The 56,649-nt window shown below is 34.4% G+C and overlaps 2 long non-coding RNA genes across 2 annotated transcripts; both read left to right on the forward strand.

Annotated features, from left to right (window-relative positions):
* The first annotated feature begins 25,984 nt into the window (after nucleotides 1-25,984).
* LOC124887943 lies at nucleotides 25,985-45,799 on the forward strand. Its single transcript, XR_007045585.1, has 4 exons — nucleotides 25,985-26,165; nucleotides 43,654-43,828; nucleotides 45,491-45,612; nucleotides 45,701-45,799. It is a non-coding gene; the product is annotated as an uncharacterized LOC124887943 (long non-coding RNA).
* Nucleotides 45,800-45,916: 117 nt separating this feature from the next.
* On the forward strand, nucleotides 45,917-48,338 carry LOC107843322. The gene is made up of 5 exons (XR_001666310.2): nucleotides 45,917-46,024; nucleotides 46,101-46,196; nucleotides 46,274-46,392; nucleotides 46,523-46,707; nucleotides 47,856-48,338. It is a non-coding gene; the product is annotated as an uncharacterized LOC107843322 (long non-coding RNA).
* The last annotated feature ends 8,311 nt before the right edge of the window (nucleotides 48,339-56,649 follow it).

Below are 56,649 nucleotides of genomic sequence, written 5' to 3' on the forward strand. Positions count from 1 at the left end.
TTATCTATCAGATCAACAAAAAACTGCAGATTCTTTTGCGTCCATAGTTCAAGAAATTCTGAAGATAAGCCTTCATATGAAAAACTGGATGCTAGAGAACTTATATTATATATTGAAAAAAAGCATATTCCCGGACAAGAAAATTCTGAAGAAGCATGGAGACTACTCAAAAATTACCTTACTGCCAACGTATATTTTACTGGCGAATCATATAAAACACGGACTTATTATGAACATATATTAGTGCAAACCTTCAGTGCAACCTTTGATCACAGCCCCCTCGAAGAAACTACCCCTGGAGTTCATGGATACTCCAAAATGGTAATTAAAAAACTTATTCCTATTGAAGAATGGGGAATTTCGGCACATTGATGTTTGCAAAGTTTCTCCGATATTTTTAAAAACAATTAACGTATTGTAATTATGGTATACAATGTAAATAAAAAAAATATTTATGTAAAAAAATATAATCAACTTTAATAAAAAGAAAAATACATACATGCGGAAGAGAGAAAATTTGAAACTCTTACCATATTAATTAGGACCTATTAATTTGTAAATTATATTTTTCTTATCATGTGTTTTAGGATTTCTTAAATTTTAAATTATATTTTTCTCTTACCATATATTTTAGGACCCTTTAATTATTGAGTTCTCCTAATAATTCTTACCATATATTTTTAGGACTCTTTTTCTTAATTTTAAAATTATATTTTTCTCTTACTATATTGGAGAAAAAAGTAAAAAGACAATTTTATCTAAAGCGGGGTCTTTTAATAAAGAGAAAAAGTTTAAATCACTTTTTTAAGGGTCTTCATACTTTTAATATATTATTATTATTTTTATTATTATTGTTATATATTATATTTTTATTATAGATAACATTATTGTCCAGAATTTAAGGTGACTATAGTTGTGCTTATTTTATTGTTAAATATTATCATTAATCCTACTGAGAATTGGATAGAATTAGTATAATAGAATTAATTTGATGCTTTTTACGCATCCTCAAAATGAGATTAGTTTACCATGCAAGTCGCTGGTGGCTGGGCGACTTGTAAGTCGCTGTGGCCCCGACGACTTACAAGTCATTGTGGGCCAGACGATTTACAAGTCGTTGGTCCCATCACATTTTGTCCCTTTTGTTTTTTTTATAAATTAAGTGTCCCTTTTGGTATTTTTGATAAAGAAAAGAGCCCTTTTGGCTCCGAATTCCAATAAAAAACATGGCAAATTAACTTTCATTGATAAAATTATGTCTAAACTCTTAAGTAAACATATCTCCGTTAAAGTAAATAAATACTTCCTCCGTTTCAAAATAATTGAATTATTGGAGTATTTTTTAGTGTTCAAAATAACAGACTTGTTCATTGTTAAAATAGATGTTGGATTTTTTTTTTCAGTTTTACCCTTCATTAATTAAATTTTCAAGGATGAGTTCCAATGATCATTACGAATGTTTTGGAGTTTGAAAAGGGTAAAAATAGAAAAATATGACCAACTTATGTCTTTATCTTTTTTTCTCAAGATATGTATCATATTTCAACAATTTAATTATTTTGGAACAGAGGAAGTAATAAAAAGCAAAAGTATTATAAAAATAATAATTCTTAAACGGAAAAGATAATAATAGCAATCACAACAGAATAGAGACTTTTTCTATGGTAACTCACTCAGAAAATATTTTCAAAGTAATCAAAAACACACACAAAAAAAAGGGAAAGAACGACAAACTCCCAATCCCAAAACAGAAAACAATGTGTATCTCCTCTGTTTAAATTTTATATATCATCAATAATATTACAGAAAGGTAAAGTAATTATCTGATAATTAACGAACTTAAATTACAACAAAAAATATACTGCTACTTATAAATAATACAATGCTAAAATGATTCGATAGGAGTAGTCAAAATTAAAAGTACATACATAACTAAATTTTATGACTACTTATTATATTCAAATAAAAAGTATTTGTACATAACAGCTTAATCCGGTCTCAATATATTTATATTATATCATTGTCATTCTCTCGTTGTTGAGAAAATGTTCTCCCTTGTACTCTTAGTAAAGCTTTTCGAACCCCGAAATTGACATTAAATTTATGGTGGGAGAGGGGGGTGGGTGGGTGGGGGGATATTATAATCGAGATCATGAAAACACGAAACAATTATCTGCCAAAAATTTGATACATTTAGGGGTCGTTTGGTAGGCCGTATTAGGAGAAATAGTCCATGTATTAAGTGTGGTATTAATTAATACTATGTTTGGTAGGATTTTGAACCAATGTATTACTAATATCATGCATTAGTTATACACCCTACATGTTATTATAGGGTGTATTACTAATACATCATATATGGTGGTATTAGTAATACATGGATTTTAATACTATCGATTAGTATGTATAAAGACAAAAATATCCCTCAAATTCTTTTAAACATTTTTTAATTTTTTTAATTTTATTTTTTATATTTGTACTAATAAATTTACTCAAATAAATTAGTTTACAAATTTTATTATTATTTACAAAAATATCCTCAAATTTCTTTAATTTTTTTCTTAATCTTTTTCAATTTATTCAATATGGGTTACTTCTTTTCAATTTATCAAAATAATAATATCCCTCCAAATAATTTTAGTTATAAAAAAACTACTCTATTAACTCAAAAAAATATTTATTGGTCAAAATTCGAAAACAAATTGCATACAAGGTTTAATTTCTGTATAGTCTATTATTGTGAGTCTATTATTGTGACTTGCATCCTTTGAAATGAACAGCTCTGTTAGACCATTTGAGACGCATTAAATGTACTCTTTCTCGACACGGCATATAAGGCTGCATCTACTCGTTGTGAATGATAATAACATAGAATATGTGAACTGATAAAAATTTTAAAGAAAAAACTATTTTTGATTATTTTCGAGGCGTATTATATGTGATATGACCAACTACAATTATCTTATCTTTGTCACGAAACTAATCATAGTAGGATTTAATATATAGGTACATGCAGACTTCAACTTAATAATAGAAAAAGAAAAAAAATTAAGAAGGAAACAAATAAAAGATCCATATAGAAAATCAATTTAAGATTTCAAATGTCCTTTATGCTAAGAAGAAGAATAGATGTAAGTTTCAAACGAAAAAAAATCAGGGAATCCTTTTCTGTAAGCAAATAGAGAGCAAAACAGTGTGTGTACCTTCCGTGTTGCAGCGGAAGTCGTTGAATTTGGTACTGACAGAATTGGCCCAAGTCAATCTTTCGTCTCTCTTGAAAATGAAGTATTGATTCACAAACTAAAATGCTTTTGTTGGTGTTTTGTTTTTGTTTTGAGTTTTTGGTTACTCAAGAATTTTTGTTTTTTTCATCATTTGCTTTGAAGAAGAAGAGTCGTGTTATGTATAGGAGTAGCGAGTGGATAAACAGCTACTCAGTAACTGTTCCCCCTATTTTTCAAAAAATAGATTGCTCTATTCTTATCTTGTTTTTGTTGGGTTCAATATGTATGAAAAGTGTGAATGGAAAATGGAGGGACAATAGTGAAGAGAAAAAGAGACACTAAAATGAAAAGTGTACTCTTTTAAGGGAAAGTTCACTAATTCTCCCACATTGGCGGGAGAAGGGAACTTTGAAGTGTTTATAATAAGAAGCACTTACTCCACATGGATAGTGAGACAAGAATAAGGTGGTGCCTCGCGTTGTCGTCGTCGTCGCTTGACTTTGGCTCTGGCTTCGAATTTGATCGATGAGATCTATCTTTTTGGACAAAGTTTATTTGATAGAAATTTAATCCGAAAATACCAAAGGGAAAAATGCAACAAGTTATTTCTATGTTTTGGTCCTCCATTTATATGCATGCATGTAGTAGCGAAAACATTGTTTCGAAATGCACTGTAAAAACGAATTGATGCTTCGGAAGGGATACAATCCTTCAACGAAATGACACACTGATTCATGAAATGATATGCCTGTTCGAAAAAAAGACACATTCTTTGGAAGAACAGACATGATTTCCAGAAAGGTCTCACCTTTTAAGTGAACCATTGCCACCTTTCAGAAAAGGCACCTGATGGCTATATAAACCTTCTTTCATCCACAGGTTTAGGAATGAATTTTTTTTCTGAACATACAAACTCTTCTTGTCTTCAAAAATATTCTGTGTGATCAATCAAACCGTTGAGTGAGTTCGAAGAGATCCCAATTGTTTGAGGTACCGCTATAGTTGGTTTGTTTGGCCATTTTATCCTGGAAGGAAGATTCCATAATCTCGGGTATAGTGAGGGAAATTATTTCTTAAGGACACTCCATGAAGTCGGGGACTTGGCCTAAAAATTCTGTTTCATCTCATTTCTGAAAGTTAACATACTTCTTGGATAGATTATTTATAATCTTGTGTTGAAGGTGTTAAGGAACTTCATAAGTGTTCTAGTCTTAGACTTGAACTTGTGTTTAAGTTATTGTTGCATGTATATACAGATTCTTATACCCGAAAACGTTGATAAATAACAATCTTAAGGAATAACAACTTTTGAAATCTGTGTAGCTTGTTTTTGAAGATTAAAGCTTTAAGCTTTCTACTCCATTTGAACTTAACTAGTGATTTGAAGACATAAAATCTTCATCACAAGTTAAAGATCACTCGATTGACGATTGAAAGTCATAAAAAATTCATTGTTAACTAGAAACAAGAAGTGTTTAAAGTTACTGCAATTCTTTAATAAGTATTTCGATATACTAAAGGTACTGTCTTGTGGTGTCAGGAAAATGACGACTGATAGTCAAATGCATGATGCTCGAACAACTATGACGGAAACTATTACTGTCACGATGAGTCATACTAATTCTCCGCAAGCTATGGCACCGACGGTGAAACCTGAAAAGTTCGCAGGTATTGACTTTAAGAGATGGCAGCAGAAAATGTTCTTCTACCTCACAACTCTCTATCTTAAAAGGTTCATGGTTGAGGAAGCTCTGGAGGATCCCGAGGGAACCCCTGAAAAAGAATGCTTCGTGATTGTGGAGGTTTTGAAATACTCAGATTTTCTTTCCAGGAATTATATCTTGAGTGGTCTCTAAGATGACCTTTATAATATGTATAGCAGAACCAAGACTGCAAAAAAGTTATGGGGAGCGCTAGAATAGAAGTACAAGACGGAGGATGCCCGAACTAAAAAGTTCTTTGTTGCAGGATTCTTGGAGTACAAAATGATAGACAACAAGTCTATTGTTTCACAAGTGCAGGAACTACAAGTGTCATCCATGATCTCCTAGCGGAAGGTAAGATTTTGACAAATACCATTGTTGAACAATTTAAAAATGTTCTTATCATTCATATGAACTTTATTGTAGGTTTGATTGTGAATGAAGCATTTCAAGTAGCAACAATAATAGAGAATCTACCACCTATGTGAAAAGACTTCAAAAACTATTTAAAACACAAACGTAAAGAGATGTCAGTCGAAGATCTAATTGTACGACTACGCATTGAAGAGGATAATAAGGATGTGGCAAGAAGGTTAAGAGGAAATTCTGCAATGAGTGGAGCAAATATTATAGAAGATGACAAAAACAAATCTAAAAAGCGAAAGAAAGCTGGAAATAAAAGCAATCAACCCAGGAAGAAGTTCAAGGGAAAGTACTTCAACTGTGGAAAGATTTGCCACAAGTCTACAAATTATCATGCCCCAAAGAAAGAGAAGAAGAAAGACCAAGCAAATCGGGCAAGAAGAAGGACCAAGAAAATTGGGCAAGAAGAAGGACCAAGCAAATCGAGCTAACTCTAAGAAAGAAATGGATGATCTGTGTGCTATGCTTTCAAAATGCAACTTAGTGGGAAATTCTCGCAAATGATGGATGGATTCTGGTGCCACCCGCCATGTTTGTGCTAACAAAGAATTGTTTTCAACGTTCGATCCGGCTCAAGTAACAGAAAAGATCTACATGGCAAACTCCACTACTGCAAAAGTGGAAGGAACAGGAAAAGTGTGCTTGAAAATGACTTCCGACAAAGCGTTGACACTTAACAATGTCTTGTATGTTCCAGAGTTACAAAAGAACTTGATTTCTGTTTCACTTCTAGTCAAGAACGGATTTAAATATGTATTTATTTCCGAAAAAATTATACTTAGTAAAGGAGAAGTGTATGTAGGAAAAGACTACCTCAATGAGGGCCTATTCAAAATGAATGTAATGAATGTTGAAATCAATAAAAGTTCAAATTATTCTTACTTGCTTGAGTCTTCCAATTTGTGGCATGAACGACTAGGCTATGTTAATTACAAAACATTACGAAAACTGATTAACTTAGAAGTTTTGCCAAACTTTGAGTGCAATAAATCAAAGTATCAAATTTGTGGAATCAAAGTATGCTAAGCATCTGTATAAGTCCGTTGAAAGGAATTCTATTCCCTTAGACTTAATCCACACTGACATTTGTGATATGAAGTCAACACCATCACGTGATGAAAAAAAGTATTTTATAACTTTTATTGACGATTGCACTAGATATTGTTATGTCTACTTGCTAAATAGTAAGGATGAAGCAAAAGAAGCATTTAGGCAATACAAAACTGAAGTTGAAAATCAGTCAGAGAAAAAGATCAAAACTATAAGAAGTGATAGGAGGGAGAATATGAATCTCCCTTCACCAAAATATGTGTAGAGAATAGAATTATCCACCCAACTATGGCCCCGTATTCACCTCAATCTAATGGAATTACGGAAAGGAAAAACCAAACTTTGAAGGAAATAATGAATGTCTTACTTATAAGTTCAGGTTTACTGCAAAGCTTGTGGGAAGGATATCCTTACAGCCAATCGAATACTCAATAGAGTTTCCCATAGTAAGACACAGTCAATTCTTTATGAAAAATGGAAAGAAAGTAAATCCAGCTTGAAATATTTCAAAGTGTGGGGGTGTCTAGCAAAGGTCCAAGCTCCTATGCCCTAAAGGGTTAATATAGGACCTAAGACAACAGACTACATGTTCATAGGATATGCTAAAAGTAGTAAAGCTTGTCAGTTTTTGGTTCATAAATCTGAACATCCGGATATTAATGAAAACACGGTAATTGAATCAAATAACGCTAAATTCTTTAAAAATATTTATCCGTATAAAACTAGACATGAATGGTCTAGTGGAGGGTCTAAACGACCTCGAGATGAACCAAGTGATGATGTACATAATTATGAGAATCCAAGACGTAGGACACGTCAAAGAACATCAACTTTGTTTGGATCAAATTTTGTAATATTTCTCTTAGAAAATAAGCCTCAAATATTTAAGGAAGCAATGGCATTTTTGGACTCATCCTTTTGGAAAGAGGAAATCAAGAGTGAGATTGATTCAATCTTAAGAAACCATACATGGGAGTTAGTTGATCTTCCTTCAGTAAACAAACCTTTAGGATCTAAATAGATCTTCAAAAGGAAAAGAAAGCGGATGGTACTATTGGCAAATACAAGGCAAGAATTGTAGTAAAAGACTTCAAATAAAAATAAGGACTTGATTGCTTTGATACATACTCCCGGTAACAAGGATAACTTCAATTCAAATGTTAATTGCCTTGGCGGCAGTATATGGTCTTGAAATCCATCAAATGGATGTGAAAACCGCATTCCTAAATAGAGAATTAGAGAAAAAAATTTACATGGAATAACCTGAGGGTTTTATGACTTCAGGAAAAGAAAAATAAGGTGTGTAAACCTGTTAAGTCACTTTATAGACTAAAACAAGCACCTAAGCAATGACATGAAAAGTTTGACCAAACCATGTTCGCAAACGAATTAAAAATTAATGAATGTGATAAATGTGTTTATATTAAAGACACTCCAAATCACCGAGTCATTGTGTGTTTATATGTGGATGATATGTTGATCATCAGTAGATACATTTCAGATATAAATGCAATAAAACGAATGCTCGAGAGCAAGTTTAATATGAAAGACCTTGGAGTTGCGGATGTGATCTTAGGGATAAGAATCCATAGAAATCCATAAGGGTTGGCATTATCACAGTATCATTACATCAAAAAGGTACTTGACAAATTCAATTATATGAATTTGGTAGTGGCAAAACCCCATTGGATTGAGCTTTGCACTTCAAAAGAATGAAGGTGAAAGTGACTCACAATTGGAGTTTGCAAGAGTATTGGGATGTTTAATGTATATATAATGAACTGTACACGACTAGACATAGCATGCACTATAAGTAAGTTGAGTTGGTACACGAGTAATCATAATAAAACTCATTGGATGGCAATGAAAAAAGTCTTGGGGTATCTTAAATACACTCAAGATTATGCTTTGGATTATAATAAATATCCCACGGTACTTGAAGGATATAGTGATGCAAATTGGATCACCAAATCGAATGAAGTAAAATCCACAAGTGGATATATATTTACTATCGGTGGAGGAGCGGTCTCTTGGAAATCATCCAAACAGACTTGTATTGCTCGCTCTACAATGGAATCTGAATTTATCGCATTGGATAAAGCCGGTAAAGAAGCAGAATGACTCTGAAATTTCTTGGAAGATTTTTCTTATTGGCCTAAACCAGTGACACCAGTATGTATACACTGTGACAGCCAAGCGACAATAGGTAGGGCAGGGAGCATGATGTATAATGGTAAATCTTGTCACATAAGATGGAGATATAATACCGTTAGAGAACTTCTCTCTAGTGGAATTATCATTGTTGACTATGTAAAGTCAAAGGATAATATGTTAGATCCACTTACAAAAAGCCTAGCTAGAGAAGGAGTTGAGAGAACGTCCAAGGGAATGGGTTTAAGGCCTAGGATAAGTTAGCATGGCAGTAACTCTACCTAGCAGACTAGAGATCCCAAGAGCTAGGTTCAAGGAGATCAAATAAAGTTGTGTCTGACAGGTTCAACATTGTCTAATACCCAACTTATTTTCATGATGTATACAATGTTTAGTGAGCGAGGATAAGACTTATGGTGTAAAGTCTTTTAATATTATCTAAATTTGATAAATTTGACCAAATAGTTTAATCTATAGGATTGAACTTTTAAAAATCACCTATGTGAGGGTGAAGTGGAAGTCACTTCAAGGAGAATGTTAGTAAAGGCCTATTCTCTAAGATCTCATGAAAGTGGGACATGTTCATGGCTGAAAAGAACAAAATCGTGAGAACCATAAATGGTAAAAGGTTGGTTATATGACATGTGTTGTCTAAGTGTACATTAAAGCTCGACGATTCCAAGATATCAAATCTACCGATTGACCGAGTGCATCCGATTCATGTTCACTACAAAAAGTTCAAAGGGAAACCCACTTATCCAGATGCAATCAGTCTTTGCTTGAAGATCACATACTTATTCATAAAATTTTACAAAAAAGTAGTCATTCCCCATTCATGTGGGGGATTGTTGGAATCAATACGTATGAAAAGTGTGAATGGAAAATAGTGGAGAGAAAAAGATACACTAAAATGAAAAGTGTACTCTTTTAAGGAAAGTTCACTAATTCTCCCACATTGGTGGGAGAAGGGAACTTTGAAGTTTTTATAATAAGCACTTACTCCACATGGATAGTGAGGAAAGAACAAGGTGGTGCCTCACGCCGTCATCATCGTCGCTCGGCTTTGGCTTCAACTTCGGATTTGAATTTGGAAAATGATCGATCGATGAGATCTATCTTTTTGGACAAAGTTTATTTGACAGAAATTTAATCCAAAAATACCAAAGGGAAAAATGCAACAAATTATTTTTGTGTTTTGATCCTCCATTTATATGCATGTATGTAGTAGCGAAAACACTGTTTTGAAATGCAATGTAAAAATGAATTGATGCTTCGGAAGGGATACAACCCTTCAACGAAATGACACACTGATTCATGAAATGATATGCCTGTTAAAAAAAAGACACATTCTTTGGAAGAACAGACATGATTTTCCAGAAAGGTCTCACCTTTTAGGTGAACCATTGCCACCTTTCAGAAGAGGCACCTGATGGCTATATAAACCTTCTTTCATCCACAAGTTTAGGAATGAATTTTTTTCTGAACATACAAACTCTTCTCGTCTTCAAAAATATTCTGTGTGATCAATCAAACCATTGAGTGAGTTCGAAGAGATCCCAATTGTTTGAGGTACCGCTATAGTTGGTTTGTTTGGCCATTTTATCCTGGACGGAAGATTCCATAATATCGGGTACAGTGAGGGGAATTATTCCTTAAGGACACTTCGTGAAGTCGGGGGATTTGGCCTAAAAATTCAGTTTCATCTTATTTCTGAAAGTTAACATACTTTTTGGATAGATTATTTATAATCTTGTGTTGAAGGTGTTAAGGAACTTCATAAGTGTTATAGTCTTAGACTTGAACTTATGTTGAAGTTATTGTTACATGTAGATACAGATTCTTGTACCCGAAAACATCGATAAATAACACTTTTTTATCAGATAATTAAAATACAAAACTGGATCGGGTCGGGTTGGCTCGGTCCACATGGGTGACCCATGACCCGTAATTTAACATCTCTCACTTCACATATTATGGAAAAGACCCACACCTGTACGGCATCAACTAATGACCAATTCATACGATGAATAGTTCATGCGACCTGTGAGCATCACGAGCTTTACCTATAAGGTTTTACAAGATACATATACGAATCCAATCACATATGAAATGAATTATTTACTAATATGAGGATTCTTATACCCATAATACCCCAGATATTATTCACTACTTCAGTAGTTACTTATACGATCCCTCACCCTCTTTATAGAGGTAAACTCGAGTTCATGATTAACTTTATATACATAATTGCACGCGATTCCTACATGGTTAGTGTAATAGCCGGCTTGTGTAAACAAGTTAAAATATTTATTTTAATCATCTTCCCTTTCTACTCGAATCTATCTGTTTCAAATCAATTGCTTTCCTAGTCATGTATTACATGGCCGAATCTTTCATAGCTATTAGAAACATGATAAAATAGCAACATTGATTGAAACTTCAAGAAACAGTCAAAGGTCAAAGGGTATTTCATTGAAGTTAAAGTAACTTTGAGGGTCTCATACAATGAAGAAACATGTATTTATTCTCTCATTAACCCATTGGTCACTAAGCACACATGGTATGAAACACATTCTACAATGTTCTCACCTTATATTGATGCGCATGTCTCAATCTTTTTAATCATTCAATATCATACAGATCTAGATCTATACATCTCTTAATGTCTAATCTGAGTTTCTTTTTTTAATAATCCGCAAATACATATTCTTAGAGAAACTCACATCTGGATTTACAAATATAACGCCCCGAATCTGGTACCCGGAACGCTACACAATGCTCATGACCCCAAAGGACCATAAGCTAACCCATGACTGATATTTGTACCTGTATACTACATAATATACTGTAAAATGTGGAAACATGAACTGAAAGGCCATAAGGTTCAAATTTGTGACATAATATTTGATAAAAATATAACATCTGGGTAGGGTATGAAATACCCCAAACAAAATTAAAATAAACTATCTGAATATACTGTAGTCTGGAAATCCTCTAAAACATGACTTTCTGAATTAGGAGTTGATGGGACATGTCCCCAACTAACTCCAACTAAGAAATTAATTAATAAAATAACAAAGTAATGATCATCTCCTCGAAAGATGAGGACTCACTTCTAACGCGGACTGCTGAGACTGGAATGCTACTGAATTATATCTCTGAACCTGTGGTATAAAATATCATAGCGCGAATGCGTCAGCATGATTGAATGTACTGGTATGCATTTGAGGTAGGCTAAATGCATGGGGTTCATATGCATGAACAATAATAATAACAGACTGACTATCATGAGCATGAGAATACATGCATGAGATATAATAACTGACACTGATACCGTGATAACATGATTACTGAATCTGAATACTGATAACATGAGTGATTATATCTGACAATCCTGAATTTGATGGAACTAGTTGAGTTTCATACTGTATTTGAGTTAACTGTATCTGATAGTCCTAAAATTTGAAGAACTATCTGAGTTCTTTTACTAATACTGAAATTGTGGGAAGTAGTCATCTAATCGACATGCCCCTAATAACGCATTACAGCTGAATTGGGGTCCAATATGTGCCTTGATTGGAATGGTGTCAATACCGCGCCATTGGTAAGGACAACACGTGAGTGACCCTTAACTAACAGGTTACTTTAATGAGAACGGTGGGAAGCCTCGACTAGAAGGTTAAGCTACCTCATCTACCCTCAACTAACAAGTATGATGTCCCAACCTACGTTAGCTATGTATTTTTGTAACGCAAGGATTGCTTCTAAAAATCCCTCACTCTACTGGCAGGTGAGTTCCCATCCTTGGGTTTACTCGGTGCTAATTTCAACTCCCATCTGAATAGACACTAAATATGAACTGAGTTACTAAATCCTGTTAACTGACGGAATACTACTGATACCTGACAACTGACTGAGTTTATGAGATTATTGAGATTTCCTGAGTCATAAGACTGTCTGAAGTGTAAGGATCATGGTCTGACTGAGAGTATCATGAAAACATTACATGGATCTAGGCACACAACTAATCTTTCGGGTACAAGTACACCCAGGACTCGATGGAAAGAAACTGACAAAGCATGACTTACTTAAATACATGACCAACAGTACAATCCATAATTCATTTGTTGAAACATTTCATCAAACATGTGATATGCATAACTTGTACATAAATGGGGATTTCATAATATTATACTAGTTGGGCACTTTTCCTTCACATAGTCATTTAATCAAACACATAGTAGGCATAGTATATGTAGACAACATTATACAATAAATAAACACCATGATTCATCTCTAATTTCACCATTCAAGAGTTTAATAATGGATTCACATGAAGCTACACCTATAATGATAAATTCCCATTAAGATTTTATCACTAAAACATGGAATAGAACTTAATTGGTCATTATCAACATGAACAAAAGCAAATCTAACATGAAATCCATAAAAATCCATACACTTGATCTTAGAAAAGAGATTCTTGGGCTCCATCGATGAAAGGAGTCCATGAATGAATACTATGCATACCTGGTAGTGAGTTTCTTAAAGTTCTTGAACTTGAAGAATTTGAATCTCTTAGTTCTTGAAGAAGATTTGGATTTTGTTCTTGGGAATCGCTCTTAGAGGGAAAACCCTAATTTTAATGTTGTAGTTGAATAATGAATGCATAAGCCTTGGTCTGATATTATTAGGGGTCAAAACGGGTGTTAAAAGACCAAAAATCCCTTTTTAAAATGACTTAAAAATAACTGAGCGGGATGTCCGATGGTGGGTGTGGCGGTCCGTCGGTCCTAACCGTCGTACCTGGGCAGAAAGAAGGTTCACTGTCTCCTATGCGACGGCTTGAGCGATGGTCCGTCGCTATTCCAATGGTCCATGGGCCTGGGCCATCGTTCCTAGGTAGAAGTAGTCACACTGCTTCATTATGATGGTCTGTCGCTAGTCCGACAGTCCGTCGACCTCCATCGTCGCACCTGGGTAGTTTTACTGCCTTCTGTATTTCGGCCATAACTTTCTCTTTCGATGTCGGATTTTGATGAAATTGGTATCGATGGAAAGATTATTCAATTTTCCACGTGACAAAAAGTGAAAATATTAAAAATACCATGTTTAAAAAAGTGGATTCATCTTTCAAAGAAAGCTTCTAATATTCTTAAGACGATTTCAAGCTAGGAAAAAGTATGGGGTGTTACAATAAAACAAGTCATAATCTGATGGTGGAGCTTTTAGCTTCACGTTACTCGACGTAAGAGGCGATTGCTCATGTGAGAGAGACAATATTGTGACTTGTTCGACATGCTATATCAATAAAATACATTTTCACATGCATATGAGATTGAACATAAATTCAAGATTCTTATATTGATAATAATTACAATCAATTCATCTACAATACATAAACATAATCAGATCCTACGTAATCCTAGGGCCATGACATATTTCTCAAAAAAGTCTCTAGATATCGCCTTAGTAAAGGGATCAACTATCATTTCTCGTGTAGGAATATGTTGTAAATTTATTTATCCATTTGATACTATGTCTCTTACAAAGTTATACTTGATATTAATGTGTTTGGTATTTTTGTAATATTTAGGATCCTTCGTATATGCGATAGCCCCTTGACTGTCACAATATAAAATCATGGGACCTTAGAATTCTTTACGATGTTGAAATTCTCAAAGAATTTCTTCAACCAAACAACTTCTTATACTACAGATGCACAAGCCACAAATTTGGATTCCATAGTTGACAGGGCTGTGCAAGTTTGTTTCTTACTTTTCCATGAGATTGCACCACCATTTAGTAAGAAGGCATAACCGGAGGTTTATTTTCTATCATACCGGTCACCAACCCAATCAACATCTGTATAACCTCTTATGGATAAATAGAATCCACTATAGCATAGCGAATAATCAGAAGTTCCCTTCAGGTATAGAAAAATTCTCTTAACTGCTTCCAATGATCTCTTCTAGGATTCGATTGATATCTGCTTACTAGGCCTATGACATAACAAATATCTGGGCGAGTACACATCATAGCATACATCAAAGTCCCAAATGCATTAGAATATAGTACTCGAGACATGTCTTCCTTTTCTTTCTCAGTCTTTGGACATATTTCAAGGCTTAAAGTTTCACCTCTTTCTAGAGGAGTATCCATGGATTTGCAGCTATTCATTCAAAAATGTTTCAAAATTTTCATTATGTATGTTTCTTGAGATAGACTCAATTTTCTTGGAATGGTTTCTTTGGATTTTAACACCCAATATATAGTCTGCTTCACCTATATCTTTCCGGTCAAATGACTTTGAAAGCCATGACTTAACAGTTTTCACATACTACAAATTATTTTCAGCTAATAAAATATCATTCACGTAAAGTGAAAGAATCACAAACATTTCATTGGACTTTTTCACAAAGATAGAATGGTCTTCATCGATCACAGTGAAATAAAATGAAATCACTTCCTTTTGAAATCTCAGGTACCACTGCCTTGAATACTTCTTTAGGCCATATATTGGTTAGTTTAATTTACAAACCTTCTTTTCTTGGCCTTTAACAATAAAACCTACAAGTCATTCCATGTAGATTTTCTCATTTAGTTATCTATTGAGAAAAGCGGTCTTCACGTCCATTTGGTGTAATCTAAATCTAAACGTGTAATTATAGCCAAAAGCAAGTGAATTGAGGTAAATTTCACTACTGGTGAAAAAGTTTCCTCATAATCTATCCCAGCTTCTTGAGTAAAACCTTTTGCCACCAATCGTGCTTTGTGTCTTTCTATTATCCCTTTTGATTTGCATTTAACTTTGAGAATTCATTTGTTCCCAATAGCTTTATGCCCAGAAGGAAGGTCAACTAAATTCCAGACTTTATTGGTTTTCATGGACTCTAATTCTTCTTTCATCGCTTTTATCCATTTATCTTTTTCAAGACTAGATAAAGCCCCATTCATAGAATTAGGTTCATCCAATTCCGTGGAAGATACCAAGAAAACATAATCCTCAGTCTCATAAGATCGTTTAGGTACACTTTTTCTGGTAGTTTTATGTAATTGAAGGCTCATTTTTCTTTATTTCACCCTTTTTGGAAAAATTATTTTCCAGGAATGTGACTTGTCGAGATTTAATTTTAGTAGTACTTTCATCTTACAATTCACCAATGAACACATACTCTTTGGAGTGTTCTGAGTATCTTATAAAGATACATTTCTTTCGTTTTGGACTTAGTTTTCCAAACTTACCAAAACGATCTTTAATATATACAGTACAATCCCAAGGTCGTAGATCATTAAAGTTTGCTTTATTACCAGTCCATAGTTCATAAAGAGTAGAATATACTAATTTAGAAGACACTTTATTCAATATGTAGGCCGCAGTTAATAATGTATCTCCCTAGAAAGATATTGGTAAATTTCCCTGCCCCATCATGGACCTTGTCATATCCAACAATATTCTATTCCTTCTTTAGACTAAACCATTTTGTTGAGGTATATAAGGAGTAGTTAATTGTCTGATAATGCCTTTCTCAATACACAGTTCTATAAACTGTTTTGACAAATATTCACGACCTCTGTCGGTTCTTAATGTCTTTATACTTTTGTCTAATTGATCTCAACTTCATTTATATGTCTTTTGAAGCATTCAAGTGCCTTGGATTTATGAGATATCAAATAGTCTTAACCAAAGCGCATGAAATCATTAATAAATATAATGAAATATGAAGCACCAGTCGTTGCCCTCACATTCATTGGACCACATATATTAGACTGGATTAACTGTAATGGGAATTTGGCTCTTTTAGCCTTCCCAAATGGTTTACGTGTAGTCTTTCTGGCAAGATAATTTTCACAAGCTGGCATTTCAATTTTGGAGAAATAACCTAGATGTCCTTCCTTTGCCAATATATTCAATCGATCTTGCCCTATGTGACCTAATCTACCACGCCATGTAATTATATCAACATCACTATTACTTGAATAACATGACATTACACAACGGTCAACATAATCATCATAAGTTGAAGGATTACAATCCAAAATAATAAAACGATCATAACGATCTCCAAAACCATAAAAAATATTATCTAGAGTAATTCTTACACAATTATGACTAAAAAACAAATGAAAACCAACATCTTAAAGAACAGACATAAAAACTAAGTTTGTCAAATTTCTAGAGCATATAGGACTTCATTCAACATTAAAGACTGGCTTCCATGCAAAGCTACGTTACAAGTGTATAAGACCCTTAAAAGTACTAGTTATTTTAGTCCTATATAGCATGCAAAAAGAGGTCTCAGACTTAGAAAATTTCAGCCAAGTGTCAAGACTTAGAATTATTTTAGTTCAGTACAATCAGTTAACACGATCAGTAACAGTTCAGTCAAGCCTAGTACAGACTAGTGTTTAGTTCAGTGTCAATTCAGTTGGGTGTAGGATTCACAACTGAGCAAACCCAGGGATTGAGGCATTCCTACCAGCAGAGGATTTAACCCTTAGTAGTAGTCCCTATGCTATAGAACTACATAGATATCATAGGGTAAGTCGTCCTCCTACCAGATTAGGGTTGACGCAACTATATATACAATTTATGAGCTTTCCTACCTGGACACATCATTGTTAGTATCCCTTGGCAAGGTGCTAACACCCTTCTAACTGGGGAAATAGGTTGGACCCCTACTCAGTTTATAATCGGGGTATGTCAGTTAGATGAACACTCCCACAGTTATAATTTTACTATTCAGTCCTCAGTAATCAGTATTCAGTGTTAGTATTGAGTAAAGAACTCAAATAGTTCTACAGAACCATGGCTATCAGTTATCAATTACTTAGCCATCAGAATTCAGTACTTCAATATTAGTCTAAAATATCAGTTGTCAGTATTCAATTATCAAAACTCAGAATTCCAGTTTCAGTCTAATTCAAACAGACGCTATATGAACAAGTATTACATATTCAACATGTTAGTGGTTATAGTTTTGAATGTACTCTCATTCAGTTACTTCATGATGTTCATTCAGTTAGTTATCAGCTCATGCATATTAGCCTACCTCACTTAGCATACTAGTACATTCCACATACTGACGCATACTTTTTTTTGTGCTATGATGTCTTATATCATAGGTTCAGACGCTCAGGGTCCTGACCGTACTTAGCAGCTCAGACTATCAGTAGCAGATACAGTGGTGAGTCCTCATATTTTTTAGGAAAAATTTTATTTATCTCAGTATTCCAGTTAGTTCAGTAGTTGGAGTTAGTTAGGGACTTGTACCATCAACTTCATATTCAGACAGTTAGAGGCTTTCAGACTAGTACTGACAGATATCAATTTTTCAGATGTTATTATCAGTACATTCAGTTATTATTTCAGTATTTTGAGAACCTTATGACATTTTCATTTATTCTTTCGCATATGATTTTCAGTATTATTATTCAATGCTTACAGCAGGTACTAGTCATGAGTTAGTTTGTAATTCTTCAGGGTCGTAAGAACTGTGTGATGTCCAGGGTGTAAACTTATATCTTTACAAACTTAGTATCAGAGCCTAAGGTTCAATAGATTCCTAGGGAGTCTGAAAGCCACGTTAAGTAAAGTCTTCTGCATGGGTGTGTAGCGTACCACACTTATGTATAAGGGACTATGAGACATTTTTAGGAAAAGTTCCCTTCTTTCAGTATTCATGTCATGCGAGTGAGCATGATCTCAAGTTAAACTCTTTGTCTAATTCAATTTTGCCTTCCGTTTACAAAACATGCCTCCTAAAAAAAATAACGAGAGAAGAACTGGAAACCAGCCAGCACCTTTGCCCATTCAGACAGATCTCCTGGATAAGCATGTCTCTCACATAAAATTTAGTGTAACTTTTACCACTTTAGCTCATTCTGTGACAGCCTAAAATGAACGCGCAGCTGCTATTCAGGCCAACCCAGTGGTCAATACTACTGCAGCTAGAATTCAGGACTTACACCCAAATAAACCTTCCTTTATTTTCAAGGTCTAAGTTTGAAGAGGACCCATAAGAATTTCTTGATATGGTACAGAAGGTAACAAATATTATGGGGGTAACCACTAGTGAAAATATGGAGTTAGCCGTATATCAGTTACAGGTTGTAGCTCATACATGGTTTAAGCAGTAAAAGGCAGATAGGGCCATAGATGCAGGGCCTATAAAATGGGAAGAGTTTGCTACTGCCTTTCTAGATAGGTTTTTCCTGTTAGAATTAAAAGCGGACAAGGTTTTTGTGTTTGTTAACCTGAAGCAGGGCAACATGATAGTGAAGGAGTATTTTCTCAAATTTACTTAGTTAGCTTGATATGATCCTCGTGTGGTAGCTGATAGCAGGTCTGAGATAAGTAAGTTCATATCTGGTATATCTAATAATGTGGTCAAGGAGTGTAAGACCGCAATGTTGATTAAGGATATAGACTTATCTAGGTTGATGGTCCATGCTCAATAGATAGAAGAGCATAATACTAAAAAGAAGGAGAGAGAGAACATAAGAGCTTGAACAGGTAGATTCAACTTCACTCAGCCTAAGTCAGAGAGTGGTAATCATCCTTAGTTTTGTCTAAAATCTTCAGTTCCAACTACGTCCTTAGCCAGTGCTCCAGTGTCTAAGTTTAGAAATAGTAATAAGGATAGGGCTCTAGGATCTAAATCTCAAGGTGGTGTTAGCAGTGCTCGAACAAATCTTCTTTGCCAGAAGTATGGCAAAAACCATCAGGATATCTGCAGAGCTAGTATGATGTATGTTTCAAATATAGCAAGCCAGGCCATAGGGTTAAATAATATCCTTAGATGGTTCGCAGAGTCAACATAATTGTCCCCCAGCTTAGTCCAGTCGCCCATCTCAGCAGGGTGCCACTTCTAGTGCCACCAGTGGGCAACGTCCAAACAGTATCTATGCACTTCAGTCCCGATAAGATCAAGAAAGTTCTCCCGATATGGTCACTGGTACATTACAAATTTACTATTTATATGTTTATGCTTCGCTAGATCCAGGAGCTTTTTTATCATTTGTAACTCCTTATATAGCTATTCAGAGTCAGTCCTAAAATCCTAGTAGAGCCTTTCTCAGTCTCTACCCCAGTGGGTAAGTCTATCATTGTCCGGCAGGTATACAAGAACTGTCTAGTTTTGGTGTCTCAAAAAGTTACGTCAGCAGACTTAGTAGATTAGAGATGATAGATTTTGACATCATTCTCAGCATGGATTGACTCCATTCATGCTATGCTTCAGTTGACTACAGAAATAGATTTATCTATTTTCAGTTCTCAAATAAACCTGTCTTAGAATGGAGAGGTAGTACTTTAGCACTTATGGGTCAGATTATTTCATACCTTAGAACGAGAAAAATAATATCCAAGGGGTGTGTCTATCATCTCATTCGAGTTAGATTCTAGTTTCGGGATTCCTAATCTTGAGTTAGTTCCAGTATCAAGTGAGTTTCCAGATATATTTTCTGAAGATATTTCAAAAATTCCTCCCGAAAGGGAAATTGACTTTAGAATAGACTTTCTTCCTGATACTCAACCCATCTCTATTTTACCATATAAGATGGCTCTAATTGAACTCAAAGAGCTAAAAGAACAGTTGAAGAATCTCCTAGATAAGAGATTTATTAGGCCCAATGTCTCCTCGTAGGGCGCACCAGTTCTATTTGTGTGAAAGAAAAATAGTTCTCTCAGAATGTATATTGACTACTATTAGTTGAATAAAGTCACAGTCAATAACAAGTACCCACTTCCCAGAATCGATGACTTATTTGACCAACTTTAGGATGCCAGTTACTTTTCTAAGATAGACCTCAGATCAGGCTATCATCAGCTCAGAGTTAGAGAATGTGATATTTTGAAAATAGCTTTTATAACTCAGTATGGTCACTTTGAATTTCTAATCATGTCATTTGGTTTTACCAATGCCCCAACAACTTTCATGGACTTGATGAACAGTGTTCAAGAAGTACTTGGACATATTCATCATAGTCTTTATAGATGACATTCTTGTCTACTCCCATAGTGAACATAATCACGCAAACCATCTCAGAATAGTATTGCAGACCCTTAAAGCCCATTAGTTGTTCGCCAAATTCAGTAAATGGGAATTTTGGCTAAGGTCAATAACTTTTCTTGGTCATATAGTTTCTGGTGATGGCATTAAAGTTGATCCTCAAAAGAATAAAGTAGTAAAAAATTGGCCTAGACCTATCTCTCTATCAGATATCAGAGTTTCTTGGGTTTGAATGGATATTACCGACGGTTTTTTACAGGATTTTTATTTATTACATCCCCCATGTCTAGATTGACTCAGAAAAAAGTCAAATTCCAGTGGTTAAATTATTGTGAGAAGAGTTTTTAGGAGTTGAAGACTCAACTCACTACATCCCTAGTTCTGACTTTTCCCGATGGTTCAGATGGGTTTGTCATTTATTATGATGCTTCCAGAGTTGGGTTGGGGTGTGTTTTAATATAGAAGGGTAAGGTTGTGGCCTATGCCTCTAGATAACTTAAGCCTCATGAAAAGAATTATCCCACCCATGATCTTAAGTTAGAAACTGTTGTGTTTACCTTAAATATTTAGAGCCACTATTTGTATGGGGTGCATATTGATGTGTTAACAGACTACAAAAGCCTACAGTATGTGTTTTCTCAGAAAGACTTGAACCTGCATCAGAGGAGGTGGTTAGAGTTGTTGAAAAATTATGACATCAGTGTTCTGTATCATCCGGGAAAGTCCAATGTAGTGGCAGATGCTCTCGTTAGATTTTCCATAGGTAGCATTTCTCATGTTGAGGATGGTAAGAAGAAGTTAGTTCAGGAAGTTTATCATCTTGCCAGGCTAGATTTTTGGTTGGTTAATTTAGCTGAGTGTAGTGTTTGGGTGCAGAATAGTTTGGAATCATTTTTAGTTTCTGAGATAAAAGAAAAGAAAGACAGATTTCCCAGTTTAGTTAAGCTAAAAAAGTCAGTCAGAGATCAAAAAGTAGAGGTTTTCTCCCAAGGAGAAAATGGTGTGTTGTGTTGCCGGGGTAGATTATGTGTGCCATGTGTGGATGGCTTGAGGAAGAGGATTCTTGCAGAAGCACATGGTGCGTGTTACTCGATTTATCCAGGGGCCACTAAGATGTACCGTGACTTGTGGGAAGTCTATTGGTGGAGTGGGATAAAGAGAGACATTCTAGTATTTGTGGCTAAGTGCTCTACATGTCAGTAGGTGAATATTGAGCATCAAAAGCCTAGTGGGTCTATGTAGGAATTCGGTATTCCCACTTGGAAGTGGGAGAAAGTGAACATAGACTTTGTGATGGGTTTGACTCGTACTCGTCATCAACATGATTCGATTTGGGTCATTGTGGACAGGATGACCAAATCAGCCCATTTATTGCCAAGTCATACCTCTTACTCAGCTGAGGACTATGCCAAGATCTATGTTAGAGAGTTGGTCAGATTGCATGGATTCCTATTGTCCAATATTTCAGATAGAGATACGCAGTTCACCTCTCATTTTTGGAAAGCCTTCTAAAAGGATATTGGTACCCAAGTTCACCTCAGTACAACCTTTCACCCTCATACAAATGGTGAAGCAAAAAGGACCATTCAGACTTTAGAAGATATGTTGAGAGCATGTGTTGTTAAATTTAAGGGCAATTGGGATGACCACTTACCCTTGATTGAGTTAGCGTATAATAACAACTATCATTCCAGTATTCAGATGGCTCCATTTGAGGCATTTTATGGGAGGAGATGTAGATCTCTCATTGGTTCATTTAAAGTAGGTGAGGCCATAATATTAGGGCTTGACTTAGTGTTTGATGCCTTAGCGAAGGTGCGGTTTATCAGAGAGAGTCTTAAGACAGCTCAAACCCGACAGAAATCTTATGCAGATATGAGAAGAAAAGATCTTGAGTTTGAGATTTGCGAATTTATATATTTAAAGATCTCACCCATGAAGGGAGTGAAGATATTTGGCAAGACAGGGAAGCTTAGTCTTCGAGATGTAGTTCCTTATAGGATTCTCAGTCGTATTGGTAAGGTAGATTATGAGCTTGAGTTGCCTGCAGACTTAGAATCAGTGCACCCAGTGTTTCATGTTTCCTTGTTAAAGAAGTGCATTAGTGACCCAATAGTTGTAGTCCCTATAGAGAGTGTAGATATTCAAAGTAGTCTCTCTTATGAGAAAATCCCATTCGAAATTCTTGATCATCACATTCGCAAACTAAGGAACAAAGAAGTTCCTTTGGTCAAAGTTCTTTGGCGGAATTAGTCAGTTAAGGGAGCTAGTTGGGATGCAGAAGCATATATGCGAACCAAGTATCCTTACCTCTTCTCTGTAAACTCAGACTCAGCCTAAGGTAATAGTCTTCCTTAGATTTACTCTATTCCATGTTCAATTACAACTGCATAGTATTCTGATATCATTCATGCATTCATGAAATAGTTTAGTCATATGTCATGTCTCCAGAATTTAGTCATGCTTCAATTATGTATGTCAGTGTAAGTACGTACAGTTACTCTCAGTTCAATCAGTCGCATTCAAGGATGAATGTTCCCAAGGGAGTGATATTGTAAGACCACACAAAATCCTAGTCATTTTAGGACTATATAGCATGCCAAAAGAGGTCCCAAACTTAGAAAATTTCAGTGATGTGTCAAGACTTAGAATCAATTTAGCCTTTGAAATTGGAGGATCTTATTTTTGACCTTTCCAACCTTAGTATGTTAATTTTCAAGTTGATTCATGATTAGAGTCACATATAGGTCATCTCAGGCGAGTTTTAGATTTTTTGGACTAGCGTAAGAGTGAGTTTGGATGTTCAAAATAGCAAGGGGTCGCGCGCTGAGGGCCAGTTGACCCAGGCTCAGGATCGCGCTGAGAAGGCTGCTTGACCTGAGCAGGGGTTGTGTCATGATGGTTGCTTGACCTAAGCAGGGGTCTTGACGCGTGGGGACCCTGTCCAGTAAATTTTATCCAGGTTTGTAGGGGAAAATGGGTCATTTTCCCCTTACATTATTCAGCCTTAACATGAAATTTGATACCCTAAAGGCAAAGTTCATTCTTTATTCACAGAATTCTCACAAGAAAGAAACCTTAGTTCATCAAGCTCAGGATCAAGTTCCAAGAAATCCCCAACAATCTTCACGAATTCCATCATTCAGGTATGTTAGGTGTTCATCCTTGCGTTTCCTTCCACCCTTGGAGTTCAAGAACCCTTTTTAAACCTATAAGTTTATTGATTTCCCGATTTACATGTTTGAATTAGATTGTGTTCATGTATGTGTTGTATGATTTTCAAATCAAGATTCAGACAAGTTTCAAGTGAATTAATTAGCAAGTATGTAGAATCTTGTTATCCTCATATTAACCCCTTGAATTTGCAAGTTGAATGTTGTAGCTATGATATGTATATCTTGATGATTTCTATGCGCATTAATTATGCTCCCCAAGTGTTTGATATAATGCCTCTGTAAATTGAGCAGTGAATTCATGACATGTTATCATGTGGTCCTATTCATATACAAGTTTATGCCTCTCAAATGTTTGACAAAATGTCTAAATGAATGCATGGTGGACAAGTAACTAATGTAATGCCTTCAAGATTTTTGCCATATTTTTCTATTAATGCTATCGAGTCTTGGGGGTATTCAATACCCGACAATCTAGTTGTTTACCTAGAATTACAGTAGCTACAAAATAGTCTCAGTAATGTCACAAATAGTAGTACTCATTCAGTTACAGAACTCAGTGAACTCAATTCAGTACAATCAGTCAACACGATCAGTAATAGTTCAGTCAAGCCTAGTACATTCTAGTGATCAGTTCAGTATCTATTTAGTTGGGAGTAGGATTTAGCACAGAGTGAATTCAGGGATGGAGCCATTCCTGCCAGCAGCGGGTTTGACCCTTAGTAGTAGTCCCTGCGCTACGGAACTACACAGCCACCGTAGGGTAAGTTGTTCTCTTTCCAGATTAGGGTTGACATAACTATATATATAATTCATGAGTCTTCCTTCCAGATTAGGGTTGATATATCATTGTTAGTATCCCTTGGCAAGGTGCTAACTCCATTTCAACTGGGGTCATAGGTTGGACCCTAATTCAGTTTATAACTGGGGTATTTTGGTTAGATGAACACTCCCACAATTACAGTTTTAGTATTCAGTACTCAGTAATCGGTATTCAGTATTAGTAATTAGTAAATAACTCAGATAGTTCTACAAAACCATGGCTATCAGTTATCAGTTATTTAGACATCAAAATTCAATACTTCAGTATTAGTCTAAATGATCAGTTATCAGTATTCAATTATCAAAACTCATAACTCCAATTTGAGTCTAATTCAGACAGACGCTATATGCACAAGTATTGTATATTCAGCATGTTCAGTAGTTACAGTTTTACATGTACTTTCATTTAGTTACTTCATGATATTCATTTAGTCAGTTATCAACTCATGCATATCAACCCATGTATATCATCCTACCTTACTCAGCATACCAGTACATTCCACGTACTGACGCATACTCTTTCTTTGCGTTATGATGTCTCATATCATAGGTTCGGATGCTCAAGGTCCTGACCGTACTTAGTAGCTCAGACTATCAGCAGCAGATATAGTGGTGAGTCCTCATATATAATTTTTCAGTTCTACACATTTCAATTCTAATTTTTCAGTTCTACACATTTCAATTCAAACAAGTGTATAAAACTAGCAACAATGATGTTAGGTTACATCTTAAAAGACTTGAACTCTATTAATTTCTTCTATCTTTTCCTTCGTATAGCCCTCTCATTTCGTAACATATTTTATGTAGCCCCGGGAACACCGTTTCATATGATCTCACGACCTAAAAAATATGCCCTTCGACAGCGTGCTCTTCTATGTTGTTTCTTTGCTCGACATTTTGAACTCCCACTTGGAGTGATTCGAGTTTGTCCCTGTTCATCCATTTCTTAAATAGTAATCAAAAAATAATAAGAATGATTGAACCACTCAATGTGACATCTCATGTCACAATTTTACCATAGAAGGCAAAATCTGTTAAAGAAAAAAAATATGGACTAATTAAGACAAGAATAATATAAAGTCTAATTTTTTAAAGATATTATTATACTAGAATAAAAATCCATGTGGATTTTATTACTTATTTTTAAAAAATCAAAAACCAGTATGCAGATATCAAACTAGTGCACATGTACTTTTTTCTTTAAAAGATAAAAGCAACAACTTTTTCACTCTCTTTTTTTATTAAAAGCTTCTAATCAATGAAAAATAAATGAAAGTTGTTTTAAGTGAAAAAGGCAGAAGCAGTACACTTAGAGGTAGTGGTAGTACATGTACTACACATGTACCGACATCCTAATCTTTCTTTATTAAAATAAATTAAAAGCAATTAAACGCTTATTTTTCTCCATTTTGCTTAGACGCTTCTCAAGAAAAATTAAAAACAATATTATTTTTCTCCATTCTTCTTCTAAACAAAAAAAGAGAAATGAATCAAATTCTCAAATTGATTTTCTCTTCCCGTCATCTTCTCCAACAAGGAAATTGCATACAATTGATCCCGTTGAACCTTAAACTGCTTTTGGATTAGAAGTTGTTCTATGTTGGGGTAAGTTTCTCCAGTGTTTTGTCCCCATGGATTTAAAAAAAATGATTTTCTCAATAAAATTTATTTTTTAAATATAGAAGTAAAGTTGATGAGAAAATTTACAATTCACAAGTTATACATGCTTCCTAATAGGTAGATGTTAACCAAATTTTTCAAGAGTTTTATATGCTAAAACTCGAGAAATAACATGTAAAATTATGACAATTAACCTATATCTGATGCCATTTGTAAGAAAATAGAGAGCAAAATAGTGTGTGTACCTTCTGTGTTGTAGGGAAGGTTGTTGAATTTGCTACTGACAGAATTTTTCCAAGTCAATCTTTTGTCTCTCTTGGAAACGAAGTATTGATTCACAAATTAAAATGCCTTTGTTGGTGTTTTATTTTTCTTTTACGTTTTTGGTTACTAAAGGATTTTTTTTCATTATCTTCTTTAAAGAAGAAGAGTCGTATTATGTATAGGAGTAGTGGGTGGATAAACAGTTACTCAGTAACTGTTCCCCCTATTTTTAAAAAATAGGTTTCTCCATTCTTATTTTCTTTTTTATCAGATAATTAAAAAACAAAACTGGGTCGGGTCGGGTCGGTCCACATGGGCGACCCATGACCCGTAATTTAATATTTTCCTTCAAAGCTCTGCAAATTGTTTGGACCTCTTCTCACTCAAGCAACATTTCTCTCTCGAGAGATCAAGCTTTCCATATAGGTATTTATGGGGCCACATGAATATTATGTCTCCCTCTTGATAATTAGAATATCTCTCATATTATCATTCTTAGGATTATATACAATGATTTTTTTTTTCTGAAAATCATTCTCTGTTATCAAAGCTACTTCCTTCATTTATGTAACTAAAAAGGGAACAACCAAAAGTTGTAAATGTGAAAAATATCTAAAGTGAATTTTTTGAAAGAATGAATATCATAGTTTTCTAGTTAAATTTCTAGAATAGTCTGGTGAATGAATATCATAATTTTCTAGAATACTCTAGCATAACATTTAGGATAATTATCTTAGAGAAATATCTAGATTTTTCTTAGTTAGCTAGAAAATATAAAATTTGTCTAGTTGTTCTTGTAGAAGGATCTAGAAAAGTTTCTAGAACCATCCATGAAAAAGTATAAATAGAGACGACCTTGTACATTTGTAACCAACAAAAAAATAAATCAATTCAAGTAGTCTTCTTCCAAAACAAAGTTCTCTCTTTCTATATCCTATACCTTTCTAGCTTTTTCTTCTTAGTTGAATCTTTCGACCTTAATTAACGATCTTGGGCTAGCAGAAGGTCTCTCCAGTTACATCTTTCTTCTGTTATTTTTCTACATTATATCAAAAAAGAAGTCGTAAATTGACTTTTATTTATTTCAAGATCGAGTTTGTGGTTGATTCAACAAGTTTGTGTGAATGAGTTTAAGAGGTTATGTTAATTGACTAGAAATGAAGTAGTTAAATCAGTCCAATTGCAAGGTATGAAAGACATGTATGAAATCATACCTTGTAGGTGAGGATTTGTGGGATACTATCAACAGAAGAAACACAGGTCCTCTTGACGACGGACCGGAACATGATCGTGCATATAAGAAGTGGAAGTAGACTAATGCGAAGAAGGAATTCATCTTGAAGAGATTCATATTATAAGGTGAAAATCATCTCATATGATATGGAGAACCCTCGATCAGTTATTTAGTAAGAAGAATGAAGCTCGGCTACAGATATTAGAGAATGAATTGGCTAACACCAACCAAGGTAATCTTTCTATTGCCGAATATTTCTCAAGGAATAAGAATTTATGTTTAGAGATCTTTTTATTAAATCCGGATAAGGCTATCTCTGAAGCATGAATAAGAAGAAATATTATTCGTGGTTTGAATAAGAAGAAATATTATTCGTAGTTTGAAGTCAGAATATATTCCCTTTGTGACATCGATTCAAGGATGGGCTCAACAACTATCCTTGGAGGAGTTTGAAAATTTATTATCGTCACATGAATTATTAACCAAACAATTGACTGGTGAATTTGTCAAAGAAAGGGGAGGAAATTTTTTTGTAGCTGACAAGAGAAATGTTAAAGAAAGAGTAAGAGATATTCCTTATTCCCGATTCTCAGGTGGTTCAAGTTTGTCTAGAAAAAGGAAGAGTCTTTTAAAATTTATAGTAAGAATCCTCCTAGATGTTATCGATGTGGAAAAGTAGGACACATAAGAAGATATTGCTGAGTCACGGATGTCACGATTAGAACTAAGGCCTAGATGTTATAGGCATCCCAAATCCAACCAGGATCGGGGACCACCCCCTTTACCCAACCCAACCACATCATACAGCCTCAGATGAACTGAATTTAGAGCATATAACACAATTTTGTAAATGCTCTCATGAAAACTCTGGAATAGGGTCACAACCGTGACTGACCAAACTGGGTCTATCCATACCAAACCAACCATCTATGCCATACCGAACTAAAGAGAATATCAAAACATAATATGACAATCAAACCTAAAATATACTATGATGGAATAGTGAGAAATCATATTCGATGATGCCAGCCTCCCAACTTATTCTAATGCTTAGGCCGGCACCAACACCGATCCCGCCTATACCAACCCCTAGAAATACCACAAAGACTCTATACAAAAGAATACAAATATCCAATTAGGACATGCCCCTAACCATGGCCAAAACCAATATCCAAAACAAAAGCAAAATGTCTAAGAATGTTTATATCATGAAATGGAGCCTTCCGAAAATATGAAAGCTCAGCATTTGTAACGCTCCGAGTCTGCACCCTGGAATTCACACGGTACTCATAATCCTAAAGGACCATAAGCTAACCCATAACTGGTACCTGCTGCAAACACTGAATAATAACACTGTAAAAATACAGAAATTAGGCTGAATTTGCCATAAGGTTCATAACTAAAATCAAATATTCATAAATAAATACTGGAAATTGAACATCTGTCTGAAATAATCTAGCCAGAAAGCCTCTAACTGTTTGAACATGGAGTTGATGGGATAAACAACTGAAATACTAAAATTATAACTCAGTCATCGAACTATAAGGACTTACCACTAAATCTGTTGCTGATAGTCTGGACTGCTAAGTACGGTCAGGAGCCCGTGCGTCTGAACCTATGATATAAGACATCATAGCATAAAAGAAAGAGTATGCATCATTACTTTGAATGTACTGGTATGCTAAGTGAGGTAGGCTGATATGCAAAGGTTCACATGCATGAACAATAACTGGCTGAGTAACATGAACATAACTGAATGAAAGTACATGTATAACTAAAACTACTGTAATTATTGATTATGCAATGTTGCGTGTGAATCTACTTTACTGTAACTAAGATCACTGATAACTGAATTATTGATCACTGGATGACTGTTTCTAATAGTCCTGATTTTGTGGAATTGAACTAAGGTTTTATACTGAGTCTAAAACTGAAACTATAACTGTGGGAGTGTTCATCTAATCAACAAACCCCGATTATGAACTGAGTTGGGGTCCAACCTGTGACCCAAGTTGGAAGGGTGTTAGCACCTTGCCAAAGGATACTAACAATGGCTGTGAGTTAATCCTATCTGGCAGGAAGACCTTTCGTCAACCCTCACTGGCAGGAAAACTCATACGAGATATATCAACCCTGATCTAGAAGGAAGATATCTCAACCTATGCTGGCTACATTATTCTGTAACACAGGGATTGCTACTAACGGCCAAACCCTTTACTGATAGAAATTCCCCCATCCCTGGGTTCGCTCGGTGTTGATTCCTACTCCTAACTGAATGGACATTGAACTGATTTCTACACTGTACTAGGATTGACTGAACTGTTACTGATAGTGTTGTTTAACTGAACTGGACTGAGTTCACTGGGTTCTGTTAACTGACTGAATACTACTGTACGTGACATCACTGAAACTATTCTAAAACTACTGAAATTCTAGGTAAACAGCTAGGTTTCGGGTATGGAATCCCCCAGGACTCACTAGCATAAATAGTAAAATATGGCACAATCTTAAAAACATGATAACTAGTCACTTTGTCACAATGCATTCATTGAGGCATTTTATCAAAAACTTGCATGGCATGAACTTGTACACATACTATTATGTCATGATTTCATCCTTTAACTCCCATGAACACTTTATCAAACACTTGGGGAGCATAATTCATTCACATAATAATAATAAACAATGTAAGCATCATGATTACAATTCCAACTCACAATTTCAAGGGGCTTTAAACATAAATCTACATAACACCACATATAGGTTAATTACTTCACATGAATCTTTTCATAAAACATGGATTAGAAACCAAAATAACATCATAATCTTGAATACAATCAAATTCAACATAAAATTCATGAAAGCAATCAACTTGTAATTTTAAAAGAGGTTCTTAACTCCGAGAGTGGAAGGAAACCCTTGGATGAACACCTAATATAACTTGACTGTTAATTTCGTGAATATTGGGGTGAGTTCTTGGGACTTGATTCTTGAAACAGTTTATGAATAAAGAATGAGATTTTGCCCTATAGGATGATTAATTTCATGTTAAGGCTGAATAAGGGTGGGGAAAATGACCCATTTACCCCCTCACAAACCCAAATAAAATAAATTTGGATGAGGTCCCCATCGCGTCGCGACCCCTGCTCAGGTCAAGCAGCCCTCATGGCGCGACCCTGAGCTGGGTCAACTGGCCCTCACGCATCCAAACTCACTCTTACGCTACTCTGAAAAACCAAAACTCGCTTGAGATGACCTACAAGTGATTGATCATGAATCAATTTGAAAATAGACATACTAAGGTCAGGAAGGTAAAAAATAAAACCCTCTAATTTTGAAGGCTAAAATGATTCTAAGTCTTTATACTTAGCTAAAAATTTCTAAGCCTGGGGCCTCTTTTGGCAAGCTGTTTAGGACAGAAGTGACTAGGATTTAGCGGGGTATTACCCTACTTCAATCCAAAATCTATCCCTGAGTCAATCACTATGTAGAGAGAGTCAAACGGTCGATTCCTGCATAGCGTGAGTATACAACCGCCAGTAGACGGGTTAGCGAATAACCACTAGCATGTATCTCAGGATAAGGATAAAGTAAGGCCATTTAAAAAACCAAGTAAAACCATCCATGATGCATACAACCATACATATATATAAGTGCCGGGAAAGGAAATCCGGGTTTACCATGCATTTAAAACCTTTACCTGGGTTGTGTAACCTTGCCGTTTAACCACACCCATGAGCCGTATGGGTTCAGCTCCCCCTGCTGAAAGAGTCCTAGTGCGTGTAGCTGCATAACCAGGAAATATCCAATGGGATGAGTAGTACATCCCTCTAATATAAAACGTGACACTCGCATATGGTCATCGATGACCCCCCATATCGGCAAATATGAGTTTCCAGTTTCGGTTTCCCCGGAACCTTCACCTTCCACGACTTAGTTACACATCCCGCCATTAATGTCCAAGTTAAAACCATGTCCAAACAATCCAATGACCATTTATTACCAAGGCCAATTATTAGTGGTATCATCATACCAACCATAATTGCAAGATTTATCCATAGCCAAACTATTTAGGTTAAGGGGACTCTCAAGTGCCCTTTCCGTTTATCATATTAACCTCTTGGGAGACTTCCATGTTCTCCACAAGCATAATTAATTAGCCTTTACCTTTGTAAGCCATTTAAACCATTTATAGTTTCATATATAAGCTTAAAACAGGCAAAAGTTCCATTTAAAGAAGACAATGCAATGAAAATATCTTTATAAGTATTTTATTAAACACCTTGGGGGTATAATATGACCAAAACCAATTCAAAAGACCATTAAACCATTTACCATGCAATCCAATTGCCTAAAACCATCATTGATTCCTATAAAGGCTTTATTAAACCATAGAAAATCATAACCATTATAAACAAAAACCCCAATTAATAGTTGAAAACCATAAACCATGCAATATTGAAACTATGAAAACATCCATAAAATCCATGCCTTTTTAGAAATAATAAGTAGGGAAGAGATACATGCCTTGGGAAAGACAATGGAAGAAAATCACCAAAGCAAGCCCCAAAGTAATCCCTAAGTTGAAACCCTAGCTCTCTTGCCCCAAAAGCTCTTAAGAGAATTATGATATACTTTGAAATAGTTTTCTAAGTGTTAATGAATAGAATAATAGTGTAAATAACCTCTTACTAGGGTAATAATTAGGGTCATAACTAGGGTAAGTAGGGAAATGTCCAGAATACCCCAACTTAAGTCCTTAAAAATCCATCACAGGGATTCAACTGACCCTCTTACTAGTCGTACACTTCCTTATGATTGGTTTCCACCAGTCATAACTAGGCCTTACTCGTGGATCAGACAGTGTCCAGTATACGACTTATCTAACCAAGTAGTAACCTCAGCATATGATCCGTATCCCTGGCAGAATAAAATACCAAGAAGATCAAACATTGCTCACCATACGAGTCACCAATACAACTCGTACCAAACCTTATGACTTGTACCCTTTATTCGTGACCATTTCAGTGATAAAAACCATCCTACCAACTAATTACACTAGTCAGCTTACGACAGGACCATACCACTCATACCCCAGCATACGGCTCATACCCAGGAGTCGTATTGGGCCTGTAGAATGGATTTCAACAAAAATATCTAAGGCCAAAACCTAGGATGTAACATTCTTCCCCACTAAGAACATTCATCCCCGAATGATAGATAAGGTAGGGGTCACCACACACAGAGTCATTTACATTATCAAACATATTCCCAACCTTCATCAAAGTTCAGAAATAAAGATGAAAAGATATTAATCTTTTCTTTAACAAACTCAGAAAATAAAGATGTGGTCAAGAACACATACCTTCCGTACGAATACCAGGAGCAAAAAACAAGAATGGATACTTGGACTTCATATCCTCTTTCGCTTCCCATGTAGCTTCTTCTACCTTATGGTTCCATCGTAGAACCTTAACCGAAGTCACATCCTTGGTCCACAACTAACGAACTTTCCTATCCAATATCTCAACCAAGACCTCTTTATAAGACAGAGAATCTGAGATATCCAACCCTTCCAAAGGAACGACCAAAGAAGGATCACTAATACACTTTCTCTACATGGAAACATGAAAGACCGATGAACCAAACCCAAACTAAATGGCAACTCCAACTCATAAGCAACATTACTAAATTTTTGCGAAATCACATAAAGACCAATAAATCGGGTACTGAGCTTCCCCATCTTGCCAAACCGCACTACTTTCTTCATTGGAGACACCTTTAGGTATACCTTATCCCCAACCTCAAACTCTAAATCTCTATGCCTAACATCCTTATAAGGCTTTTGGCCACTCTAAGCAGCTTTAAGCCTATCCCAAATCACCTTCAACTTCTCCATAGTATGATAGATCAAATTGGGAACAAACATATTCACCTCCCAAGCTCAAACCATCTAATAGGAGATCTATACCTCGTACCATACAACGCCTAGAAAGGAGCCATACCAATACTAGAATGATAGCTATTGTTGTAAGCAAACTCTACAAAAGGTAGATACTCTATCCAACTGCCACCATAATCAATCACATATGCTCGAAGCATGTCCTCCAATGTCTGAATAATTCTCCCCACTTTCCCATTCAACTATGAATGGAAAGCCTTACTCAGACTAACCTTAGTCCCTAATACTTTCTGGAAAGACCGCTAGAAATAAGATGAAACTGCGTACCACGATTAGAAATAATTGAATCAGGCACCCCATGTAGCTTCATAATCACTTGAAGATACAACTTCGCAAAGTCGTTTATCGAAAAGGTAGTCCTTACCAGTAAAAAGTAAGCAGACTTAGTCATCCTATCCACGATGACCCAAATAGAGTCAAATTGGTTTCAAGAACGAGGAAGACCGATAATGAAATTCATATTGATCATCTCTCACTTCTATTCAGGCAACTCTATTTCTTAATGTAACCCACCAGGCCTTATGTACTCAACCTTAACCTGTTGACACACCATACACTTGGCCACGAAGTCAACTACATCTCTCTTTATATCATTCCACTAATAGATCTCCTTAAGATCATGATACATCTTTTTTGAGCCAGGATGGACAACATAGCGTGACTCATGCGCCTTAGCCAAAACCCTTTGTCGCAACCCGTCGATATTTAAAACACACAACCTCGTTTGGTACCGTAAAGTATCATCACCTCTAATCTTAAACACCACCACCTTTTGCCCACCAACATCACTCTTGATTTTTATCAAGATCGGATCCAACACTTGTTTCTCCTTAATCTCTACACCAAGAAATGATCGAACCACTTTTTGTACCATCACACCACCATTCTTAGAATACAAGAGACGAACTACAAGATTGGCCAAGCGATGAATATCACTCACCAATTCCCACTTTCCTTCCTCCACATAAGCCAAACTTCCCATAGATAACCTACTAAGAGTATTAGCAACCACGTTAGCCTTATCGGGGTAATAACAAAGACTCATATCATAGTCCTTGAGAAGCTTGAGCCATCGTCTCTGCCTGATATTAAGCTCCTTCTGCGTGAACAGGTACTGAAGACTCTTATGATTTGAAAAGATATCCACGTGAACACCATAGAGATAATGCCGCCATATTTTCAAAGAAAATAAAACCACCAACAGCTCCTAATCATGAGTAGGATAATTCCTCTCATGCACCTTTAACTGCCTGAAGTATAGGGAATCACCTTCCCACATTGTATTAAAACACAACTAAGCCCGACCCAAGATGCATCACAATAAACCACGAACCCCTCATTGCCTTCCGACAAAGTCAAAATTGGAGGCAAAGTTAACCTATCCTGTAATTTCTCAAAACTCCCCTTATAAGCATCCGACCAAGAAAACTTAACCTTCTTCAGAGTTAAATTAGTCAAAGGAGCAGCTATCGACGAAAAGCTTTCCATTAACTACCTATGATACCCGGCTAAACCCAAGAAGCTTAGAACATCGAATGAGGTCATGGGCCTAGGCCACCCCTTCATTGCAACAACCTTTTGAGGATCAACCATTATCCCCTCACTAGAAATAATATGACCTAAAAAAGTCATGACATTTAACCAAAACACACACTTATAGAACTTGGCAAACAACCACTATTCCTTTAAGGTCTGTAACACCACACGGAGGTGACTAATATGATCCACCCCACTTATCGAATACACCAGAATGTCATGAATAAACACAATGAAAAAGAGATCAAAATATTTCTTGAACACCCTATTCATCAAATCCATAAATGTTGTCAGAGCATTTGTCAACCCAAATAACATCACCAAGAACTCAAAATGCCCAAACCGAGTATGAAAATCTGTCTTAGGGATATCCACCTCCCTAATCTTAAGCTGATGGTACGTAGACCGAAGATCTATCTTGGAAAAAAACTTGGCACCCTGTAACTGATCAAACAAATCATCTATCCTTAGGAGAGGATACTTGTTCTTGACCGTTACTTTATTCAAATACTTGTAGTGAATTCACATCCAAAGGGAACCCTTCTTCTTATACACAAATAACACTGGTGCACCCCACAAAAAAACACTAGGATGAATAAACCCCTTATCCAGAAGATCCTTAATTTGCTCCTTGAGTTTTCTTAACTCAGTCGGAGCCATTCTATACGGAGGAATGGATGTTGGACGAGTGTCCAAAAGCAAATCAATACTAAAATCCATTTCTCTATCCAGAGGAACACTAGGAAGATCATTTGGAAAGACCTCTGGAAACTTATTAACTACCGGAACTAACTGCAAAGAAAAACCTTCCGAGTTGGAATCTTTAAATCGGACCAAGTGATAAAGATACCCTTTAGAGATTAACCTTTGAGCTCTAAGATGAGAAATAAATCTCCCCCTAGAAGCTAAAGAACAGTCGTATCATTTTTTTTATGGCTCACTAGGGAACCTAAAGATGACCTTATGAGTTCAATAGTCTAAAGATGCATAACAAAAATGCAACCAGTCCAACCCAAAATCATATTAAAATCCACCATCCCGAACTCAAATAGCTCTACTAAGGTATGTCTGTCACCAACAGATACCACACACCCTCTATAGACCCATTCGATAATGACCGAGTCTCCTACCAGGGTAGAAATACAAAAAAGATTCAAAATACTTTCTGGATCAAAACCAAAAGACATAACTATATAAGGAGTCACATAAGAAAAAGTGGAGCCTTGATCAAGAAAATAATAGATGTCACGAGAAAAAAGCTATAACGGTCCAGTAACAACATCAGGTGATGCCTCAAATTCCTATCGAGATGCCAAAAAATACAACCTGTTCCGACCAATACTAGAACCAGAAGCAGTAACAAAAGCAGATGCCACACCACCAGGTGTAGGAGCAAAAGATAAATCCACTGAAATCTTATTCGCCCCTAAAGCAATCTTATTAGCCGGATAACCTTTGAGCCAATGGCCTACCTGACCGCACCTAAATTATATATCTCTACCTTCCTCACAAAATCCAAAATGAGAACAGTCGCAGAACCGATAAAAATAGCATAAGAAAATAGACTGACCTCCACTCACTTGAGATTAGGCAACCTGAGCTTGAGAATTATCACCATTTTGGTGACGCATATCGCTCGACTGTTATGGGTAAGAAGCATTGGCAGCAGAGAAGGAATCAGAACTCCCCCACTACTTTTTTTGCCACTTTTCACCATCTCTACCACCCTGAGACTACACACCTTCCTGATCAGAAAACCTACCCTGCTTCCCCTATCTATCTCCAAACTCCACCTGCCTTCTCTTCTCATCCTCAACCTGCTGCATATGAACTATCAACCTAAAGATGCCCATATCCCTAATGAGTAAAGAAGTTTTGCTCACCAAAATCAAATCTCTATTCAACCCGAAAGAGAACTTCCTCATTCTAGACCTTACATCAGCTACCAAATAAGGAGCATACCTTGACAACTGATGAAACTTTAAGGAATATTCCCTTACAAACATCCTCCCTTGCCTGAAGTTTACAAACTCCTCATCATAGCTTTTCTCAACTCTTGAGGAAAGAAACGATCTAATAAGGCATTAGGAAAGGCCTTCCATAACCCTTTCTCTTCTATATCACCCGTATCTCTATCCCACTCCTCATACCACTGATAAGCAATATCTTTGAGCTGATGGACCGCAAAGCTAACTCCCTCTATATCAGAAGCCTACATAACCTAAAATATCATCTCCAGTTCATCCAAGAATCCCTATGGGTCTTTCTTTACCTTCACTCTCGTAAAAGTAGGAGGACCCATCTTTATAAACTAACCAACCCTTATGGCCTCAACAGACAAAGCACTAGTTATCCCTGCCCAGCCTGAGCAATGACCATCTGAGCAATAACATGAATAGACTAATAAAACTCTGTGTTTTTCATGTTAACCCGAGGGACCTGAGGAGTAGTAAAAAGAATTGAAGGAACTCCAGCGCAATCACGAATAGGACCTTAAGATCATAGATGTACTCCAGTCTTAGATATGACAGAATAATTTCCTTGTGTTCCAGATCTATGAGGCATAATCAGAAAGAGAAACAACCAAGAATTAGAGAAGATTCTAGGACTGGGAATTTCAAGAAAGTGAAACATTTCTAAATGTCTCGTAACCTCTCTCTTATGAGTATGGTGTACTTCACACCCCAAAAAGAGACTTTACTTGACATGACTTTATAGACTTCCTAGTTGACCATGAACTTAAATCTCTGATACCAACTTGTCACGACCTGAACCAGGGCGTAGACGTAATGGGCATCCTAAGTCTAACTAGGACCAGGGACCACCCCTTTTACCCAACTAAAGCAACTCATACAGCCTCAGATGAGCTGAATTTCAAGCATATAACAAGATTTCCTAAATGCTCTCATAAAGACTCTGAGATAGGGTTACAACTGTGATCAACTCAACCGAGTCTACCTGCATTAAACCAACCATTTATGCCATACCAAACCAAAGAGAACATCAAAACATAATATGACAATCAAACCCAAAATATACTATGATGGAACAGTGAGAAATCATGTTCGATGATGCCAGCCTCCTAGCTTATTCCAATGCCAAGGTCGGCACTAATATAGATCCCGCCCATACCAACCCCCAGAAGTACCACAAAGCCTCTATCCAAAAAAATACAAATATTCAATTAGGACATGCCCCCAACTATGGCCAAAACCAATGTCCAAAATAAAAGCAAAATGTCTAAGAATATCCATATCATGAAATAGAGCCTTCCAAAATGATGAAAGCTCACCACTTCTATCCAAAATTTGTCCTCGAGTCAATCACTATGTAGGAGAAGTTGAACGGCTGGTTTTTGCATAGCGTGGATATACAGCCACCAGTAAACGAGTAAATGAATAACTGCTAGCATGTATCTCAGGACAAGGATAAAGTAATTCCATTTAAACAACCAAGTAAAACCATCCATGATGCATAAAACCATACATATATATAATTGGTGGGAAAGGAAATTCGGGTTTACTATGCATTTAAAACTTTTACCTGGGATGTGTAACCTTGCCGTTTAACTGCACCCATGGGCTGTATGGGTTCAGCTCCCCTGCTGAAAGAGTCCTAAAGTATGTAGCCGCACTACCAGGAAATATTCCATAGAATGACTAGTACATCCCTCTAATATAAAAAGTGACACTCACACGTATTCATCGAAGACCCTTCATATCAGTAAATATGAGTTTCCAATTTTGATTCCCCAGAACCTCTACCTTCCACGGCTTAGTTACACATCCCGTCATTAATGCCCAAGTTAAAACCATCTCCAAACAATCCAATTACCATTTATTACCAAGGACAATTATTAGTGGTATCATCATACTAACTATACTTACAAGATTTATCCATAGCCAAACAATTAAGGTTAAGGTGACTCTCAAGTGCCCTTTTCATTTACCATATTAACCTTTTGGAAGACTTCCATGTTCTCCATAAGCATAACCAATTAGCCTTTACCTTTGTAAGCCATTTAAACCATTTATAGTTTCATATATAAGCTAAAAACAAGCAAGAGTTCCATTTAAAGAAGTTAATGCAATGAACATATCTTTACAAGCATTTTATCAAACACCTCAGGGAAATAATATGACCAAAACCAATTTCAAAGACTACTAAACCATTTACCATGCAATAAAATTCCCCAAAACCATCATTGATGCATATAAAATCATAATAAATCATAGGAAACCATAACCAAGCCATTATAAACAAAACCCCCAATTAATAGTTGAAAACCATAAACCATGCAACATTAAAACTATGAAAACATCCATAAAATCCATCCTTTCTTAGCAATGAGAAGTAGGGAAGAGACACATACCTTAAACCGAGAAAAATGATGGAAGAAAATCACTAAAGCAAGCCCCAAGGCAATCCCTAAGTTGAAACCCTAGCTCTCTTACCCCAAAAGCATTTGAGAGAATTATGATGTGTTTTGAAATAGTTTTCTAAGTATTAATTAATTGAATAATACGGTAAATAACCTTCTATGTGTATTAGAAGTCGTGGGTCATAATTAGGGTAAGTAAAAAAATATCTAGAATACCCCTACTTAAGTCCCCTTAAAAACCCATCACAGGGATACGACTGACCCTCTTACGAGTCTAACCTTCCTTACGATTGATTTCTACCAGTCATACCCAGTCCTTACTCTTGGATCAGACAATGTCCAGTACACATCTCATCCAACCAAGTTGTAACCTCCGTATATGATCCGTACCAATGATCCGTATCCCTGGCAGAATGAAATACCAAGAAAATCAAACACTACTACTATACGAGCCACTAATACGACTCATACCAAGCCTTATGATTTGTACCCCTAATTCATGACCATGCCAGTGATCAAAACCATCCCACCAACTAACACTGATCAGCTTATGACAGAATCATACCATTCATACCTCTGCATACTAATCGTACCCTGGAGTCATATTGGGTTCATAAAATAGATTTTAAGGAAAATTTTTAAGGCCAAAAACCAGGATGTAACTACGGAGAAACATGGCTCAAACTGAAAATATTTTTGAAGAAAAAGAAGATTGGGGAAGATGTTTAGTAGCTGAGAGTCGAGTAATACATGCCTTGGCTTTTATAAATTTGGAAAGAGATTGGATCAGATATAATACAATCCATCATGAGGAGAAGAAAGTTAATGATAAGAATCCAAAAAATTTTGAAGACTTTCAGATAGGAGACATGGTAGCTGCTATTAAGCAAATCAAAGAAGCAGATTCTGAAAAGAATAATAAAAGTCTAGACATGGAGGATATTGAAGTAGATTCTGAGCAGACTTTGTCCGAACCCCTAAATGACAGTAATGACTTCTATGGAGAAAACACTAAGAGAGATGTAGTAGTAGTTGAAGTCTCTGATCAATCATCTATCGTATTAAGATCAATTACTATCTCAGAGCAAATTTTGAAAGTTGATGAAAAACTAAAGATCAAATAAATGTTTAAGTCGAAAGAGAAGTCTCAATTTCAGATAAAGAAAGATATAATAGGATTAAAGAACTAGATAAGGAATCTAGTGGTAGATTCTATTATGGTGCTGAGGTTTCACAAAAAATTAATGATCAGATTGTCATCAAATCAAATGAAGAGACTGATACAGATGAAATATCCTTGTGTTATAGAGTTTTTTTAGAAAGAGTAACTTATAAAACTTGAATCCTACTGCTCCAAACTTTTCCATCACATATGTGTTTCCAGCTACTGAAGTTGTGGAGGAGTTCAGAGAAAGGGAGAGCTCGAGAAGTCAATATATACTCAACAAGATGATGATTTATATGGTTCTCAAATGGCAAAGAAGACTATTGTCAATCTATCTCGCTATAGAGATGATAATTTTGTCAATATGTATTCTTGATTATTGGTAGGACAAATTGATGATAGAAAATCTTTATCATTAGAAGAAGAAAGAAGAGTTAGGAAAGAACTATTAAGTTTTTCACCAATCATGGTTCAAAGCTTCATTTGAGTTCTTCTGCAACGAGTTTGGGATAACTTCCAAAAAAATCACTTTAAGTGGGAGTGTGAAAAATATCTAAAGTGGATTTTTTGGAAGAATGAATATCATAGTTTTCTAGTTAAATTTCTAGAATAGTCTGGTGAATGAATATCATAATTTTCTAGAATACTCTTAGCATAGTATTTAGGATAATTTATCTTAAAGAAATATCTAGATTTTTCTTAGTTAGCTAGAAAATATAAAAGTTGTCTAGATTGTTCTTGTAGAAGGATCTAGAAAAATTTCTAGAAATATCCATGAAGAAGTATAAATAGGGATGACCTTACACATTTGTAACCAACCAAAAACAAATCAATTCAAGTAGTCTTCTTCCAAATCCAAGTTCTCTCTTTCAATATCTTCCTACACCTTTCTAACTTTCTCTTCTTAGTTAAATTTTTTAACCATATTTAACGATCTTGGGCTAGCAAAAGGTCTCCACAATTACATCTTTCTTCTGCTATTCTCTATGGTAAAAGTTAAAAATATTATAATTGTGCAAGAAAGGTAAGAAAATAAGCCGCAAAATTATGCTCCTACCAAAAGTTTGCATAAAAGAAAAGTAAAATATTCAACGTTACTCCCTCCGTCCCAAATTATCCGTTCCAAATTGAGATGACACATTGATTAAGAAAAATAATTAATAACATGGCTAGTTTACCATAATACCCTTGTTAAATGATGTTTATATTTTAATTTGAAGAAAAAGTAATTAATGCGAAGGGTAAAACATGAAAAAAAATTTCTATCTCTTTTGATTAATGAAAAAGGACAAGTAAAATGGGAAATCAAATTAGAAAATTTGAGACGGGTAATTTGGGACGGAGAGAGTATTAGATATCAAAGAAAAATTAAGTGCTGATGATAACCTAATTATTTGTTGGAGTACAGTCAAATGGGAGACAATTTTTGAAACAAAAACATAATGACAATTACTATCAATGCTCATCTAGTTAAGTATATTTGCACCAAACAAAGTCAAGTCCCGCATCGTACAATCTGAGATATAGAAAGACGCAGAAATAATCTAAGCAATATTATTTCCTACAGTCCAACTAACCATGTTATGTAGAGTAACATGCTAGACATTAAAGAACATCAACGAAGAGTAAACACACAATTTTACTTTATGTTGACATGAAAAATGAGATTATGACACTTCTCATGAACTTTACATGTAATTGCATGCGTTGAATTATAGAAATATGTAATGTAATTGATCCATTATAATATAGAGGTAAAGATAAAAGAGAAAAAAAAAGCCGAGCAAAAAAAACATATCAGCATGCTAATATTTTTTCTTCTCCCACCATGGGCTTCTCTCTGGTGGTGTATCTTGTTCGAGTAGAATATGAAAAACAATAGAATAGAATATGAATAAAATAATTATCAAGAATGATGCATAAAACATTCATAAAAATGGATTAAAGTTGGCCAAAGAAATATATTCAGAGACGAAGTATAGACTGAAATTGTGAGAAGAAGAAACAGAGAATTCGCTGAAACCCAAGGATAACATTAGCGCCAGTCGGGATGACTAAATCAATGCAACAATCTAGAAAGGCGATCGAGAAGACATGAGTTCCCAAACTGTAGTATAAGTCTTTATGGCAGATGTGAGCTTCCCCTCATCTTACTTCCCACCACAAAGACAATAAGAGAAGGAAACAAGCAAATCTCAAAAGAAAGTAAGAATATAATTTACCTTGGTGAGTACTTACGGGGAGATGAAGATGGAAAGAATAAGCTATAAATTTCTAACAAAGAAGAAGAAAAAGGCATCGCTTATGATGTGCACTATTTCACCAACGGGACACATAAGGTTTGACAAAGGGATGTATAAGGTAAAGTTATGGTGGTAAAGATGTCTATTTTTTTTCAGGAAAAATTACCTAAATAAACAACACAAGTTTCTAAACTTCTAAAAATCCCTCCACTTCTAAAAAATTACTTAAACCTAACATTTCATATTTTTTGCTAATTTTGGATACAAATTAACCCTACAACTAAAAAGTCGGCTCTTTACCAAAAATACTCCATATCTCCTCTTTGAATGACGCAAATCTAGTGCATTTTCTATCCACCTTCTCCATCTAATTCAAAAATTTCAATCAAGGTAATTTCCCCCCATAAAATCAGCTTCAATTTATTTAATTCTTTTTTTACGTTTTTATTTTTCAAAAATTATTTTGGCGCAAGTAAAGCTATAATAAATTTGAGTCTTTTGGTAGTGCGATTTCTTTGATTTCACCTTTTTTATGCTTCATTGTTTGAATTATCAGTATGAATAGAGAGTCTGGACCTTCTGTTAGTCTTGATTTTTCTCAATTAGAAAGTATCAAAGAATCTCAAGAAGCTGTAAACTTCGTTCTAGGAGATTTTGACTATGAAATTGATGATTTTTATGAAAATAGGTCAAAACATAGAAACGATCCCCAAACTATGAAGAAACTACATAAAAATCTTGCTAAGAAGGACAAGAAACAATAAAGTGGTCCTAAGAAAAGGGGATCCAACAATCCTTCAAGTAAAGCTCCCGCCAAGAGAAGAAGAATTGCCGAAGAAATTTGTAGAGATGAGCTTCCTAAGGTAATTGCATGTACAAATTTGTTCAATATTAGACCGAGATACATATTTTGTGATGGATGATACGTTTGTAAATTCATTGTTTATCCGGTTCTTTGTTATGAATTTTATTTGTATCTTGTGATTTATTTTGATATTATAATTAATATAACAAAAGATACAAGTTTTTTGTCCTTAGATACATGTTATGTTGACTTGTATCTATGAGTTGTTGTTAATACTTTGATATGTATCTATTGGTGTTTAAACTTGACTGAAAGTTTTATTGTAAGAGATACAAGTTATGACTTCATAGATACATGTTGTGTTAACTTCCTAAGGTTAATTGTTATTGAAAGTCATATTACAAAAGATACAAGTTTATCATAGATACATTATATGTTGACTTGTATCTGTGAGTTGTTGTTGATACTTTGATAAGTATCTATTGGTGTTTAATTTTTACTGAAAGTCTTATTGCAAGAGATACAAGTTATTACTTCATAGATAAATGTTGTGTTAACTTGTATCTAGGACTAGCTGTAAATTGCTTAAAATGTATCTAGTGTTGTTTAATTGTTATTGAAAGTCATATAACAAAAGATACAAGTTAATACCTACATACATATATGTTGTATTAACCTGTATCGAAAGTATGATGTTATTAGAGTATTTGTTTTTATTGTACTGTCTTAATGTAGAGTTGTTGAATCTCGGCTAATTTTTTCATTATTGTTTCTTTTTGTTTTTAGCAATTGAGTTATGTTATAAAGAAAATTCCAACTCATCCTCTTACATTTGTAAGTTTATGCAATTTTAGATTTAAGGATGAAATTAAAGAAGTTGTTGGGCAACAAGTTTTACACTTATTTGAGAAGACTATTTTTGTATGCTATCTTAACATACCTCATTCTAATTATATTGGACAAATAACAAGATTTCTTCTTATGCTCGAGATCGAGCAACCAAATTAAGAAGAGATACACGTGTTTGTCAAAGGCTAGATTCTTAGATTTTTCATCTATGAATTTGCTTTGATAACTGGCTTAAATTGTTTTAGTAATGTTGATGATTTCAAATATGAAGATTCTTCTTCGAGTCGGCTTATGAAAAGGTATTTTCCATAATCAACTAATAGTGTAGATAAGGAGGCATTGGTGGAACGTTTTCTGAAGGAAAATTTTGAAAACAAAGAGGACGCCCTCCAGATGGCAATCCTATATTTCATCCACACTTTTATCTACTCACAGTTGAATGCTTCTCTCGTGTCATTTTCTGATTTCAAAATGGTTGAAGATGGAAAATATCAATTCTTTCCTTGGGGTAAAGTGTCTTTCTCCAGGTTGATGGCCTTACTTAGGCAAGAATTTTCAATGGAGAAGCAGCTTTATAGGTTGGGTGGTATCCCACAGGTTATTAATGTGTGGATTTTTGAACTCTGTTCAAGTGTTGATACCAAAGTTGCTGTGAAGGAGAGTAATAACATACCTCGTATATTGAATTGGAGGGTTGTTGCAGTCTGGCCTCAGTTTAATCAGTTTATGACCAAAATATTTAGCAAGTCACTATAATGATTGAATTTTTTCATACATTGCATTATAGTATTTTTAGTTTTAATCATAGCAATATTTACTGAATTAATTTTTTGTACATAGTGTTCATATGCCAACATTGTTCCTACTGCAGGCGAGGTTGAAAAACTTGATTTGCCGAGCACTAGTTTTGGATCTGATCACCATGGTACATCTTCGATGCCATCGTCAACTGAAAATCAAGATCAGAGAAGTTATAGAGTGAATTTACCCCAGGTTACCAAAGATCATAATAGTTTTAATGACTTCAGTACTACCCCTCCACAATTTTTGATGAGGGAGTCTATACATGTATCTCGTACAGTATCTGCACCTCTGACAAAGACTAGAAAAGATGTTCCTACAGGAAGAAGATCAGATTGTAAAAAACAAATGCAGATTCAAAATACAAAAGAAAAACAGACAGCAGGTATTTTCCATATCAACATATGTTATATTTTTCTCATAATGAAAACATTTCTATATCATATTGTTTTTCATGCTTAACAAAATTCTGGCGAATCCAGCAGATACAGAAGAAAAGAGTAAAGTGGATGCTGATTCAACAAGCATAAATAGGAAAGAGCTTTTGGTTAAAGCGGACCTACATTCGTTAGAGTCCAAAATGAAGACATATGTGAAGACATACGTAAGGGTCTATATTATTACTGTATAAATTTATTATTTGTATGCATTTTAACTAATCAACTATGCATATTTACTAGATTGACCAAATATTTAAAGATTTGGAGCGTGTGATGAACGATAGATTTACTGAAGTTTTGAAGTCATTGCAGTAGAAAAATGAGACTGTGAAGCAGGTAACATGCTTTAAAACAACACACATTTATTAACGACTATATTGAATTTATTCCTGCTTCTCATCCTTATGTTTTAGGAAAAAGTTGCAAAACAAAGTCCGAAAGAGGGTCAACATTCAGATTATGTTGCTGATTTTTAATGCCATACTAATCCCCTCAGTCCCCATTGTGTCTCAAAAAAATAGAGAAAATGAAGGTGCCCATTAGTACATATTTACTATTTTAATTATCTTATAATGTTTATATGTCTCAATATTTACTTACTTCTCAAAGGTACTAATTAACTAATTATATTGTATTGAATTTTTTTATTCTCTAATAAAAAGTTTACAGGAAACTATTCTAAAACAAGAGCCGGCAAGAATGTGATCCTTCAGATGACGTTGTTGATGATGTAGGACCTACTAGTACTGACAATATAGTGTAAGAAACTGACACACCAGTTGAAATAGAGGATGATAAAGCCAACCAAGCGCCATCATTTCTCAAGAATGGTGAACAAGATGAAAAGGTAATTAACATTCATTATGTGTTTTGTAATTAACATGACTATTTTGACATGCTTGAAATGATAAATGTAAACTAAGAAATATATGTAATCAACATTTAGGTATCTTGTACCGTTTAATTAATCTAGTAGTAAGAATCTAATTTGCTAAAAAAATTTTGAACAGACAATTATGTTATTAATATTTCAGATTTAAAATAGTGTTTACATACAAGTTAAAACACAGTTGAGATACAAGTTAAAATAAAGCTGAGATACAAGCTAAAATAAAGTTTAGATACAAGTTAAAATAAAGTTGAGATACAAGTTAGAATAAAGTTTAGATACAAGTTAAAACAAAGTTAACATACAAGTAAAAATACAGTTCAGATACTTGTTAAATTATGTTTTAAAATAAGTTAAAATAAAGTAGAGATACAAGTTAAAATAAAGTTCAGATATAAGTTAATATAAAGTTGAGGTTCAAGTTCAAGTTGTGAAACCATCCTCCTTTAGAAATGCATGTAGTACATGGGCTACTTTTTTCTTAACCATGTTATACCATCAATTATGTCAGTCAAAAGTCTTTAAAATCTTCTTATACAATTCTGAAAACAAGTCCAAGATGTCTTTGTTAGAATCTTTTTCCAAATATTGGGCATAACAGAAGCTTCAATGCATCGGGATGCCTCTTCAGATATTTGTGTATGATAACTAGGAAAATCTTAACTTAAGAACAACACCTACACTTATTTAAGAAAAGAATACACAAATCTTGTCTTTTTTTGTTTTTATGGCACCGAGAAAATAATCCATCTTTAATTAGGGCTATCATGGTTCTTCACATTAGACAACATTTAATGCTTAAGAGATAACCATCAAATGCCTAGAATTGTGTTAGCTCTATTTGCAATTTGACAAATGACTCAATTCCTACACTGTTAATGCTTGATATACAATAAAGAAACAACAGGTACCAGTGATTATCACTTAATAGAATGCACTCTGGTTTAAAATATAATAGAGATACAAGTTCAAATAAAGTTGAGATACAAGTTACTACTTATTGGTAAAGTTGAGATACATAAATGGACATTATTGGTACTATTTTGGTTTTAAAATAACTGAACTTTCTTGATAAAAAATTTCTTAATGTTTCAAATCATTTTCAGGATGTTGAAAATGAGAAGCAGAGTGACATTATTGTTGAAAAAATGCAACCGCTTGAAATTATTATTCTAGGTCGAGAACATGATTTGACATTGATGATTTACAAGCCTCCACCAACAACTCCAGCAAAACATGAGATTAGTGACACCGCAATTTTATCTCCCTTTTCTACGCCAAAAAAGAATGTGTCAGATGATAAAAATGCACCTGCACTACGCTTAAAAAAGCCATTGAAGATATACCATTCTCCTTTTTTTACCCATTTTAGATCAAGCTCTAAAGGAAAGAAAAAGCTCGCTTCTAAAGAGCAAAAAAAATACCCATTCGAAGGTTATCACATTAATCGAGATTCACCTATTGTAAAGATGAAAATATTTGAAGACTGGATTAATGATGGCCTTTAGAAGCAACAAAATAGTAAATAGATTTCGGATTGTGTGATTTCTATGATGAAGTATTAAAGTCTATTACATGAGTTACATTGACTGCACAACTTATAAAAATTATTTAAGTTAAACATCGTGCTAACAAAACTTATTTATGTTAGATTTGTATCTTTACTGTTAGTAAAGATATTTGGAATGTTTTAGCCAATGTACTTTGTATTTTATACATAATAACAAAAAAGGTATCATTCTATATGAATATATATGTTGTTCATTTGTTGCTCTTACAGTTACCAAAATTTATAAATTTATTACATTAGATACATAAATAATAATTTATATCTAATTACTAATTATTATAGTTGATTTCTATAACATACCAATTTATTACAATTTGAGCATCATCCGGATGTCATTATGTACTACTTGAGGAAGAAGTACAAGAACATGAATTTTCCAATCACTAGATACATTACCACAGATTGCTTTTTCAAAGTGTACATCGATAAGGCATATGTGAATTACTATAATTCAGACGTTGCTAAGCATCTTGCAACTTAAGATGCATCTGCCAGGACTGATGAGGTTGCTGATATGAAGATGTAATTGACTAACACCATCAAGGGATTGAGTACGCACACAGGTCTGCCTTGGCATATGGTTAATGAGGTATTTGTCCCAATTAACTATGACGGTGCCTTTCACTAGGTATTGACAGTCATTGCTTTAAAGGATCGATACATTTGTGTTTATGATTCAATGGCTTCTTCACGAAACAAAACACAAACAAATGAGATTGACAAGTTGACTGTAATGATTCCGACTTACCTTCAGCACAATAATTTTTATGAGCACAAGTTATCCACTGACTGGGCTACATCGAAATCATAAAAGGAAAAGGCCGAATGAAATCCATTTCAAGTGAAATATGTATCTGAGATAGCACAACAAGATAGTGGAAGCTTGTAGGTATTACATTACCTTTTTTTTTTGTTTTCATTACCTTACTCATGTATATTGATGTTTTGAATTTAATTATTCATTGGAATGCAGAAATTGTGGTGTATTTGTGGCTGTGTATATCGAGTATCTGAGTAGGGGATTAGGCATTCTATGTTTGGGTATTAATGCTCAATACCATCGTCTGAGATATGCTTCTCATTTGTGCAAGTATAGGTCTGAAAAGGCAGAGAACGAATACTTTAGTGAGAACGACGATCCACTAAGGCTAAGGAGCAAGTTCGCACCAAAAGAAACAGATCGTATTTTGCATATTAAGTAGTTGTTTATTTGTTTGCTTATTGGATATTACAAAACTAGAAAGTTGATAGAAACTTTAATGATATTGGTAATGTTTAGATACTCATACATTATGTTTTTTAAATGATTAAATAGTTTTATTTTGTTCCCATTATAATGCAATGTTCAAGCATTTCAGATATATTTGTGTTTGGAAATGTGTTGTTCTTGCACTTTATAAAGACATTGTATTAGATACATATTTTATAATATTTTACAATCATATGTATCTAAAATAATGAAACATAAATTACAATATAATGGTAGTAACCTTCACAACATTACATTATTTAGTATCCATAACAGTTTTTTGTTCCAACTAATACCTGTTGTCTCTAAAATGCATAACAAATTATATCACAACTTAATGGTACTATTTCAAAAAACTAATGACGTAATAGATTGCAGAAGTGAATCTTTAAACTTGTATCTATAAAATTAATTGAGAAACATCTTATTAAATTATATGTATCTAGTAAAAAATACATATTTTACTATGTAATAATTGTAAATAACAAAACATTACATTATTATGTATCTATAACCATTTTTATTTACTCAGAATGCATGTTTGCCTTCAACCTGAATAACACATTATAGCAAAACTTATAGTCCTACATGATACAACTATATTTTACAATTGATACAAATTGTGTAAACTTGTATCTATAAATTTATGAAAGATACATCCTATAAAAGTATACACCTTTTCAATCTTTTACTACAGCGTAACAACTAAAACAAAATTTACTAACATTATCAGTTCAATTTATCTTACTTTATATATGATGTGTCATGACAATTTCAATCTTCAAAAAATAAAGGTAAATAATTAACAAAGGAGCGAAAGCAACTGTTTATTCCAAAAACTATTTTTCTTAAAATTCTTTAAAAACAACAATGTCATCATTAAAACGTAGCATTAAAAAGGTAAGAAATTCAACTACAAGATAAAAAATTATTCCATATTATTAATCAGTCAACTACAGTGTCACTCCTCCTTTGGAAAGAAGTTACAAGTATGCCTGTTATGACTTGCATAACCACATCTCCCGCAACAATTACTGCTCGATGTCATTGTTTCACTTGATTTCTTGTGCCTGTTTTTCTTTGGCCTTCCGGGTTGACTTTTGTATTTTGATGGTAACACAACTTCATCCATAAATTCTTGTGGAACAATCCAGTCCTTCTTAATGGTTATTGGAAATATAGATTCTTCATACGTCTTCCTTAATATTTCAGGATAATAAAACTCTGAGCAATAAGTTTTCATATCAACTACATGCTTGCTTTTTAGTAATGCAATCGCATATTCACATGTTATCTCGTCCAATTGGAATCTACCACAAGTGTAAGTCCTCCTATCAAGACATACTATGTACTTCCTCCCATTATCGTAAACAGAATATACATATGTTGATGACACACTAACCTACAAGATTAGTCATAATATGTTTACACATAGATACATATTGATCTTTTTTAGGATATTTTGTTCAACTTCAAAAAAAATTTGATTAAATTACTGTAACATTTTCCAAAACAAATTTTTAAAACAAATAGTATCCTGTATTATCAATCAAAAATTCTATAATATGTAAAACAAAACAAAACATCAAAACTAGCCTTAAACCTTGTAGATTTTGAAGTATTTAGTTGAAGAATTCCTTCAAATCTACTACTAAGTGACGTGTTTGCATAAGATGCTCTGCAATTCCACTTTCCAAACAATTTTCTAGCCTGCTCCAAATATTCTATTATCGGCAACTCACATTCTAGCTTCAACTTACCATTTATGCACTTCGCTATATTTGAAGTCATCATTCCACCACGGTTAACAGGTACATACACGTGTGCCCACTTTTTAAATCCAGCATCCTCAAGATAAGACTTTACCCTCTGATCAATCTTCCCAACTTGATTCCAAAAAAATCAAACTCATCTTTGCAGTAAGCCTTGACCATAGCATAGTAAATATCGCTAAGTCTATCTTTACTCTTCCTGAAGTTTGTGCAAACATTCTTCTACAATTGCCAAATGCATGCGAGGTGCGGTACATTCAGATATACAACACTCACAGCCTTTATTATGCTTTCATGACGGTCGGATACAACACATATACTATTTCGCTCTCCAAAAGCAATTCTAAAATTCTCAAAAAACCAAATTCATAAATTATCATTTTCACTGTCAACAATACCATACGCAATTGGCAGAATGTGTCCTACAATTTTGATAATAAAAAAATTTAATGAAGTAGATACAAGTAAACGATTTCTCAAACTAAAAAAAAAATTAACAAAAATTATGATCAGAATTACATCACAAAATAAATATACATACAAATAAATATAAATTACCTGCTCCATCAAGAGTGCTTGCGGAAACAAATGTACCTTTATATGCTCCACTCAAATGTGCACCATCAACCACAACTACAGGTCTGCAATACTCGAATCCACTCTTCAAAGGTTACAATGCAACGAACAAATACATAAATTTATTATCCTCTGATTTATGCATTCTAATATGTGAACCTGGATATACAGAATTTAACATGTATATATATCGAGTCATTTGTCAATAACCATCCGCAGGTTTCCCCTTAACATCTCAATTGCACGTTCTTTATCCCTCCAAGCCTTCTGATAGTTAATGTCTACACCAAAAATATTTTTAATATCTTCGATTATATCATTCGGGGTGTGTATTATCTTATAATTGACAAGTTTTGGTGCACAAAATCACTAACAAACCTAACTGTAGCTTGAAGTTGAGTAAAAACTCGATCTTTCAATAGGCATGTGTGAACATCTTGGAAAAATCTAACTTTAAATAGTTCTATCCCCCGACGACATGATACTTTAAATATCCAAACATAATCATCCGAACGACATCGTAGGACATAGCTGAATCAATGAAAATAAAAGTTTAAATTATTTTCTTCGTGTACTGAGAAAAAATAGATTTCTATATTCATTAACTGCATTGAATGCTTGTACAACATGTATCTAAATAATTTACAACATGTATCTAGGACATTTCTATGTATCGAGGACATTTATGTTATATATGTAAAACTAAAACACAACAAGAAACATACTTAAACATAACTTCATAAATTGAGATACGAGATGAGTAAAATGTATCATATTCATAACAAAATGCACCTCAGCGTGAAACTTGTACAACATGTATCTAGGATATTTCTATGTATCTAGGACATTCCTATTATATATGTGAAACTAAAACACAACAAGAAACATAATTAAACATAACTTCATAAACTGAGATACAAGATTAGCAAAATGTATCATTATCATAACATAAAGACACAAAAAAAAATCTGTAAAATAATCATCAACCAAACATTGAATACAAAATTAAATTAACGTACACAAAATTAACAACACCCACTACATAAAAACATAACATACCTTTTCTTGTCCGATCTTTTGGCATAGTAATAAGGAATGCTCAACTGCAAATCACGCCATAATCGAAATAAGAGTACACTTGTCCTTGTAGATTTGTTCAACCTTAACATCACTATGGTTGCAATCAGTAACGATCTTGTTCCCCTTGCTATCCAACAAAGGCATAGAAAAAGTAGAATTAGATTTATAACTAATTATTTTTGCAACTTTTTTTGATGGACTTTCCAAACACATTACAACACCAAATTTCCCATCAAAAAGCATTTCACTAGCAGACTTATCTAATGTAGTGAGATAAGATGATACGTCCCAAATCCATGCTCAGTTTTTTTAATTTTGACATACAGCTTCACACTTATTTCATTCCGAATCAACAACAAACAAGCATTTCCTTCAACAATGTAACGAGCTTTAATTTTTTTCCTTGTTTCGTCGATTTCCAGCTCTATGGCATTTATATAAATCAGTTTTTCATAAGTAACATGTTCACTGGCCACAATTCCATCACTCTTATAACCAACATACTCGATTTCGTTAACCCTAATACCGAAATAACGTAACAACACCGAAATATTCATATCAAACAAATGAAATTAACAAATCAAATAAAAAAATTGGTATGTTCTCTCTGAACAAGAAAAATGAAGATTTTTCAACTTCAAAACAATATTATGAAAACGTTTATGTTTTAATTTCGTGGAAGAATAAACTGATTACCATAAATTGTAGAATTTCATTTTGTTTTTACCTTAATTAGTTAGCTTAAATGTTGTTTTAATGCAAACTTATCTATTACAATCCCTTAAAACATGCTGATTTAGTTAATTAATACTTGTATCAGTAGTATGTATCTAATATGATTAACATGTATCATCAGAGGTCAAATATTGAGATTTTTGGAGATTTTCAAAAAAGTTGGAATCTTTAGTAATTGATAGTAAACATGTCGTTATATATGTAATTTTTACTTTTTTTTTTTAAGTTAAAAGGGCAAAGAAAAAAATAGGAGAAAAAAATCCAAAAAATGGATTAAAAAGAAATTGACTAATTACCTCGGGAGAGTGCCACGCCACCAAAGCTATGACCCTTATATATAATATATACTAGTTTAATCACATGTGTGTAAGACCCTCAAATTTCCTCGTTGCCTAAGCCATTAGAGCATGTCAAGAGAAGCCTTATATTAAGAATTTTGGCTAAGTGTTGGGACTTTGTTTATTTTAGGACCTTTGAACTTGGAAGATTTTAGTTTCGACCTTCCCGATCTCCGTTTGTTGATTTTTTTGTTGATACACAATGGGGCAAGTCAACAGTACATCTCGAGTGGGATTCAGAATTTTTAGATGAACTTAAAGGCGTGTTTGGGGTTGCAAAACAATAAGCCTCCACGATAGGCCAACATCTCCTTGGCTATCGCGTTGGCCCAAGTGGGGCGGCGCCTTTGTTAGTTCGGCAGACTAGGAAGGACGGCCGCCTTGCTAAGTCTGGCGGACTAAGTAGGGCGACGCTTTTGTAAGTCAGGTGGACTAGGCAGGACGACGCCTTGCTAATTCCTGCTAGTATAAACTTTTTAGTTCCTTCTCCATCTCATTAAGGGAAAGATGGTATTTTCCATCCCCTTTCAACTTTCACATGGGATTTAATCCCCAAATTACCAAAATACATGATATTTCTCATAAATTACTCAAGAACACCTCTTAGGATTTCAACCCAAAGTTCAAGGGAACTCAAAATTTAACCGTCAGTTTTTAATAATTCTTCAAGAATCGGAATCCCCAGACCGAGAGCTTCAAGAAGTACCTATCAATTGTACGAATAGAGTCTCGAAAGCAAATGTTCATCCAAAATTCATAATCTAAGGTATGTGGGATTTGAACAATAGCAATCCTTTCGCTCTTGTACCCAAAAAATTATGTTTCTAAAGGATTTCTTATGATTTTGAATATAGGGTTTATGCCCAAAGTATCTTATTAATGGTTTTGAGCATGATATGATTGAATTATGAAATTCCATGTTTGATTTGAGTTAAAGAATGTTATTTTCATAATTTTGAATACCATGAGTATGTTATGAGATATCAATTTCAGATTTTCAATTGAATTTAAGCATAATATTATGACTCTTGAATTTTATGTTGATATTGATGAGATATTTTCAAGAAAACTTATTGAGCATGATGAATTACTATGAGTTTACATAAATTTGAAATATGGGTCATTAGACCCTATTTTGAGTATTGATATTTCAAGAACTTATGCTTTTAAGCACCTTGAGATTAGCATATTTTCAGTTGTATAAACATTATTTGATCTTCGGATCCCCAATTGAGATTTGGAATCCACTTTTTAGAGTTTATTACAGATCACAGATATGAGTTTGGTTTCATTATAAACCATGGGATTTTATTTTTAAAAGTAGATTTCCAATGAGATGAGCGTAGCAAATAAAAAGGGAGTAGTATTAAGCACCAAGTTAGGTATGATTCGAGGTCTTATACCACATAACTACGTGCCATCGTTGGATTGAGATTAATGGGCCTGAGGCCGAGATAGTGATCACTGAGTTAAGGTTATACTCTTTGGCAAGAGTATAACACCTCTCCCTAACATGAGGTTTCTTCCTTAGGAGGACAAAACGTTGGACTCCTTACAGCTCGCATGGTTTATGTCAGTTAAGAGAACCTCCCTTATAGAATGGTTTTAAAAGTAATTTTCCCTGCTAGTAAAAGTAAATGAACAGCTTTTGAGTATTATTCTCCAAAGATTTTGAAAGTTAAGTGCAAAGGCTCATAAATTAATTTGATATTGCTTTACTTGAGATTTCAGTTTCAAAGCTATAAGTCTTAGCTTTCAAATACAGAGTTGACCTCTTTATCACTTATTCTATATGATTTGAGAAGGGAACATAACTACAGATTTTTGAACAAAGTATAATGACTCACGAGATTTATGTTACATGTTTTACTATTCATGACATGAGATTTATATTTCAGATTTATTCAAGCTGTGTGAGTCATTTATATTTAGCATGCATTTGATTTAGGCAAAATGACCTTCTGGACCCCTATACTATGTTGGTTTTGTAAGTTGGACGCTTCTACTTACATGTTTGTCATCTCAACCCCTGAACCCACTAAAAAACAATATTTTAAACCCTTTTTTGGTGAGTGTAACACAGTCTTCCCCACGTCAGCTGCCAAGCCTGCCACGTCATTTAACAAAACAAATATTACATTAAATTTCAAGTCATTTTTAAAATGCTACATAACAAATTAAATATTAAAATTAATTGAATTAAATAAGAAAAAATTATAAATTGTAGAAAAATTTGAATAATCATGTTTTTATTTTTACTCACAAATTAAACATGAAATCCATTTCAAATAATTAAAATTCTTCTCCATCTAATTCAAATTTTTAACTAAAAATTCATATATACAAACATAAGAAATTTTTTATTTTTAAATTTGAATATATTTAACAAATTCACAAAAAGTTTAATTTTTTTCAAGCGAAATTCACTAATTTTTTTAAATATTCACTATCACTCACTTTAAATTTAAATTTAAATTTTAATCCCCCAAAAAATAAAAAAATTTCAAATTTAAATTTTAATTAAAAAATAAAAAGAATTGAATTGAGAGGGAAAATTAAAATAAAAAATAAAAAGTGAAC

The sequence above is a fragment of the Capsicum annuum genome, chromosome 10 (assembly GCF_002878395.1).
Source record: "Capsicum annuum cultivar UCD-10X-F1 chromosome 10, UCD10Xv1.1, whole genome shotgun sequence".
NCBI classification, from domain to species: domain Eukaryota; kingdom Viridiplantae; phylum Streptophyta; class Magnoliopsida; order Solanales; family Solanaceae; genus Capsicum; species Capsicum annuum.